The 60,948-nt window shown below is 41.1% G+C and overlaps 2 protein-coding genes across 3 annotated transcripts; both read right to left on the bottom strand.

Moving 5' to 3' along the window:
- Positions 1-16,047: 16,047 nt before the first annotated feature.
- ndc80 (NDC80 kinetochore complex component) lies at positions 16,048-26,238 on the bottom strand. Its single transcript, XM_049578685.1, has 17 exons — positions 26,108-26,238; positions 25,458-25,556; positions 24,446-24,529; positions 23,899-24,025; positions 23,329-23,501; positions 22,858-22,960; positions 22,645-22,734; positions 22,229-22,322; positions 21,220-21,320; positions 20,772-20,916; positions 19,956-20,161; positions 19,587-19,736; positions 19,275-19,364; positions 19,078-19,170; positions 18,689-18,819; positions 18,374-18,476; positions 16,048-17,994 (listed from the first exon to the last, which is right to left on the bottom strand). The coding sequence occupies exons 1-17, from the start codon at positions 26,113-26,115 to the stop codon at positions 17,866-17,868; spliced, it is 1,926 nt and encodes a 641-aa protein (XP_049434642.1). The 5' UTR covers positions 26,116-26,238; the 3' UTR covers positions 16,048-17,865.
- Positions 26,239-27,838: 1,600 nt separating this feature from the next.
- On the bottom strand, positions 27,839-60,725 carry nipbla (NIPBL cohesin loading factor a). Of its 2 annotated transcripts, none has more exons than XM_049578676.1 (49): positions 60,333-60,725; positions 58,713-58,784; positions 56,944-57,093; positions 56,538-56,703; positions 54,632-54,732; positions 54,409-54,520; positions 53,977-54,137; positions 51,952-52,100; positions 50,239-50,329; positions 49,728-49,949; positions 49,225-49,473; positions 48,950-49,125; positions 46,268-46,481; positions 45,949-46,125; positions 44,486-44,659; positions 44,029-44,190; positions 43,830-43,936; positions 43,639-43,725; positions 43,144-43,375; positions 41,918-42,069; positions 41,745-41,825; positions 41,434-41,534; positions 41,141-41,270; positions 40,953-41,035; positions 40,382-40,514; positions 39,846-39,989; positions 39,647-39,733; positions 39,125-39,345; positions 38,906-39,008; positions 38,607-38,705; positions 38,252-38,398; positions 36,300-36,434; positions 36,077-36,175; positions 35,871-35,924; positions 35,667-35,775; positions 35,429-35,559; positions 35,139-35,279; positions 34,927-35,020; positions 34,545-34,699; positions 34,231-34,321; positions 33,811-33,984; positions 33,489-33,679; positions 33,075-33,182; positions 32,356-32,556; positions 31,102-31,248; positions 30,608-30,969; positions 30,309-30,483; positions 28,350-28,547; positions 27,839-28,256 (listed from the first exon to the last, which is right to left on the bottom strand). In XM_049578676.1, exons 3-49 carry the CDS (start codon positions 57,005-57,007, stop codon positions 27,894-27,896), a joined length of 7,053 nt encoding a protein of 2,350 aa, XP_049434633.1. In that variant the 5' UTR covers positions 57,008-57,093; positions 58,713-58,784; positions 60,333-60,725; the 3' UTR covers positions 27,839-27,893. The 2 variants fall into 2 exon arrangements, with proteins under 2 accessions (XP_049434633.1, XP_049434632.1); XM_049578675.1 differs by having other exon boundaries at positions 48,380-49,125.
- Between the last annotated feature and the right edge of the window lie 223 nt (positions 60,726-60,948).

Consider the following 60,948-nt stretch of genomic DNA (forward strand, 5'->3'; position numbering starts at 1 on the left):
TGATCATTTCTAGCTCGGAATAAGTTAACATGGATCTGAGTTTGGAAATGTTTTTGAGGTGGAAAAAGCAGGAGCGAGTGACAGTTTTGATGTGGTCATCGAAGAGCATGGCCTGATCAAATGTGACCTCAAGGTTTCTCAACTTGGGGCGCACATTTGCACTGAGGGACCCTAAGCAGCTGGCCACTTTAGATGCTGAGGCATCAGGTGCAATAATTAAAATCTCAGTTTTAGCTGCATTCAACTGAAGGGAGTTAGAAGACATCCAGTCCTTAATTACATTCATACAATCATACAGTGAGTCAATTCCATCAGGGTTAAAAGAAAAATATAACTGGAGGTCATCTGCATACATATGGTACGAAATACCTTCAAAATTGCTGATGACATCTCTGAGAGGGAGCATGTATAGCATAAAGAGGATAGGCCCAAGCACTGAACCTTGGGGCACCCCGCAAGAAAGGGGGGCAAACTCTGATTTATGAGGGCCAACAGCCACAGAAAAAGATCGATCAGACAGATAGGATTTAAACCAATGAAGGGCGGTCCCTGAGATGCTTGAAATGGGACGGGACACGACCAGAAACCAGTGAGCTATTGATTATGGAGAGCAGAGATGGACCAATAGTGCTGAAAACATTTTTCAGCAAAGTTGTGGGCAGGATATCCAGCAGACTAGAAGAGATCTTCATAGTGCACATAAGATCTGCTAAGTCTTGTAAGGAGACAGGTGAGAAATTGTCAATAACTGACTGTTGTTCAGGAGGATCAGGAAGGGAGGAGGAGGAGGGTGTTACACTGGCCTTGACACTGGCAACCTTGTAAGGTTGTTTTTGTTGCCTAAACCCGTTAGTCGTTGGAGGTTGTACTGACATAGTGTGTTTATTTTGAAAAAATCTGTATGTAAACTTTAAATTTCCTGTGAAAACAAGATGTGTATTTTGAAAGAAGACAATGCATGTAACAGACAGAAGTTGACACGGTGTCCCCGAACGTCAACAACCAACGCACCCAGGGTACCTGTCACGACTTATCTGGATGTGGAAGGTCCACGACCAAACGTCAATATGTGACAAGGTCGGGGTGAGAATGTGTTGCTACATCTGTGGTACATGTCTATCTATACAGCAAAGTCTAAATCTCTATGTGAGTGTTGTGGCAGATGAGAGGGCCAGTTTAAACATATATCATTGCATACATTTGCCATTTTAACCTCTTCTGAAAGCCACAAGTTGCAAAGTGAAACTGCTCCGTGTGTTGTCGGTGCCCTCCAGCCTGACAGTGATGTAAAAATAGAAGCTGCTTCAAATCCTTCACAACTTTCATCCTTTTCTGTTCTGTTCTGCTCTGACGAAAGTGCTCTTAGGTGTAAACCCTTTTCTGAATGAATGCCCTCGCAGTGAGAAGGCAAAGCTGAAGATTTTGACAGGCTGGTTGATGACGTGATTTTCTGTCCACTTCTGTCTGTGCTGTCAGAGTGTAATGATAAGAAACAGCTCACAGGCAGACTGGACAGTAGCCCTGCTGGAGTGGAAGCTGTCCACTCCGATGTGACACACTACATCAAGCAAAGAGGGAACTGCTGAGATGATGTGACGGCCTGCTTGAAAAGGGTGTGATCCTGAATGACACCACCAAAGACTCACAGACACAGGGAAAGTCATATTTGACAAGCTTGGATTTACGTCAGTGAAATATTTATTCTAAACTGTATTTCTGTTAACACAGAGACCTAAATTATAAACCTGATTTTACTGACAGTATATGTGCAGCTGCTGTGACATTTCTACCTGCCAAATTTATTAGCAATGTTTTGTCTGAGCCAAATGTATCAGTTGTTCCTCAGATCAATTTTTAGCTGTTAACCTAGCTGTCAGCAGCTTCAAGTTTAGAGTCATATTCTCATTCAGAGATATTTTATTGCCCTTGACAGTGTAACAGAAGTTTATTTTTGCAGAGCAGGTTGGCTATTAGTCATTAGGGAACAACTTTGCCCTTGAGCCAGACACTAATGTACACGTGCAGATTCGCCATGGTTTAATTACACTCAGTCTGCTGGAGGAGGCACTATTTCTACTAGGTCAACCTGGTCTCACTCCGAAGTCAACGAAATCCGGTGCTTGGGCATTGACTTGCAGCGTCACACAGTGATGACAAAAGCTGTCCGTTTACATCAGCATGATACATGGCCAGTCACCATTATAGTTTAATGGGACACGGCAGCGTCAGAGGAAAACGCAGTTGGACAAGAACGAAAATTAAGGCGACACAACTCGGGTGGCTTGGGTCCAACAAACACCGACCTTCACCCGGGAGAGTGGTGTTCGCGTCCCCTAAGATTATAAAGCCTAAACCTCACCATGAGTTTTTGTTTCCTAAACCCAGCCACGTGTGTTGATAGTTGGAGGAAAAAAAATACCATACCATACCAATTTATTTATATAGCACGTCAATTCGTAGTGTTGTACCGACATAGTGCTTTTATTTTGAAACAGACTGTATGTAAACGGAGGCAGCATGGTAGTGTTGCGGTTAGCACTGTCGCCACAGAGCAAGAGGGTTCTTGCTTTGGAGCTCTTCTGTGCAGAGTTTGCATGTTCTCCCTGTGTCAGTGTGGGTTTTCTCCTGGTACTCCAGCTTCCTCCCACAGTCCAAAGACATGCAGGTTAATTGGTGACTCTAATTTGCCTGTAGATGTGAATGTGAGTGCAAATGGTTGTCTGTCTCTATGTGTCAGCCCTGTGATAGCCTGGTGACCTGTCCAGGGTGTACCCCACCTCTCGCCCAGTGTCAGCTGGGATAGGCTCCAGCACCCCTGCGACCCCTAACGGGATAAGCAGTTACGGAAAATGAATGTATGTTAACGGTAAATCCCAGGATGTCAACAACTAATGCACACAGGGAACCAAACTGTTTAAAAAACACAAAGGTTTATATAATATTGGATATGATCCAAAGTTTTTTTTTTGTCAACTGCTAATTCCAAGGTCAAGAATCAGCTTTTAATGTGTATAGCCACATTTTAGATGAGTGTTTTCCTGGAACATGAAGAAGATTGGGGCCAGAAAGTCAAATGATCTATACACAAATTGAGCCTGATTTCAGGCTAGGTTCATTTGTTTCGTCTGCTGCTGTGGTCCACCCATGGTTAGGTAAAAGAACCTACTAAATCCCTACAAACGGCAGCTATCATAAACAACATCAAACACAAACTTTACACAGCTGTAACAGCCCTGATAATTTTTTGCAAAAATAATTAAACCATTCATCATGTTATTTGCTCCATGTGTCACTTAACATAAAAAGTACCCATGGATTTGGGAGTTTCATGACAACGTACTACAGCTGTTCCCTCCGGAGATAAAAAGGTTATAAATAATACAAAATGTACATTGCATACATTGTCAATACATCAGTGTACATTCCTCTCATCGTTTGCACATATGGCAGGGAAGCTGCGGTACAGACTGGAACTGCTCTAATCTCCTCTGTAAACACAGTAGTGATATGTGTGTGTGTGTGTGTGTGTGTGTATGTGTGTCTAAGACCCCAGGAGGCAAACCAGACCACTAACTCACCATTCATTCTCCCCTCATGAGGAAACAGCCGACCTCCCTTTATCCCTTCCTTGCTCCTCACTATCCCTCCAACCTCGTTGTGTCTTTCACTACCTCCTTCATCTCCGCACACCCTCCCTCCTCTGCCTCGTGTCCCCCTGCGTTTTCATGTCCCTTAGCTTCATCCATTAATGTCTCCAGCCCTCCGCACTTCTGTTTTCTTGTTCTCTTTTACCCCCTGTGAATAAACTCAGGATTTGGCTTGCGCCCTGCAGCCGCCCATGTGTTTGTGCGTGTTAATCCACCTTCAATCCTGTGCGTGTGTCTGTCTGAATATTCCCTGGCGTTAACGGGTGAAACCTCTCACTTCCTCCATAAACACCTCAGTGGTATGCAAAGGATCTGTAGCGAGGGCTCCTGACTCCTTCACCTTCTGTAACTGCAGTTATGCCTCGTAAATAAGACACATCAGAAGTTGCTGAAATGTCTCCCTGGGAGCAATTTAACAACCTAACAGTCAAGTTCTTGGCTTAGACTGGCTTGAGCTGGGTTCAACCTCTGTGAAAGCAAGCATCCATTGTGCTGAAAGAATCCCTGGTTAACTTAATACATAAGAGTAAAAAACAAACTCTATCTTTGGTCATTTATTGTCAGTACGTGCAGTTTTTTTTTTTTTAATTTAGACATTTCTCACTACTTTAACCATTGTTCCTTTGCATGAACATTTTGATGTAAGGTACAAGCATACATGTCAGTTAAATAGAGGCTAACCATTGTTAACTAGTAAATGAGTTAACCTTCTTATACTCGGCAGGATTGTCAGATAGTGAAAGTGAATCCTGTGAAATGGTTTCATATTTAGGGGTGCCATGAATGTACCAAGATTAAACCTAAAATGGTTCAGTCTAGAATGACTTGCAAGACATATTGCTCTGAACAACAGAATACTTTGCACATCTACTTCCAAACAGGTGCGTAGGACAGGGACCAGCAGAATGCAAAAACTTCCTGCACACTGTCTAACTTGCAAAAATAATTATTCCATCCATCCATCCATTTTCATCAAATTCTCCGGGGCTGTGGCGTGGGAGCAGTAGGCCAAGCAAGGCACCCCAGATGTCCCTCTCTCCAGCAACACTTTCCAGCTCCTCCTGGGGGACCCCAGGGCAGATGAGATATCTAATCCCTCCAGCGTGTTTTAGGTCTGCCCCGGGGCCTCCTACATGCCTGGAACACCTCAAGCGGGAGGCAACAAATGGCAGAGTAATATATTGTAGGAAAAAACTCCCGCACACTGACAAACTTGCAAAAACAATTATTTTAATGCTGCAATGTTTCAGTGACTAGACCTTCATCGGGCAAAGCCTGACAAAGGTCTCGTCACCAAAGTGGTAAAAATATACCAAACACAGCGTGCACCCGAACTGATGTTGACTCCTTTAAGTGGCCAGTATCTCTCGTTGCTGCCCCTGTCGACAGCAGCACACCGCTCAACCTCTGTGTCAACACTCCTGCCTGCCTCCCCAAACTGGGGCCACGACAACGAGGATCACACTGACCATAAACAAGCACCCATCTGTCCCTTTAAAGCTCAACCCTTTCATTTGTGTTTTCAAGGTGGAATAAATACTGTATTCAGTTGATTTTGTTTAACCAGGTCAGATCAAAGAAAATGTTTAGCTGACTAGACCATCAGACAAAACCCGATGAAGGTCTTGATCTTGCAGCATTAAAATCATTATTTTTGCAAGGTAGACAGTGTGGGGGAGGTTTTTCTACAATATGTATTTCTCTGCCATTTATCTTCTGTTCCATTGTCCATTTATGACGTATATTTATTGGACACCTTGATTTAGTTTTATATTTTGTTTCCTGATGTCTGATTTACTTGTAAATCACTGTATTTTATTTCCCTCTGTCCTCATCAGCACAAAATTGTAATTGTGGCCTTGTTTATGTTTTGTTTCCTGCATTTAACGAATCATTGTAAATCATCAGCGACTAAATCAAAGTTTCATAAACTTCTCTTTAAACTTCTGCCTTTGAGATGCTGCGCTGTGCGTGCCTGTTTGCCTCGGAAGATCATAAATCTGGTGAATATATCACGCCGGTGGGTTTAAACTGACAATATAACATCCACACAGATAAAAACACACAAATACAAACAGACACATAAGCACAGTATCCTTATCATCTAACACAAACCACATTTATACTCTAAACTCCTGCCAAATGGAAAAAACAACACTGTAGCATGCCAAAATTGACATACCACCAAAGCATGTGTGTGTACATAAATCTACAGCTCATCAGGGCACTGAAATAATATGGGCTCCCCGACCACGTGAGCAAGCATTCCTCTGTGATCACTGCAGCATTGCACAAGTGTTTCTTCGTCTTTGTCCTTTTCACAGCATGAAAACAAAAAGATGGGGATTGTTTTAAGTATGAAAACAGATTCACACCTCAGTGAAATCCAAATATTTGACTTTCACTGTTTATGAGCGTGTTCATATTAGTCTAACTTTGCTCGGTACATGCAGAAGAGAGAAACAGGAGAGATGTTGCAGAGGAGAAGGGCCTCAAAGTGACATGTGCACAAAGAGCATGAGCCACATTCAGATTCACAACATTGTGATTACACATCCAGATCAGCCCACTGATCCACAAAGATGCTAGAAACTGAGAGGGAACCGAGAGGAACAACAACGAGAAGAAATGCATAGATGCGATTGAAAAACACATCAGATACCCACGCAGAGCTAGAATTTGGGGGGAAAACAAGATTGGTACCAAACGTTGCAGTTTTTAGCTCCTGATCAAATCCAAACATAAGTGTGTAAGATTCCCAAAATACCTACACAAGTATTTACAAGCCTCTGATCCTCAAACAGACATCTGTTTCCCCCCTGAGGTGAATGGACCCTGAAATGGATCCTACTAAGCCAGAAAATGACTCACAGAGCAAAAGCAGAGAGCAAACAGTTCAAACCTCTGACTCACAGCCCCTTTATAACCCCTCTATAACCTTCCATAGTCTACAATGACCTTCTTATGACCCCTCGTAGTGCCTTAATAACCCCCATCATGGCCTGAGTGAGCAGAGACAGAGTTGATGGAAATTTGATATCTCATGCTCAGTTGCCCTGTAATTCTCTCACACACATCATCAAAACATCCAGAGCTCAACTGCGAGCACACGGACACTTAACAGGGACACATGTACATATCAACACACACGTCTAATTGTTTTAAGGCTACTTTTTACTGTGATCTAACAAAAAAAAGTAGAAGCAGAAGGCAGATAATAACATGTTTATGTGCCCTCTGATACATGTAAGTTATGCCATATGGTGGAAAGTGCCCCATGCCATTGTGAAGTGGACACATCTTTAACAGAGATTACCACAACAGGAAATAAAACAATTACCTCTGTAATGTTTCTGCCATTCTCTAACCTTTGAGGTACACAGAACACAGAACAACAGTAACATCTTAATAAAAACAATTCATCACCGGTCTGGATGGAAAAACTAAATCCCACCACAGGCCAACTATAGAGCTCATAACTTCAATTCATGCAGCCTTTATTCATCCAATATTACTGCACTCTCCAAAACATGTTTAACATAATAGGTAATTTTTGATATTTTAAAGAAATAGTTCAACATGCACCGTTTGCCTTCTTACTGAGAGCTGAATGAGAAGACAGACACCATGTTCAGTCAATTCCAATTCATATGCTCATTTGCATATTGGTGACATCATCTGGCATTAATGGAAGCATTAAAACTTCGCTGTATTAGATAAAATAGAGAAAGGACGGCTGAGGAGATACCCGCACACCAAAAAAGGTTCACAGACTGAGATCAATGGATGCTCAAAGTGCAAAAAAAAAAAAAAAAAAGTGAATAAAAACAGCAGCAAACGTTTTAGTCCCTGGCTATCATCTTTTTTTGCACGAATGTCCTACGTAAACTGACATTATTTTGTATTGAGCTAAGCCTGGAACCGAATATCTCCTCTGCCATCCTTTCCTGGTTGTCCATTGTACTGAGGCACCCAAGAGAAATGTTTTGTTTGCCCTAAGTAGGCGCAGTTTCATCACAGCAGCCTGAAAACTTTAGATTCAGTAGAAAAATCCTTGATAAAACATTTGAATGGCATGAGAGCTATGGCGCTTACACTATAGTGCTTCCAATCCAGAGAGCAAGAGCATCAAAGTAACCTCTGACACTCACAACAGAACTAAAGCTCTTCTCTTGACTAACTGACGCCTAATGCATGGCGCAAGAGAGACCTCTTGCTAATGTAACCCTCTTTTCTTGACTTTTAGCGTTCCCCAGTTCTTCTGGGCTGTGGGTAATAAAGCGGGCTACAATATATCGTTGTTCCTCTCTCTTTTAATTATCGCCAACACAGTAGACAGTAACAGCATGCTCCAACTTCAGGGTACAACAACTTCTCTCTCTTACTCGTTCAACACGAGGCACTCACCGTGCGTCACTAATACATGTCCCCACAAAACAAGGGCAGGTAGGAACCAATTCACTCATACAAGGGAATACAATAACTACTTAAAAAAAGAAGTGCACATGGACATATAAATGAAACAATATACTAAGTACTATAAATGACAATAAAATAATAATTAACAAGTAACTCAATGATGGGCGGCACGGTGGTGTGGTGGTTAGCACTCTCGCCTCACAGCAAGAGGGTTGCCGGTTCGATCCCGGGCTTGGGAGCCCTTCTGTGCGGAGTTTGCATGTTCTCCCCGTGTCAGCGTGGGTTCTCTCCGGGCACTCCGGCTTCCTCCCACAGTCCAAAGACATGCAGATTGGGGACTAGGTTAATTGGTGACTCTAAATTGTCCGTAGGTGTGAATGTGAGCGTGAATGGTTGTTTGTCTCTATGTGTCAGCCCTGCGATAGTCTGGCGACCTGTCCAGGGTGTACCCTGCCTCTCGCCCGATGTAGCTGGGATAGGCTCCAGCCCCCCCGCGACCCTCAAAATGGTGGTTAGAAGATGAATGAATGAATGAATAACTCAATGATGCCGTAAAAATACTATTACTTAAATATATTAATAATATATGTACTGTACTGCTTAATAAAAAAAAAGACACAAAATGACACAATAACTTAAGTAATAAAAATAACCTAAAAATATAATGTGCAGTAATTACAGTTACACTAATAGCAGAACAGCCGTGGACTACGCAGCATGTATGAGAATTAATAAAAATATATTTCTCTCTTTTTCATTGCTAAATATGTCATTGGTTGCTTTTAAAAATACAGTCCCTAAAAGGGTCTGAAACATTGCTAAATCTAGTGAGAAACTATTTTGTATGGTAGGCTAAATAAGAAGCTACTGATACGTTCTATTTACCTCTGAAGTCGAAGGTCAGAGCTGGGAAAGACATCATACCAAAGTTGAATACGTTCCAGTACAAGTCGGAAAACCAAGATGTTGTTAGCGATACCAGTTCTAGTAAGGTTCGCAGGTGTAAGCAAAACCAGTTCTCTTTCGGTTGTACACTCGGTACAACATGTGTGTATGGGGATTGCGTCCTCCAGAGACCAACCTCAAAAACCTTTCTCAAAATGCCTGTAAAGGCCAATGAGACTGTTGCAGGCGAGGACTATAAATACCCTGCACAGTCTCATCTCCTCAATCTTTTTGCACTTCAACCTGCAAATCCTGTCACCAGCAGAACCCTCACAAGACACTTAACTGTCCGACAGGAGGTGAGCTCTCCCTACCCAGGATGTCCCTATCAAGACTTGTTTCTGCCCTTGTTTAGCTTGCTAGCTAGCTAGCTAGCTAGCCGCACTCTATGCCATTTAGCTCAGCTAACGGATATTTGTTTAGCCCCACTAACAAATTATTTCAGCTATTTCCTTACCTGTTTAGCAGTAGCTAACGGACAACTTGCTTTTTAGCCTGCAAACTTGCGAGGTGGAATGGCCCAGGAGAAAAAGGAAAGAGCCTCTCCTGGTGGGTCTAGCAAAGCTAGCAAAGCAGGGAAAGCCAGATAATGCCCATGCCCAAGTGCGTGCGGTTTCTCCCTCTCAGAGACGGACACACACAATGCTTGCCCGGTCTGCATTGGCATGTTGCAAATACAAACACCACAGCAAAATATCCACGGACAGAAGTTGGGCAGGACTGTGTGTGTAACTGTTTAAATGAGACACAGAAAAGCAAGAAGTGCTGATAAACAGTGTGTTACTACAGTTATCACTACAGTTGGTGAATGGAGCCACCATATTGGATTTTGAGGTTGGGGTTGTGGGAGGTTGCCACGTACAAGGGGCTAAAAGTCAGGACATCTCAGCCTCAGCAGCTTTGATTTTGACTTTTTTTAAAAGTCTGTCTGTTAAAATTAAATCGACCTTTTAAATTAACTTAAGCCTGTTTGGTGTTTTGAATTCTTCCAAATGTCTGTTATTTAGCATAAGTAGAGCAGAAAACCAACTCCACGTCAACAATAAATGAGAGAATCGAACATTTTTGCTTTTTTTTTTTTTTTTTAACATATTTGTAACATATATCTTTGCATTTTTTTTTACATGTTTTATGTTCTGTTCAACCGTGTGTGTGTTCCATGTTTCACATTGCTGCAACATAAATTTTCATTTGGAGATAATAGAATCAAAGTTGAGGGAACATGGCCCTGCAGTAATTTGTCGCTGCATTAAAATGAGCTGCATGATGAGGGTAAACCACAAAACGTGCTCTAACCCCCAGAAAAGCACCATGTGTGATCTCCAAGTACGTTTCCAGCTGTTTTTTCTTCAGTTTTTTATGGAGCTCTACGTGACTGTGGCATCACTGTGGGACACACTTCCTGTCTTGTTTTCTGGCTAAATCTGCGGTGGATCTTTCATACTGTGGATTCTGAGGATAAATGGTCCTGACATAAAAGAATAACATTTGAGGAAACTGTTATGTTGCATGCCTTAGCTGAATTATGAGCAGGCTGAAATGGAAAAACCTGCTGTGTGTAAAGCGGTCACTCATTGAATCTATTATTCAACAAAAGATACCCTGATTAGAGCACTTCACACTGGGGCTGAACACACAGGAAACTGTCAACGTGCGCTGAAGTCACACAGGAGGCTGCCATAATGTCAACACAGCACACTGTCATCAAAGGAATCATAACAAGGAGTAACCACCGGCCTCACACATGCATCAGGAGCAGTGGAAGAGACCGTGGAAAAAGCTGTTGCACACACACTCGTGATGACAGAAGTACACACTTTACACTAAATCAGTCTGCAGCTGGATTTCAGTGAGGGGCTGACAACTCTGTACAGCTTTATTCAGGAGCTTTTTCGTGACAGTGACACTGTTTGTCAGTTTCATTCTCATATGTATGACATTTCATCATTACTGTAAAGCAAGCTTAGGACGAATTGAATATTACATTTCTTTTAAAGGGGTACTACAGCAATTTAGGATTGGATATCCATAAATTTGGGTGGCACACAAGAGACAGTTGAAGAAAAAGAATGAGAGTGAGATGTCCTGATGTCCTCACTTTTAGTTCCTAGTATGGGTCAAACTCCAAAAATATTGAATCCTCCAATTCTCATGATACCGTCTGATTGATTAGACCCACTTTGCCTGGTAAACGTCACATCTTTCAAACTTCACACCCCAGTTTGCAATTTAGATTGCCTATCCATCTGAAACAGTGTGTCCTCAGATGAGGACATCACATTTTGGCTTTACTCGACTTTATACTTCATTCTACTCAACTTAGACCAGTTGTCCTGGTTCATGGACACTTTTTTGTGCCATCTAGTGGTAGTAAACCCACAATACACTAATCCATGTAAAAACAAGATGGCAGCCATCTCTGCCAAGTCAGTCTGCAGCTGATCCCGACACAAACTGAGATAACAAAACTCTAACGACGTAACTATGACATCATCTGGGTCATTTTCTCAAATTTGACAAAGCTCCTTCAGAGCAACATACACACGACATGCAACTGCTTGTCGTCCACACCCAGAACGATAACTATAACGATAACTACAAACTATATATTTGGCATCGTTGTCAGAGCGATTTGATGAACAACAGAAACACTGACAGCCAATCGAGAAACCCATCCGAATTTACAGGGTGACACAGCTGGAGCATGTAGCGTAGGCTTGGCACGACTGTTCACACAATGCTATCATTTACCAGTGTGTTACTGTTAAAGTCATCATTTTTGGTGTGGGCGGCCCTTAATACTCCCGATGATGACTAAAGCGATCATCATGTGTGCCCCTCTAATGGATGAATGAGCTGTTGTGATTGCGGTGAGAACAGCTCTGGATCTCCACAGAGAGACTTTATTGTGTCACTTCCTGTGGTCTGTTGGTGAGAAAGTCCAGAATCAGTAGCAAGTGGATGTGGGCAGCCTGATATCTGCTGGTTTATGACCAGCTCAGTGGATGTGATTGTGGTAAAGCTGAGTTACTGTATCGTCCAACGATGAGAACATGCACATGGAACTGTAAATGGGAAGCACTGATTGTCTTTGGTTCTCTGATGTACACGTCCAGTCGATGCCAGGGCAGTGAGGCAACCTTTCAAACTGTGTCTAGACTTTTTAGTCAGCACTTTATTTTTTAGGAAGCATATATTCAACACAAAATACCTGTGGAAAAACGCTGACAAATTCTGAAAAATTATACCTTGATTCACAGAGACTGGAAAAAAAGCAGAAACCAGACATGGTGGAAATGCAACACGCCTAAACTATTTTCTTCAATATGCAGACACTCTGCTGTATCATAATTCTGACTAAGTAAAGCTGCTTATCTGACTTATCTTGCATTCCATATTTGCATATCTTGAACACAAGCTGTCTGATTGACCACATTTCTATGTCTGTCTGCAGGAGCTCATCTTTAATTCATGTAGACAAGCAAACGGTGCCCATTCTCCAGCACACAAAGAATAAACTAACCTTAACCACGACTCTGCTGCCGGGAAACCTGCACAACATGTTCCTCGACATCAGCAACACATTAAACTTAAAACAAGCAATTTCCAAAGAGTAACTGTTGCACATAGCACACCGTGTATTTGACAGCCACCAAAGGATGCACGATTATTTCTGTAATTGGTGTGTTATGGTTATTAATGACTGAGCTGAGGTCGAGACGTCAACAATCGTCTGACAGTGAAGGTCTCTAAATCTGAATCTTGTTACTACAGTTGCGTCATATCTGTGTGTGTATGTGCCACAGCTATAGCAGAAGTTGATTTGTCTACTAAATCTGGAGGCAATTAGCTGCTGGAGCAGGAATCAAAATGCCAGAGCTCGTCATAACGCAGGTCTGAGGAAGACAAATTTCAGCTACACAACAGTGTTTTGACAGGGAGCTGCGAGATGGAAAATAGTAGAGAGCATAAAACTATAAGACAGAGTTTGTGTTCTCTCTTTATCTTCCTGTTTCCCACATCTGTAGAACAGATTATTCTGGTGGCGGATGGGTGAGATTAACCCCTAATAAGACTCCACATTAACACCTCGCCGCTCTACTGTGTCTGGCTGTCTCTGGTATGACAGATGAGCTGCTGAAAGCCTCGTGGCGCACAGTAAAGCAACAACACGCACCTTCTCCAGGCCACAGAGCAGGGAGGAAGATAACCTTTGAGTTTTAGCTTTGTTTTTACATCTTGTTTTTCTCTGCAGTCTGTCTCATGTGCACGCCACACATCCACACCATCACATACCCTCCTCCTTACATCTCCCTTCTATTAGAGGCCCCGTGAGAACGACACACACACACACTACCCTTGGAGGAGTTAGGCCTTTGCCCTCGGCAGGGTCACGCCGACTTCCCCTGTGTGAGGGCAGGAACGTATAGTGTATAAAGAATTCATGGTGCATGTCTTTCAATGCAATGACCCGTGATAGTCCCACACAGGCTGAGTGCCACGGGCAGTACAGGACGACACACACGCTCAAGACACGACATGTAAAGAAGCATGGAGACAGGCAAAAACACAAATACAAACACAGGTTTACACAGAAATAAGCACGCAAATTCCTGCTCGAGGAGTCATGCGCACACACACTCAGGCCACCATGCACATGCCTCTGGGGGGTGCAAAGACACACAAATCATGACATTCATTTTCTCACACATGCAAAGACACACACACATTTTCAAGTCTTGTAAAATGGCATTTATGGATGCCACCTGTCCACATGGGATCTGATAAACACACCAAGGTCTGTCCTGTTTAGTTGAATTAAGTCTCTGTAGCTGTTAACACACGGCACCAGCCTCTCTCCGTTCCCTTTACTTCCCGCACTCCCCCTCCTCTCCTCTGCACCACCCCATCCAACACACACACACACACACACACACACACACACGCATACAAGGGGTTGCCTCTGCTAGTGGTGGAAGTTATCCATCACATTTTTCATTCCCTCTCTCCATGGAGCCCCTCACAATCACCTCATCTCTCCTCATCACATCTGCCAAAACATTTCTCTCACGCTCGCAGCACTGACGGGTTTCAAACGTTCCCCTTGTAAAAACGTCCTCCACTTTACTGTATTGACATGAGGTGGAGCTCTGGGGTCAGGCCAGCGCCCCAACTCCCAGGATGACAGAAAATACTCCACTGGTAGAGATCAAAAGTCTGTGATGTTGAGTCAAGTTATTTTGCAATGGAGTAATAGGGGATTACTTTCATCTATTTATCTGCTGATTGTTTTCTCAAATAATTACTGAATCAAAGAGTGTCAACAAAAAGTGTAGGAAATTTCTGCTACATTTTCTCAGACTTCTTGACATTGTCCAGCCAACAGTCAAAATCTAAAGGTTTTCAGTTTATGGTGATTTTGAAAGACAAATAATCAGCAAATTCTTACATTTGAAAGGCTGCAACAAGTGGAGCTCGTCAACTGATCAGTTATCACAATATTTTTGTCAGCTGACTGTTCAGTTATCTGACTAATTGTTTGAGCTCTAAATTGTGTTTTAACCATTCTGTTGCATAAACTAGCCTTTATTCTACTTAATTTGTACAGGAATTGTCTTACTTTATTTCCCACAATGCTTTTCAACAGGTGAATTTGCAGGTGGCAACAAAAACTGCTGGCTGACTTTTAATCTGTTTAATGCTCTATCACATTCTAGAGTGCCTACTTTACATTAAAAACCCGTATACAGCTGTTGATGTTCCAGGACCTCCTATCGATACCAGGACATCAACAAAAGCATGTGGTTAGATGTAGAAAAACACATCTTGGTTTGGCATTCGGGAGGTGAACACTCGGCTCCTGGGTGAAAGTCCAGGGTTTGTTGGACCATCCACCTCCCCTCCTACCCACCCTGTATGGACTTTCCTGCCCCTTATATTAGGTCGTTACCAGCAGCATTGCAACCTGACCATGTCCTACAGAATATCATACTGCCCTGATAGGTGCTGTCTTTTCAACCAGCGACATTTCATAACAATGCCAAAGGTAACGTCCAGCCGTGTTACATACTGCTGCAAAAGGTGTGACACCAAAAGCCACCTTTCGACAACTCTGGAATGAGAACGTGCTGGAGGGAGGTCATAATCACTGATAAGGTTGTTCCTTTCATGATCTGTTTGCGTAATTGTAGCATATGAATTCAACGGCCTGGCTGGCAAATGGCCTGTCCGCCCCTCATACAGTCTATATCTGACCCATCGCTATCACAATCACTGAAGACAGCATCTTTTTTATTTTTAGGGACAACTATAAGGTTGTATGCATTGTCTGGGCTGTCACCTAGATCCCACATATCCAAAACTTAACTCAAACTGAACCTGTACATTTAGATGCAACGTGTCACTATTGTAGCTGTCAGGATGTTCACTAATTCTGAACAAAGTTCAGTAAATGCAAATGCACATATTGATACTAGACACCTTAAAGATGATTTCTGTCCTGTCTTTATGTTAACTAACTTTGCTAACCTTTTGTTTGGGAGCTTTGATGCAACCATACTCGTCTCATGGTGCAACAAGGAAGTAAACAGCTCTGGTCATGTGACAATTTACACTGAACCTGTGACACTGCATATATGTCCTTGAGACCCTTAATTATGTCAATGTTTGCTGGAAATGCACTGATACGTCATTCGGTCACATTATTAGAGCCTTATAACTGAAAACTTTTTTTGTGGTCACTATTGTTAACAGTGGGATTAAACAGGTTAGGACTTAGGACACTTACTGAAAAGCTGACTTTAACATACTGCTGCAACAAAATTATCTTTTCATGTACACTTTGACCTTTTTAGATAGGAACTAGAATAAAGAAAATACACACACACACACACACACACACACACACACACACACACACACACACACACACAAATTTAGGGATTTTAGAGGCTCCATACAATTTTAAGACTGTTAGGTTTTACACACTGTGTCCAACAAAACAGCTGAATCAGAAAACAGACGTCTTTATTTGACAAAGATCCTGTAAAAAAAAAAAGGCTGTGAACCTTAAAGTTTCATAAGACAGGCTGACAAACATTGGATCAGGGCTGATATTATAGAATATAAAAGGAAAATATTCCTTTGAAAACCTTAAGTAAACCCAAATTGTGGTTTGAATTGTGTATGGATTGCCACAGGATATCTGGAATGAATCTCTGGACTGGATATAGATGCAAAAAAACCCACTAATACTGCAGGCCAGGCATGCAGAGTTCATTGGAAACAGGTACAAAGAGAGATGTTGTCAGTGACATGGAGAAAGCATTGTGGAGAGATGTGGCCCAATCCCTGTTTGCATCCTGACTGCCAGCTTTGCCTCGGCCAAATCATTTGCAATAAATGTTCCTGCCAGAAGTGGAGAAAACTCCTAAAATAAACGCTTCATTTACTAATGAGTCAGTCAGTTTTATGGGGTTTGGCTGATATGTGGAACTTAAATGCTCTAATGTGTTTAATAAAAATAGGATAAATGAGACCGGCACAAATGGAAACTATGTCTGCCATTTCTTTTGTAACCATTATTTGTCTGAACCAATATCTAAATTCAAACTCACAGATAACTGGGATAACACATAACAGTCAATGTGTCTAAAACACATTCATTTTCACATATTATCCAGACCGCATGAACAAAGCAGACCTGTGTCTGACGAAACCTTTACTATCAGCTAAATTAAACAGCTCAAATTTACAGATGTGTAGTCATGCAAGTATAAAGTTGGATTAAATTTAGCCTGATGGCAGAGCTGCAGGAATGTTGTATTGACTGCAGCTGCAGAGTCAGTGAGCACTTGCATTTCTTTGACTAACCTTTGACAACAAACAGTGGTATTGGCTGCTGTAGACGCCCGCTGCAGTCAAGACATTCAGCCTACAAAAACAACTAAACACCACTATATTTGGTGCTTGTTCCTCCCCTCCGCTTGTAACTCCCAAGAGTTACAAAGTTTTTGTTAATGTTGGACTACTTTAATAAACCAAGTACTAAAAAAACAGTAACATTCAGATGTTTGGAAATGAGCTCCCAGAGAAAATGTTAATCGATAGCAACCTGAACACTCAAGTTTTATCAACCAGAGGTGTGTGCTGCCCTCTAGTGGCGTCAGTACAACACAACAATTTAATAAGCTGCAGCATGACCACGATGTATCCTTCAAAGCCACCACAAACAAGGAGGGTTAACAAATAATATCTTTAACCATGTTTTTCTTCTTTTTCTGGCATGTATTACAATGTGTTAAAAAAATTCTGTGACTTGTTGGCACATATTTAATAGAAACAGAAGTTGGATGGCTTTAAAGTTGTTATTGTTGTTTTTTCATATTAGTTTATTTTTTTAAAAAAAAAATAGTGAAGTGTAAGTATAGAACGACACAGAAAGACAGACACATGGGAATCTGAAGTGTGTAAATACCAGATAACTAACAGAACACGTACACTGTAATTACAATGTATCTGTGATGGCAAAAACACGCTGCTGTTGTATTCAAAAACAAAATAATTTATGAAAAAGTAAACTGACAGTGACTATTTTTTCTGTTTTGTTAATCTAAGTACATAGTAATATGATACATGTCCAAAACTTGTTCAGAACAAAAGAGTGAAAATATGTTTCTTTTCTTATATTCTTGTAAAAATAAAACTGGGGGCGACTGGGAATCAAACTGACAATAAAGCATCGCCGAAATCCCCCCAAACAGCTAGTAAGGCGGTTTGTGTATCTGTGTGTACCTCTGTATATGAACATCAGCACAATAAAGAAAGTGAATAAGAAATCTTGCCCTGCCTCACTTTACAAACTGTTTGCCTTGGATGTGAAGCTCCTCAAAGTCTCCTTCAGCTTCTGTATGGCACCTTCATCTTCCTCTACAGCCTTAGAGCAGGCTCGCTGCACTCTGCTGTGCAAATCCTCCAGACACTTCTGTTAAACAAGAACCACAGGAGCCAATGGGTTATATTACACACATTATTGTATTAGAATAACATTAATATAGGTGCAAATACAACATGAACAACATGTTAAATATTTTTAGGTGGTTATCACAGCGCTAATTTTTCCTCAGTATTGTTTCGCCATTTCATACAATCAAATATTGTTTGCATGGATTTTAACAGTGGCTGCAGTCATATATATAAAAAAAAAAAACACAGTTCTTGTATCAGTCATGTGCTTGTGAAAATTTAGGTCTATTAATCTGATACACTAGTTTGTCTGTCTGCTAAAACAAACTGAAATATTCCTGGGATACAGACTCTTCCCTGCAGTACGGGGAACAGATGTAGAGTTGTAAGAAAGTTACCTCTGTGACTGCCAAGTGGTCTGTAGCTGTGGTAAATACGGACGCAAGGTTGTTGGCTACTGTTCGTCTCTCCTCATTGGTCTCCTGCAGCACCAGGTGGTACCTGAAAAAGAGACGACCACAAATGTTTTATTTTAAAACAAAACACATCATTAGACTAACAGAATGAGAAACCTGAAGGATGTTAAAGCTCACACATCAAGCTCCACTTAATGAGAATAAGAATAAATGAGGCAGAGCTATCGAGGTGAAACAGTATTTCCAGGGACGTTTGATAATGTACACAACATACATAAGTACATAACAGTCACTCACTGTTGTTGTGCTGTCTTCAGTTGTTGCACGGCATCGTCGTAACCATAATTGATCTTCTTCTCAAGAAGCTTACGATGGTTTTCAACAGACTCCTTCTCTGCTGCCCAATCCTTTTCTTCTTGGGCCAGCTCCTGCAGACACAAACACACAGGAAACCATTGTTAGTACATGTATGACGCAATTATGCATTATCTGTATGTCACCAACATGTTCAAATGTTTACTTATTCTTCTCTTTCAGCTTCAAAAAATAATAGTTCTGCACGGAAACAAATGCCATCTTATCTAAATTTAGTTAGGTCTGGTCGATGTTTGCCATTTGGTGGTGAATGGTGGATGTAGTATGGCATTTCAACCAGCATAAAGCAGACCGTACTATATGGACTATACCTGCATGTCAGAATCCAGTCGTTCATCCAGCTTGCGAATCTGCTCTCTCAGCTGCTTCAGGTCATTGGACTTGTCCAAGATGTTAGAATTCACCTTAAAGACACACACATTTAAAATGACAAATGTGATTCAAAAAGAAAGATGCAATTTGGTAGTATTGTGTCATGACGGGAAAAAGTTAAGGAGGATTTTGTTACCTGTTCACAAGACTCCTCCAGACTGAGCTTCATGTTGGCTAATCTAGCGTTCTCTTCCTCCACGTCACTGACCAGCTTTCTCAGGAGCATCTACAACACACAGCACAGATCAGAACGAGTACACAGATACCAAAATCTATCATCATTTACAGCCCACAACGGAGTACACATTTACATAGACTGGGGTGTATGTAACTGGAAATAGCCTAAGCCTTGGTGATAGTAAGCTACAGCTGTTCATACTAAATTATGATCCATCAAAATATGATGGATTCAAATGTTTGTGTAAACAGGATCATTAGCTAGAAGTACCTGTCTCTGCGTTTTATGCTGAACCATGCTGCCGGGTCCACATTCAAACGGCCTGATCTCGAAATCATGACCACCAGCGTTCTCTGCGGACAGTGGCATCAGCTTCAGTTTACGTGCCAGCTTGTGGTACTCTGCTACCTTCAACTCCACCTGGAATTAAGGACAATAACAAGACAGGACAGAGACAAGAAGGGCGAGGAAACAAGTTAAATCAAAGGTCAAAAATGTGTGCCAATAGATGAAAACAATCTGCTGTTATCAACACTAAGTATCATAGTTTAATCCAAACTATTAAGGAGAAACCGAGTCATATGTCACATACACAATTCCCACTCCTCTGTGAATACATACTAGATGTACATACAGTACCTTCTCATTCACTTTGGCCAGAGCGATCTCCTCATTCCACTTGTGCTGTTCAGCATCTTCCAGAGACTTGGTGAGACTGGAGATGGTCTGTTGGAGTTCTCTCTTCTCTCTGTTGATCCTCTCGACATCTGCTGGAGTAAACTTCTGGTTTTTCAGGAGGCATTGCAGCTCATTTTGCTCGTGTTTGAGTGACTCCATATGGCTCCCTGCGGAAAGACAGGAAGGAAAAAACACGACATTTATAAAATCAGATCCAACCACCAGTTCTGATCAGAAGGAGATGTTCAACTTTACTATAGAAGAACCAATAAGCCGAATGTGACCGCATTACAGAATATTTAAACACCCGGGTATCCATGCGAATAGTTTAATTACTACAAAGGACTTTGACGCTCAGTGGTCATTCAGAAGAACTGAGTTATTCCTGGTTGACAGTAAGATACTGAATGTTTGCACTCTATACTCTATACACTCTATATTGGCAGCTTTAAAAACATGATAAAGTATGGTCTCTCGTGGTTTATTTATCAACAACAGGAATGTTAATGTATTTGTTTTAATAGAGACTCAAACTAAGGAAGGACCTCTGCCAAGACAAGTCCAGTTTACCCGTACATTCAATCTTTATGATGTTGGTAATGAGTGTGCACAGGCCTATAAAGAACTTGGAAATTTTAATTCCAGTAACTAAATGTATAGTGATTATTAGCACAGACGTCTTCAGGGGTGCTAAATATTGAGATTCAGACGTCATCAGATCATCAGGATCCAGCACATCCTGCTACAGAACTGGCTGACTGACACAGTTATATTTACCAGTGGTCTCCAGCTCATCGCTCAGTTCTGAAGCTTTGTTCTCCAGGTTGGCTTTAAAGGACTCCAGGCTGCTGCGATAACTCTGGAGTTTCTTGAGGTCCGCCTGCAGCTTCACCCTTTCCATCCTCTTGGTCATCAGACGGTCCTGTCCAGGAGAAGAAGACAAAAACTTATCAGTCTGATTTGTTGTCACTCTCAATTAAGATGCTACATATTACTGACAGAACTAGAAATTGAGTATTTCGACTAAAGCTTTAATATCTTTGCACATCCAGTAGTGATGAATATCTACATTTCCTTTCCTTTAAAGCAATACTTTTTTGTTGACAATGCTCACGTTTTTGCCCTCACTATATATATGAAATGGTAATGTAAAAAAATATCAAGATTTTAAAATCATAATCTGATCTGTGCACATGGGGTTGCGTCAATATAAAGGTCTTCTTACCGTCTGGCTCTCCTTCTCAAGTCGTTCGACCTCATCACTGAGTATTCTGTGCTTTTCCTCCATCGTGTTCAGCAGGGCTTCATCAACATTATAAAGTTTCTCTGTGAAGACACACAATTACGTCTATTTTTCAGTATCAACATTTTAAATATAAATCAAAATTGGACTTAGGAATAGGGATGTCATGAGAACCGATACTTTGATACCAAGTTGATGCCTGAAACCATGATGGTGCTCGTTTTTTTTCGCATCCCCAGTACCTACAGTACTGGGAATGCGATTCTTCCAGACCTGGCATTATATCGACCTACAAGTTTTCTAGCCTGCTGTTAAATGCCAAAGGAAGAATGCCCTCAAAGAAAACGTCTTCCAACTGCGCTTTGCCTAGACTTGTTGAAAGGAAAAGCGTTTTTCTGATGCCCGTGTATTTTTTCAGTTCTTAACAATAAGAGCGCTGTGTATTTGCACAACGCTACAAATGCCAGTTAGTGTCTATTCTCTGCTGGGCGCTGCAAGTTTGGCTCGTTTTTTGTTCACTTTTTGGTATAACACTGTGCACATCGCTATCACTTTTTTCCCCGCCATCCAATCACAGTGGAGGAGACGCAAGACAAATGCCCTACCATAAAGAACAACCGTCACACCTTACAGGTACAAGTGCTGAACAAAAACAATGGAGAAGAAATATGTTAATATATTGTAGACTGTATATTAATATGTTTCCTCACCCACAAAATTTCATGAACCCACACAGACTAGTATTCTGCATTTGAGGCAGATCATCAGGGATAAATACTAACATTTAAACTCAATTTAATTTAAGTTTTCAATAAAGGAGTGTATTCTTAAATAAAGAATTGTGGAATTTCACTGGTTTTGTATTGATTACTTAATTTCTGGTACCAATACATGCCTGGTTACATACTGGAACATACATAGAAAGCATTTCATTCTTAAAAAAAAGAAAACAAAAAACACAACTCATTTCATAGATAGATTCAATGCTTACTTAGTTTACTGAGGTACGAATCATCCACATCGTCAAATGTGTCTTCACCCTGCATGAACTTGGAGTAGGCCTCAGCTGTGTAGTCCAGGAGGAGCTGCACAGTAACAAAACAAAGTGAAAGAGAAGATAAAAATAAACCCACATATGTTTTAGATTGCATCAGACAAAATCAGTCCAACCATATTATGTTCAGTATTGTTGAGGATGTAGACTGTAGAAAATACAGAGAGATCATCTGAATGGCTTTGTGATAGACTGTATCAGTAAGAAAACACCAGCTGTTAGTAACCATGTAAGACTGAGGTCTTGTGTTTGATTCCAGCAGCAGATACACGGTACATCCTCCTGAAATGCCTCTAGCTTATTGTTAGTGGACTGTTTATATCTCATGGTGCTGATTAAAGAAGTCAGAATACCTTGTTGTACTCAGCGCCTTCCTCGATATCATCGCTGTCCTCACAGAAGTCGCTGAGCAGCAGGTTCTGCTTACTCAAACTCCAGTTTATCTGAAGCACAGAATAAGCACAACACCAGTTTTAACTAGTTTCATTAAACAAAAATCCCACTGGTTTAGTATATTCTGAACAGTCCACTGTAATCCCTGTTAAAAACTGTTGTTTGCTTCTCACCTTGACTTGGTCAATTAGCCACATGAGAGCACCCAGGGCCTGAGGCCAGGTGTGGGGAGCTCCGACAGAATACATTGAAGACTTGGAGAGAACAAATGGATACCTTAAACCAGAAACAGGAAGAGAAGTAAAGACAGTCAGCAATGTTTCTTAAACTACAGAAGAAGAGACAACAGGAAGGTTCACAAATAATAGTAGGGTACTTCCATGTACAGGCTTCTTGTACTCTGATTTTATTAAATGCTGTAGCCATCTATGAAGAATTTTCTTTTGGTCGTTCTTTGTATTTTTTTTTTTTTTTTTTAAATCTAGCCCCGTCTTCAATTCCAGTTGTACTGAAGTGCTTTCGGATTGCAATTAGCTAAGCAACCAAGTGCTTTGTATGATCAAAATATTCACTCAAGTCTGTAGGGGTACTAAAGAAATGCTAATACATACAACACTTAGTAATACTAAAAGACAGAATTTTACCTCAAGGCTTTGAGCATAGCTGGAACCTCCTCCTCAACTTTTACATTAGGCATCTCAAAGGTCGGGTCCAGCTGACGGTAAATGAACTCAAACACCTTCACAAACTCCTTGGTAGACGGAGACTGGAGGGTCTTGGCTGACAAAGTGCCTGGGTAACCCTGATCTGTCAGGAACTAGAAAGACAAAAAAGAAAATTTTAGTATGGACAGAACTACAGTATGGATTCCCACTCATAATGACCAACACCTGTACTTTTGTTTTTTTAAATGCAAATGTAGGTACCAAAAAAAAAAAGATGAAGCGACAATTCAATTCCACACTCTGATTCATAAAATGTGTTGATCAGGCGTGTTGCAGTAAAGCTCAAGATTCAGTGAAATTAAATGAGGTGAATGTCGCTGTCTGTAATAGTGAATTTTTGGATACAACCACTGAGGGGCAGCAAAGTCTTTCATTTTCATAATCCACACAGAATGAGGGATGTATTGAGCATAATGAATGTAGCAATGTTAAAACAAACTAACCCATTAGTGCATGTATATACTAAATGGACTCAAGAAGTGTTTTTACCTCATGCAGCTGTCTGATACATTGCTGAACAAAGGATTTATCATGCAGAGGTCTGGTGTCTTTGATTTTCTCACTTCCTCCAAACCCTGCCATAGTGCTGTTGCGAGGCATGCCGGCTCCACTAGTCCTGCAGATAAGAAATTAACATACCACCTCAATAAATATCAATTTTATTAATCAACAAGGGAAAAGAAGTTTCATTTCATGTGCATCTAAATAATAGCATTGTAGACAGGCATTAATGGGAAAGAAAAACACACAGATAATGATTCTGATGAACTGAACCTGAACAGAATAATGAACTCCTATTCAGTCATTTCAGCACCCTTCACCACATGTATACTCTTATTTGTGTTAATAACTCGCTTTGAGGTCACATAGGTAAAATTTGTTTTTCTATACTGTAAGGCAAGACAAAACATTTTCACCACTTACTTTATTCATGTAATTGTACTGCCACAATTTGTGTCAGATTTCATTGATATACTGCATGTTCTCTGTACACTGTAATGCAAATTTGTACATTTCTAAAACATTATTCACGTACCTGGAACTAAAGAAACTGGTCCTCCTTTCAGAGTTCACAGACGTTGGTTTGGGTATGTTGAGCTTTCCAAAGGAAGGCTGTTTGCTGTTAAGAAACAAAAATGTGAACAAATGCATGTGTTCCATTTGCTGACACACATTTGTACAAGCTGCCTTAAATCCATTCTTCATCTTCTTTCACTGACCCATCACATGTTTACAGATAATGTTTCAAATTTGCCAAAATAAGTAGGACCCTAAATTTTGGAGCCTCTAATTAAATATTGCCCTAGTGTTTGTTTCCGAGTTTGTTCAGGGTGTCTATAGATATCAGACAGTTAAATTTAATGCTTTTAAAAGCCACTTAAGACAAGATTTTTGGACAAATAATGTTTTACTTCTTTAAGCATCGCAGGTAAGCATTGCAGGCAAGTAGTATGTATGTGGTCTAGTGCAGAGGTAGGTGTTATGTAGGAACATGGTTATTAGAGTGAGTTTTGCCAACATATAAGTGCAAGTGCAAGAAAAAGGACAGTATTATAGGTTTTTTTTAAGATTTGTGACATTAGAAATGTGGACTTTTACATAGAAAGGCTTCACTTATTTACACAAAAAGACATTAAAAATTGTATAAATGAAATTAGATAAAACGTTTGTAGTTGTTAAGACCTCACATATTCAAATTAAAGACTATTTAATGGCCTTTTCAGCGTTATTGACACTGGATTTAAGACATTTTAAGACTGTTTAAGGGCCTGTAGACAACCTGTTGTTATTACACACATAGGAAATAGCATTAAGCTATACTCAAGATGTTACTCTGTCTACAGTGTAGTCCAAACGAAGCTACCCCAGTGTCATAGTTTGGATACAACCCCTTATAAGAAATGGTCAAGGAGTAATGTGTTTAGTTATCATGTGCCTAGTACGTGAGTGGACTCTATTCATCGTATAGGAAATCGGTACCTTTGCTGACCCTACAAATACATATATGAATTTATTACATTTATTTTATAAAGTAAGTTCAAACCAACCTCTTGGGTGTTGTGTACACCATGCTCATCCTGTTGCTGTCCTGCACTCTCATTGGCAGCTCCGACAGCCTGCTGCTTGCTGCTCGACTCATCCTTCCACTGGACACAAATAATTACAACAATGAAACCAGTGCCGTTTATTAAAGTTACTCTGTCCCCCAAACTACACAAAACTACAAAGTATTAGTGCGATAATGTTGACTACATGTTGAAATTGATATAGACATAGCCACAGCTGGCTAACGTTGACGTAAAGTCTGACAGTAAGTTATCTCAGTGTAACGTTATGTTATGTGCTAACCTCAGCTCAGCTACCTAGCTAACTAGCTAGCTACTCGTTCAGTGACCTGGGTTAGCTAGACAAAACTCAACACGCCGTCAAAGTTATTCCCAAGCTTAATCTAATGATCGCTGTTAGGGAGCGAAGCTGGCGTAAATTAATTACGGTTATTAACATCTTTAAATTAACGGTTGCTAGCTGTAACGTTAGCTAACTGTAATTAGCTAAGTAAGCCACAATAACGGCAGTCGTCACTATCTTCGGCAAGCCTCGAAAACTATTACATTTTGTCAGACTGTTGTTTCGCTGAATAATTTCCAGTGATTAAAGATGACAGGTGGTGTGGTTTTCTAGCAAATTCAAGACGTACCGCTCCATATTTCGTAGGTGGAAAGCTAATGTTTACAAAACGAACCGAGCATCCGAAACGGGCGAAGTAGCAAACCCCGCCAAAACAATACAAAATACTGGACGGCGGTGACATCACCAGAGTACGGAAAGCCGTTTGGTCCAATAATGCTCCATAATGCGTTTTACAAATTGCCTGGCTTCCCCACACAGAGCGTCATTCACCCACACGCATTATGATAATAATATAAAACAAGATGTCACCTCTGTTTCACATGTAAAATCTAATAATTAATATTTGTTATTTTACAAGTGATCTAAAGAGCTATGAGAGGAAACATAGGTTAACACTTTGCTGTACAAGAATATTCAAATTGTTGGGTACGTCCTCAAGCAAAGTACTTTTTTCTACTGTACTACTACTTATAACTAATAATCCTGAGAGTGTCTGACAGATTTGTCACAGGTAATCATACTGTTTTATTCAATTATGCAACTGGTATAAAAATATCCAATGAAACCATGTAGTAACATAGAAAGTTACTGGTGCTGGGTCTTCCACAGTGACCGTCTCCCTGAAGGGCAGAATTTGTATTTAAAAACAAACACACAATTACGTGATAGTATATTCAAATACTATAAAAAACAATTAAAACCACAAATTATACCCATACTTCTGGTTTTGAAATATATGTATAGAATTATTTATAAAGAGTTTTATTGGCATAATATGCAAATGATCAACCCTCTAAGTCCTTTAAGGCCTGTCTGTGTTTTATCAGTATCCAGCTCCTAAACTTTTCTTCATTTATAAAATGAAAAGATCAGATTAACACTTTGAGCAGACAAGTGACAAAGAGAAGTAGAAAATTTATTGCAGTATTTGTTCCACCAAAAGGGTATGAATCCCCTTTCCTCTTATTACTAGGGTGACCTAATACAACAAAATCTACATTTACAAAATATCCTCCTGCAATAGGCCACATATACTGCATGCGTAGTTCGAAATAGAATAAATTATGTTCAGAGGACTCTGCCATTGTACAGCATGGACAAATAAAAGTGAACAAAAATAAAAATTCTTAGTTTTTTTGTCTTTTTTCGTCTTTTTCCTTCAAATATCTAAAAGCTAAAAGGAAAAACCATCAGGGTGCTAGTAGTATAATAAACTCCAAAAACACTTTAATAAGAACATCAAAAAGACTAATTTCCAACATTCACTTAAGGTTTTATTCTTTTTTTACAGCTTTTTTGTCTTCAGAGATATAAACATTTTAGTTTTTTGTCGTGTTAAACTATGATACAGTGGGAGTAGAAATGAGCGACTAGAATCTGCTGCACAACAGCGAAGGAGCTCCCACAACAATGTTGACAAAACATTTCCCTCCAGGTCTCTCTTCTGATAGCCTTTTTAAGGGATAATTTGGGTGAATTATTCCTTTAATGCCTTCTGGATTCTATCCTCTGCACTTTTACACAAACAAAACGTGAGAAGTCCCTCTAATATAATAAGTCTTATGTTTTGTGTCATTTTCATTTTTGCAAGAATAACTCATGTAAAAGTATGTAGTGTCAAATATTCTTGCCCTCTTGTGTTTTCTTACAAAAATGAGGAAGGAGAGGCGGAGGGTAGGAATCCAGTGAAGTTTGGCTGTGTTGTTGGAGGTGGCAGGTTGAGGAGGAGGAGGAAGAGGAGGAGGAGGAGCAGGGAAGAGGAGGATTTTGATAAAGTAGAAATGGAGAAGGGGGACCGAAAAAAAAAAAAAAAAAAGAAATTAAAGAAAAAAAAAAAAATCACACGGGAGCCATTAGCTAGCCCCTCCTTCCCGCGCTGCATACAGTGAGCGTAAAGTCTGTACTACTTTGTTGCTCAGTTTGTGGTTGCTGGTCAAGGCAATCTTCTTGTAAATGATGTCCGACTCCTTAATAGTGTCCACCCAAGGCACCTGTTTGCGGCCATCGCGTTTCTTGGCCTCTGCCCAGGGCCCCGAGTAGGAGCCGGCCATCCAGTGGATGCTATATCCATTGGCGGTCTTCTGGACGACTCGAGCTATTTGCGGCCGGTCCTTGTATTTGGGGCAGCAAAGGGCAATCACATCCATGACCTCCACGATCTCACTCATACGGCCGGGGTCCGAGGAGTCACCTGCTCGCCTTGACCTTCGTGAGGACTATAAAGAGGATAGAGGAAGAGAAGTTGAACTATTTTTCTCCACATTTTAAAATTGTATTTCATAGACAAGGTGCATAATCATTCCTCTCACCCCTGAGGTCCTTTCGTCGCCGTCGCTATAATCGTCATCTGTCTCTGGTCCTGCCTGATTGCGCGGACTGGGTCCTGACATGGGGCCGGAGCTTCCCAGTAGGGCGTTTATGGCTTTATTTCTGATGTTAGCGCTGGCAGACGCTTCTCCTTCCTCATCCTCCTCGTCTGGGTCCAGATGTTCCATCAGAACCTTAAACTGTGTGGAGTGAAAAAGACTTTGAGACACAAGTTTCACACTCCACTGCTGTTAAACATCGACCTCCAAGAACCAAACGTGACAGAACAGAGTCGGGGTAACCATTAAAGACTAACAGGTGTTAAACCAGTCAGTTTAGCCCGAGCAGACACAATGTAGACATCAGACCTGGTCAAGCTGCGGAGTATCTCTTCTTTGCTTGGGTGAGAGTAGAAGATAAAGGCAGTCGGTTAAGAGGTAAGTTAGTTCAGGGCTACAAAATGGTGTCATGAGGCCCAGTAGACTTATGAAGTCACAGCCTGAAACCTGCTGTAGGGCCTAGTGCGAGATTTTTACATATAAATGAATGTCTGTTACATTTATGCTCTTGCCAAACAAGTTCACACAATACCTATTCAGCCTATCTCTACCAGGGAAAGCGCTCTGTATTTCAGAGTATACAGGGGTTGTTGTGTATGTGGTGATTAATGTGATGTGTTTTATGTCAACCAGCCAGAGCTAAAGGGGGCTGGAAGTGAGGAGAGATCCCTTCTAGATATTTCGAAAGAGATATAAAACAGACATTGATGTGGACTGCTCATTTTGTCAGCGGGTTTCTGAAGATTTATGTCATCAGTTTCAGTCTTGTCCCCACATTTGTCATTTTTGGCAAGATGTTTGTATATTTATATCCCAATGCATTGATTCTGTATTTTCCCTTTTCTATTAAAATGTATTTGTTTGTTTCATGTGTTTTTTCTACTTTTCTACAAAAGCAAATCAATACTACATCATCAATTTGATTTTACTTAAAAAAAAAATCTCATTAATAAATCTAAATGTTCTAATCTTAAACCACTCTTTTCAATTTTTGAAAACAAAATCAAAGACTTCATTATATGAATCTTTTATTCTAGAAATAGTGAAGTTATTAAAACCTTGACCGTAACACCTGGAATTATTTGTTTATGTTTTTTTTTATGTTTGTTATTACAAAAAACTTAAAAGTTTCCAGAGGAGATGCTCCAGATTAAAAAAACTCAGCTTTCAGAGGAAAGACTCAATTAAAAAACCCTTGTGGGGGAGGGGAAGATACAGTAAGCTTACCTACAGGCATATGTTATAAGCACACATGAACAGTTTGTGTAATTATTCTCACTGCCAGTTGGGGGTGATAAAAGTTAAGCAATCCAGCTTTAATATGAATACTAACCTTCCTTGAATACCAACACATTGGCACACAGGTATATTTTGCAGGACTGTCAGTAACTGTTTGTAAAGTGTAAGTAAAAGCCAAAGTCGGAGTCCCTCTTGTTTAGTGTTTCACCCCAGTATATTTGCATTTCTTTGGCACTGGGTATCCTGGATGCCTGCTGCTTTACAGTCTGGCACCTGGTCGCTACTTTTTTATAAAGCCCCAACCTCACCTGAGCGCTTTGGGGGTACATTCCCATAAACATTTTGAACACAGAAAATAAGAAAAAAATACAGGTAGAGGGCAGAGTCTGCAGAAAAAGACACGGCGACACACTTCTAGTGGGTCACCAGTTATGACTGAGAGGGATTTCTTCTGTACGAGTCTATATACATTGTTTTTTAGGAAATCCTGTCTAGTATATCTTTCATATGTTTTTGTAACATTCTTCAGATGATTAGCAATCACTTTGTATTTAAATGCTGATGTTAAGTTTCTGGTGAGAAGACCCAAAAACAAATAAACTGGCAATCTGTGATGTACAAAAACACTGACAACGAAAAGTCTGATGGAGCTTCATTACTTACATCTAAGTACTGTCTGACAATCCGCCTCTTGACATCGTTTGACAGCGAAGCGCGTGCCATGTTGTTGGAGATGAAGTCGATCGTTTGCCGTGGGTGGAAGTGAACGTTGCTTTTCCTGTTCACTGCCTTATCGTACACCTTGGCTGACTCATTCGGAGAGTACTTCTGGATTTTACTGTTAGATGACAGAAAATATTGAGTGATCAGGTGATGTGTGGGTGAAGGTCTGAATTGGTCAAACTTAAGATACAGTAATTTAGATAAAGGTAATATAGACGTAAATGTTATTTCACTCTTACCCATCTGAGAATCCGTATTGGTTCTTCAGGTGTTGTTTGAGCACCAGCAGCAACAGGATGCCCTGAACAGCATTAGCAAAGTCCAAGAGACCTGTGGGACTTTCTGGGAGGAGCCTCATTACTTTTTCCACATCCTCCAAATCCAGATCGTCCAGATCAGATTCGGACTCTGAGCTCTCCGAGTCTGAAACAGGTTTTCTGGCCTTTTTTGGCCGCCGTACCACATCGTCATTGTCACTGTTTTCCTCGTCGTCGCTCCTGGGAGAATCACAGTTCATCTTTTCCTCATCATCCTCACCATCTGACGTGTTCTTCCACTCCTTTACCTTCTTCTCCTTGCGCCTTGGCTCCTTTAGCAGTAGCTGGAGAAGAGAAAATCATAAAAATCCATTTAAAATTTATAACTAAAAAAATTGCTTCTCAGAATTACTTCCCCATTAGAGGAGACACATAACCCCAGTACATGCAAGCTAGTTTTGAAACTGCTAGCCTACCTCTTTGAAGGTTTGCAACAAGTTGCTGCCAGAGACAGACAGGGTGATGTCTATGTGGTGCATAATGAAGAGAGGCTCCTCCTGGCTCTGGTATGGGAAGCAGGCGAGGTTGTCCGCTACAAACAGCAGCATGTTTACTTCCGTCTTCTGCAGAAAGAAAGAACAAAGGGGGAAAGCATCAGCACCTGGCATAAACTCACATTGCAGTGATTGATTGATTGGTCCCGTTTATACGACAATGATTTCAACTGAAAACGGTAAACTTTAGTTGCATTTTGGCTGATTGTTTACACGACAGCAGCGTTTTGGGTGCCTGAAAACAGGTTCCAGAGTGCAATGTTTTGGAAAGACGCCATCTCTGTTGTCATGTAAACTTGCAATATGCAGTTCCTCTGAAAACGGAGACTTTTCGCACATGCGCATTACGGTTCCAGTCACTAGGCATGCGCGAGAAAGTCGACCATCACAACAACAATCTCAAGCTCTGTTTGTGCTGCTCACCCTGTTGAATTTATCAACGCTTCTCCAGCAAAGTGTAGATCTACTGTAGCAACTCCACCTTGTTGTCCGTCCAGACAAAGTTATCTGTGCGTGCTTTCGCCATTGTGTCTTCTTTGTTTTGGTTTGTAATCACCGTGGTAATCACCGCGTTGTAGAGGAGGGCGCTTCAGCGTAGGCGCGTGGCGTCATGCCGTGGTGTTGCTTTGCAAATTTACACTGCCACCCACTGGCCTGGCGTGCATACTAGAGCGTTTCCAGTAGACTTTGCAGCTCCGTGTGAACGGGGATCGTTTCAATAACGTCGTCATATAAACACAGACGTTTTTTTAAAACGCAAATGACAGACTTTTCCGTTTTTAGAGAAACTGTTGTCGTCTAAACAGGGCCTTAAGCAGTAGAAACCCAGAATACAAGCCTAAAAATGAGCTTGAGCTTTAACTATTCATACATGGTCAAAAACAACCTAGTAAAAATAATTGTAAAATAAAAGCAAAATAATGGAATTAAACATCTCTGAACTCCACAGTATTTCTCACCTCTTTATAGAAGGTGCTGCTTTAAAATCAGTGTCTGTGCCCTTAAGAGTCAGATTTAACACTTACACGTTTAATTCTATCTCTTGCCAAGACAGACTGCTGGAAAATGTGTAAAAAAACACAAAGTAGATTTTGACTTGGCACGTTGTTAATGAGGAGACACCACTTCACACCGAGCAGTGCCAAGACGTGTTGGGATAAAAGCAGGTTTACTCACAGCACTGTCATCGAAGAGGTTCAGCAGCGAGATGAGGAAAGCCCTCCGGTGCTGCCGGTTCCCCCGGATCATAGTGAAGAGGTGCGAACAGAGTGCTGAGTGCGTCTCGTCCTGTCTGAAACCTCTTATGATCGTCCTATGAGATGACTCGATGGCTTGCTGCAAGTTGTATGACATCTTCATCCCAGCTACTGCCTTCATCTGCAAAAGAATATGTTGTAGGGAAAGTGTTAAAAATTTGGCTTTTCACACAACTGCTGAGACGGCTGCTGCTGCCATGAGAATGTGCCAAAAATAATTAGACTAAAATGTGTTACAGTACTTTCCAGAGCTTCATAAGTTACATCTACATTGTAAAGACGGAAAAACTATTGAATGTGTATGAATTTAACTTCCTGGTTTCGGACTGGCCTGCATAAGCTCTCAGGTCAGTTGCTTTAAATATATTTTTTAACCACATTAATATAAAAGTCATCTTGCACATTCTTCCACCAATGCGAAGGTGTAGCTGGATGTCGATCATTCAGTACTGAAAGTTAATAAGCGAGTACTCAAACGCTAATTCTTTATCCAGGTACAAAGGATTTAACTAGCTCAAGGTACCTGTGTGGGATTAAGTTGCATCTTGCAGCAAGGTTTCAGAATGCAACCATCTGAAATCCCCTCCCCTCTCCCTCCCTCAAGTTTTTAAAGCTTGACAACACTGAACACAAACTCACATGGATGAATCCTGTGTACTTCTTGTCGATCTCCACCAGCTGCTGGTCAGCTTTGTTCCTCATGCTGGGCTCTGGGTCTGTTCCCATCGCAATGAGGTAAGGTACACACTGCACAGACAAAAGAGATGTGATATTTATACTTCTGTTATCACACATTTTAATTGAGGGTATGATTATGTTACAGCACTTAAAATAATGAATGCTGGTTATTTTTTCGGATTTAAGCTGCTTACACAAACAAACATTTTCACAAACAAATGGATAAGAATAAAAGTGTGGATATGATGACCAAACAGAAATACTGATATCACGATATCATGTATCACCTATATCCACCTATATCTAGCCCAATTCTAGGACATATCACTTACTAGAGGTGGGGTAGTTTGACAGCTTCTGGCGCTCACGTCTTACCTGTACAGGATGGATGAGACCCTGGTTGAGTGTGAGAGCTATGACGTTGAGAGCAAAGTGCCGTACACTGGACTGGGTGTGGAAGAACGCCTCCAACACTTGTTTTAGATAAAGCTGCATGATAGAGCTGCTCATCCCTGAAGAGATGTCTCCCATCTCCTTTAGATCCTCCTGCTTGGACAGTTTCTTCCCTGCAAGGATTCAAAATATGAATTCATCAATTACTGGCATTACTGATGGCGCCAACTATCAAAATCTGTATGCTGTCAGAGGACGTAATGCTGGAGTGCGGATCAAAAAGCTCTTGAGCAATAGTGCTTACATTCTCTGTCTGCTTCCTGCATCCGCGTGTCCTCCTCCTGCAGGTATGTCTGGAGGTTTTTGAGGATCTGGATTTTGAGGTTGATGGAGGAGGCACTGTCAGCCAGGATGCCGTTGTACAAGGACTTCACCTCAGGCATAAACATCTGGCTGGGATGCATGATCACAAGGAAGCCTGAGGGAAGAAAATAACAAACAGCATGTAAGAACAAGCAAACAGTACATCTTCCTCAGCATCATCTCCACCTGCTGGGGCAGGAAAATCTGCTTACTACTGCTGTCCTGCAAGTTGACACTGTAGATCAGTGACTCAGCAACATCCCATGCTGTCAGTCTTTTTTAACACTCATTTCTGCACACGATAAATACTGTGAACTGTACATTTGTCAAACCTAATAACATTTCAAAATGCTTTTCTTGCCTAAGCCGATGATGGCTTTGGTCTTGACCTCCTCGTCCTCATGTTTGGTGAAGTATATCAGCAGCTCAAGAACTTTCTCCTTGATTACGACCTGTACACAAAATACACAGACACATATTTGTGAAGAAAGGGTACATTACCCATTTGTTACAGCAGCAGTAAAGGTGGTAGAGCGATGGCTTTGTTTTCATATCTGAACTAATTTCTGTAACTTTACTTGCAACACTTTATCTGGCAGTGAGAAAAAAACAATACTAGCCATCACAATCTTGTCGCAGCTGGTAAATATTTTGAAACATGGACTGTAATCTTACCTTGTTGGTGCCCTTGAACTCCTCCAGATCGAAATCAAAGTGCCGGGCCAGGGCACCCACAGTGAAGAGCGATCGCAGCAGGAAAGGCTTGTTTGCTACCAACGTCGTGCTGTTGGGATCCTCCTGATGCTGAACCTTCAGCTTGTTAAGTGCACCTGGGAAAAAGAAAAAAAAAAGTTATTTCTAAGAGAACCTAGATTATTATTGTGTCTACTCACTTCTAAACTGACACACTGTTTGGACATACAGTTGAAATACAAGCTATATTTCCTTGTCTTAGAAAGCGACAAAGGCAAGACTTAAAAAGCTCAACACATCAGCCTTCTGTCATCCTTGCAAAAACAGTGCACACAATATGACTGTTGCTAACTGTATATCTCACCATAGAATCTGTTGAAGCAAGCCCAGACGAACTTATAGTTGTGCGTGACTTTGTTGACAACAGCTCCAAGACAGCTCACACAGTGCTGCACCACCTGGAGAAAAGGAAGGAAGAACATCATATCATCTCTGTAACAACACTGATGACACTATACATTTCAAAGAGCAAACTTGATTCAACTTAGAAATTTGTAAAAAGCCACGGCTACGCACCGTCATGCCATATTTGATGATGAGCTTCATGAGGTCTTCTTCAATGGTGGCGAGGAAAGTTTCACTGGGGTGCTCCATCAGAGGCACCACAAGCTCCAAGATCTTCGCCACGTTACAGATGACCATGAAATCATTGGCAGTCTGCAGGGGAAACAATGTAACGGTGATTACTGGGGAAGCTCTGATGGATCAGGTGTTTACCGTTTACTTTTCCCCACTGATGAGCAGGATCAATAAGATTTAAGTGTTTATTATCAAAGAACGAAATAGATTAAGTATATACAACTTACGTTACACTTTGTAGTCAGGTAGGGTTGCATGGTCATGGCGTGTTTGACCATGAGCTGGGCCCTGATCTTGCTGAACAGGTACAAGGTGGTGATGCACGCCACTAGCCGCGTTGAGTTTACACCTTTGTTCTCTGCAGAGAAAATTAATGATATAAGTTTCTTACGATAGTTTAAAAAAGAAAATCAGCTGCTGCATTATGACACAGTTTAAGTTGGTGTCAAATGATAACTTGTGTACCTGCAAGAGACTCCTCATATTTGAGGATGTGCTCCACCAGATTGTCAACTAGCTGAACACAGGCCTTTTTGGCTGGCTTATACGATGCATCCTCTTCAGACTTGAGAAGCTAGAGTAACAGAGACAATGTTCATATTAAAAAAGGATTTTGACATTGCTATATCTCCTATAATGTGAAGCCCCGATACAAAATCAAATACTTACATTCTGAAGAAGCTGTTCGAACCAGTCATAGCCGGTATCTCGACATGCTGCAACCTGAAGAGGAAATCAGACGTGAGATTAAACATATTATGGCCAAACTTCCCCAATGGATAATAATGATACGGGGTGTAGGTTGATGACAGATTTTGACTATTTGTGGAGATTTATTAGGGGATACAACAAATTGGTGAGTCACTCTAACTTACGACATCAGTGATGTTGAGGATCTTTCTGGTCATGGTCTCTTTGTCATGAGCTGGAGTTGGAGTAAACCACAACTTCTGGAATGTCTCGTTCACCAGTTTCTAAAAAGAGCACAGGATCACGTGTCTTTAGTTTGGATCTATACTTTGTACTATCTTTCAAAGAATGTTAAAAGAATGGGAGTCACTAATACTGTGAGGAGAGAAAGGTGCAGTCGATCCATACCTTGATACCTTCCTCATCATTGACCCTACGGATCATCCTCACACACATCTCAGTGACCTTACTGAAGGTTGGCTGCTCCAGACAGATGTCTCTGAGGATCTTGATCACCCGTTTTCTTACACTGATACCAGTGTCCTGTGAAACAAAACAAATTCAATTAATATAAAAGAATGTTTTGTAGGCATTTTGATCATCTGCAAAAGAAACATCTACATAAGGTGCAATAGCTTTTTCCTGCCAATAGGTGGCAGCACAAGACTGTAATGTAGAGTGAACTCCTTATGAACCCTCCTGAGCATTTCCATGACAACAGGCACAACAATTTCAATGTTCACTTGCAGGAGCTGAGTGAAAAGACTGAGTAGAAAGCTTGTGTGTGGGACTGCATGTCAGTATCAATAGATTATATTACTACGAACATCACAATGATCTGAATTAATCCTGCACACTATGACCTGGCTCCTTGTTCAATTACCTTTTATCTTTTTTAAGCCAACACACAACATCCAAAATGAACCTTTCTAAGCAAACTTTCTTCAAACTCAAGCCCTGCGGTGCTTTTTCATTTGAACTCAGTGACAAGAAAAATTAGCCTTCCTGCCCGACTGGAAGAAGTGGCCCCACTCATCCTATTTGCATATGTGTTAAACATGCACATGCAACAGCGGCTCCATTTCCATACTAGTTTCACACTTAGTTTTTAAGTTTAAAACAAATTGCGAGTGGCAGGGAAAAAGCTGCTTTTCCACAGATGACAATCTTGATGGTTAAGATCATGAAAGCAGAGTTAGGACTGCATGATTATGGCCAAAATGCAAATCATGATTACTTGAACCAATACTGCAATCACAATTATTCATTGATTTTAGGGACAAAATATTTTAATTAACAAATCTTTGCATCAAAATAAGACTTTAAATAATGTTCTTCTTCATCTGAATTTAGTGCATCTTCTAAAAGCATAATAGAAATAAAATTGTACCCAAAATATAGGTTACCAAAAAATAAATATGCCGTAACAGAATGCAATCAAATGAAGTCTGGGATTATTGGACACATATATTTCAATCTGTCTATGAGAGCTGGGTGGATATGTATCAACCACTGTACCTTTTTTTTTTTTTTTTTTTTTTTTAATGGTACTGAGATGCGCTGTGTGTCACTGTTAAGGATGTCTGAATTGACGCTTGACAGGGCAGGGATTCACTGAGGCAAATTTAGCAACATTATTCTTCTTGGTCTTCATACATTAATCATACTGCATATTGTGGTGCTTCTTCAGGTAGTCTCCTAAATCCAAAATAGTTATAAATAACTGATGATGATGGTTGATAAACGATGACTTTTGTTTTGCTCTTCTGCAGTCACAACATTGAGGAAAGTTTTTCTTAGGCTGCCGCTACAGTTTGCACAAACAGCAGCGTGAGAGCTCATCAGAAGTGGAAGTTGGCTATTTATGAAGTGCATAATTTGTGTGTTTTCTATGAGCAGAAAACGCATTTTAAACATCAATATCTCACTTGTGATTAATATTCGATTAATTGTGCAGCCCTAAATGAAGTGACAAGACATTGTCAATGCAACACATCAAGTTAACACCAGTTAAGAAGATACAGCAGCGTATGTTCTTGTCAAATGTTCTGTTCTAATAAATCATATTTCCAATAGCAGCATCTCTTGTGGTGTGGAGCTGACAGAATGAGACAATGGACCCAAAATGCATGGGCACGTCGTGCAAACAACTGTGCAGGTTGGTGGGGGTGCTCAGTTGTTTGGGGAGCACTGAACCAACACATCGATACCGATACATAAACATCTTGATGACTCAGCATTCAATAACATCATTGCAAACAAAGCTCATCAACTAACACAGTCATCGGAGAAATGGACAACCTTCACATGTACAGTTCATACAGGGATAGTAAGACCTCACAACACAATAATCAACTTACCAGTATCCTCTCTATGAGCATGTCATAGTACTGCTCAGTGAGTTGGGGTCTGCTGAGCACAAATCTGCCCAGCAGCTCTACAGCTGCCTCTCTCACACTGGTAGAGTTGTCCATCAAACGACCATGGACGCCACGCTGCATGTCGGACTGCAGAAGTACAGAGGATTGTGTCAGTATATTACACAGGGGGGAAAAAAAGACCACAGCATAACTTGTGTATTTAACAGTATAGCATAGAACAGGATAAGAATGTGCAGGAGCACAAGTTAAGACAGCTCACACCATCTAAGGTATGTAAAATTAATGTGCAAGTCAAGCATGATGAAATGTCTTTAAAACACAGATCCTAACATACCCTTGCCAGTATGCTGGGATCCACAGCCACAACCTCGGACAGACATTTCATGGCTTTAGTCCTTACAGCGATGGCACTTTCCCCAAGGACTCGCAAGATCTATAAAACCAATAAATACACCAGCCGATGATTACACAAACAGACTCTATATTCAGTTCAACACCTCACAAAACATAGATGAAACAGTGAGCCCTAACATCACACGACTTTAACTGTGTGAATGACTTATAGACGATTTTATGTTGCTGCTGTGAATCATTAAAAAGGCAATGTTTACGGTAATAATATTCAGATCTTACCTGTGTTAAATAAATATCAAAGCTCTGGGCGAACGGCCTCATGGAGGCCAAATAACGCACAATCAGACAGGAGTCCTCATAGTCCACAGTGTCAGAGTTCATTCTGGAGGGGAGGGGCAAAGACGACCAGTGTTAGACGATTTTACAGACATACAACCAACAGTGAGACGAACTGAGAAGATGGATGTGAGAATGAGTGATATGGAGTATAGTGCTTACTTCAGTGTGGCAAAATGAGCCGGCGTGGTCTTGATGATGTTACGCAGGAACTTCTTGCGCTTCTCAGCACGCTGCATAATTTCACCAGTGGTCTCCATCTCCTTGGCATGTTGTGGTCCATCTGATGAGTCCTCATCCTTCGGATTCTGGTTCCGCATAGACTTCTCAGCCTCTGTGGTGGCGTCTCTGAACCACTGGGCAATGTAGAACTTTCTGGCAAACTAGAGGACAGAGTAAACCTCAGTATAAGATTTACTGTAGCTAATTCAAGGAATATAACTATTCATTTAAAGTAAAATAAAATAAATGAAACAATAGTCCCATCAACACATAGTGATACTTCAAGCCGGTACTGTTATGTAAGCCTTTGATGTAGCCATTAATTCAGAAGAAAAAGGTGGAGCTGAGTAATTTGAGCAGAAAACAATGAATTTATGACTCAGCAGATGTTTTTTAGTGTTACGCGAACATGATACTCAGAACATGCACATAGATTTAACAGCCAGTCTAATGTAAACCTACCACCAGTGAGGCGTCTGTCTCAGCGTTCTCTTCCAAGTAGTCCAGTAGAGCCTTCTGCAGCTGCTGGGTCTCATCACTACCTTGAGACTATATAATCACACAGAGAGATTGGTCCATTTAACTCATTTTTGTCACTATAATCATCAATTTATAAATTCAAGAGACAGTGAGGTCATCCAATGTGAAGTTGTTCTTCTACCTCTTGTAGGATTCGATCGATCGATCTCTGGTCCATCTTGCTGGTGACTGCGTCCTTCCTCAGGCGGGCAGCCACTGTGCCCAAGTAGTCCAGAGATGCCACTCTCAGAGCCATCTCTGTCTGCTTATTACTGAACTGGTGTACCTGATGGGAGCAGGGACAGAGCGAGAAAGAAAGAATTTTACTCTTCAGATAAAGATTTACTTTTACTTGCATGCTAAAAGAAAAAAAGAAACCACCTCATCATTTCATTAGATGATTTATCAAGCCAAGCCAATCAATCCCACTTTTGTGCCTCTTTAAGTGTTAAAATACTGAACTGCCACTGTCCAATGGTGTTATATAAAAATGACCTAAGAAACCACAACATCATTCATCAATGCAAAGAATGCCTACTACCAGAGGATGTCTTTTCCAAACAATGAGCTGTAACCTCTTAAGTGCATTTCCCAGTGTAAAAAGGGTCCCTTTTTTGGAAACACTTGAGCACAAATAGTTGCATTTCCAGTTTAAAAAAAGAGCTCTGTCATACTAACCAGTAGTCTGCCAAGCAGACTGAGCAGCAGCTCTGCAGCAGGCCACTCTGGTTTATTTACTGTCGAGAGCAGGTCCTGGACAAAGTTTTCAAACAATGGCCGGTAATCTTCTTCTCCCTGCTTGCTGCCACACCTGAGGACGGGGGAAGATGAAGAAAGTGGCAGAAGAGAAAATGGGGGGAATAATAGGAAGAAAAAGAAAGCAGAATCGAAAGCATTAATAATCAGGGCCGAGGGTCATGACGCCACCAGAAAATAAACAAGACTGTTTAAGCACTGTTTTGATAAGTAAGTCCAAAAACTGCTTGCATCTGATGCAGTTCCAGGCGTGCACATGGGGGCACATGCACACTATGACAGTGGTGGTGGTTTGATACATAACAAACTGTGGTAGTAATGCACATGACAGGCAGCAGTCCACCAAAAGAGGGAAAAGTAGTTCTTCAGCCTTTTGTCTTCAGCATTCATATGCACTGTACGTGTCTTAATAAATACTTATGGTGACAGCTTTAGGATAATGCAACATGTACATAGCATATTCCAAGGTCGTGCAGAATGGAAAGGTAATTACTTTTTGAGGAAGACTGAGAGGAAGTTTTGTGCCGTTCTCATCGCCGTCTCGTACGAGTTGGTTATCAACACATCTTGATCCACCTAAAACAAGAAAAAGGACTTGTGAGCATATTTCTGAATATGTTTGTATAAATTATACACATGCTTGCTTGCGTGGTGATTTTGTGTGTCTGCTTGCTGTCCTACCTTGCTGTCGTACTCATCAAAAACGTCCTTGTCGTTGGGGAGGTGGACCACACACTGGATCAGCTGCAGCACCAGAGCCGTCACCATCTGGATGTATAACGGCTCTCCATCCTGGTCTGAGCTATTCAGCCTAAAGATACAATGGGCAAACATACATGATAAGTAACTTTTACATTGGGAAATCTTTACCTCTGACTCAACTTTTAGTTTACATCAATGGTTGGATAATAATAAAGTCTTTCATTTGATGCCTTATGCCATAAATCGATGTCCACTCGTATCAAGTAAATTACCTGAAATTCCTGAGGGAGCGTTTGCTGGTGGGCAGTCTGGCCAAAGAGGTAAAGATCTCCTCTAAGATCAGCTGCCGATGCTTCTCATAACGTGAGAACACCTGAAGACAAAATAATAAAGGTTGTTAGACTCTATCGTCATAATTTTGTAGAGCAGTAAAAATACACGTAAAGGATGCACACAAAAAAATCACAAGGAGTTGTTAAGCTCTAAAAACACTAGAATGAAGTATTTTGTATAAAAGACTCAAAAAGATAGCTGCAAGCAGTCTTTTTAGATAAATGCCAATAAAGAATAAACAAAGACTTACTGCTGTAACTAGTTTGATGGCACACAGCTGCAGCTCACTGACATTCTCCACAAAAAACGGAGTAATTCCCATCGAAGAAACCTAGACAAAAAGGGAGAATTGCATGAATCATCATCTGGTTTGCAATGCAGTCTTTGACTTAATAAACAGCTACGATTTTTCTTAATTTTTACCTGGAGGATGGTGGTGTCTGTGAGTAGCTGGATCTCTAGGAGCTCAGAGATGTTGCTGACAATGTCACACACTTTGTTGTACAACATGATGATCACACGTTGCTTGTGTGTGGAGCACTTTGCACGCTTTGCCTTGGAGCTTAACAAGCCACCTAGATGGACAAGATTAACTCTGTTAAATCCTGCGTCTGACCATGAACTATAATTTTGAACACTAACAAACATGTTCCGTTGAAATTTCCATATGAGAGACTTTGTCCGGGCTAACAGCTTTATAAACACATTTCACACAAGTTTCATACAGGGAGTCATTTAGTTTGTTCTAGATGCTAGATGCTAGATGCTAGATGAGATGTTTCAGGCCATGTTTACACGAAAACGATCCGCTGAAAACGGAATCAGAATTCGTTTTGGTAACAGTCGCAGCACACACGGATCCGCAAAAATGACCACAAGGCTGCAGTATACATGCCAGGCCAGTAGTTGGCGGTGTGTAATGAAACAACACGTGCCTGTGCTCATGCACTTCCTTCTACAGAGCAGTGATGTATAAACAAATAAAATGGCAACTGCACGAACATTTGTCTGGACGGACGACGAGGTGGAGTTGATACAGTAAATCTACACTTTGCTGGAGAAGCGTTGCTAAATTCAACAGGGTGAGCAGCACAAACAGAGCTCAGGAGTCCGCCATTGTTGTTGTGATGGTCGACTTTCTCGCGTATGCCTAGTGACTGGAACCATAATGCACATGTGCGAAAAGTCTCCGTTTTCAGAGGAACTGCATATTGCAAGTTTACATGACAACGGAGACGCTGCTGTTTCCTAAAAATTGCACTCTGGAACCCGTTCTCAAACACTGTGTTTTCAGACACCCAAAATGCAACTGAAGTTTACCGTTTTCGGTTGAAATCGCTGTCGTATAAACAGGACCTCTGTTTATTACAGCTTTAACTTCTGCTACAGGTCATGCAATTTGTGGTTAAGGTATATACTTCCATGCAGAAAACAGTCTATGAAGTCAGTAAAAGAGAAATTTTGAAGAGATAACCCTGCAATTTCCAGACATCGGGGATCAACGACCAATCTGATAGGTCTGTCTCTCACTTAAGTTCTCGGATAGTTTTTTGAACCAACCTGATAAAAGGTTCTCAGACAATCAGACCAGGCACATACAAAAATCAAATAATGAAATAATATTAAGTTCTTTTTTCCTTTGTGCTCACCTCCATGAGGGTCAACCCTGTAGACTGGATCATATTGTGGATACAGTGTGTTCTGAAGATGGAACTTGGTGTATTGTAGCACCCGCTCTATGACGTCTTCAATGTAGACAGCCTTCGGCATGTGCGTTGAGGTCATGATGTTCAGAGCTGTCAGACAGGCATCCGCTGACTTTGTGACTCTCTCCATTATCAGGTCTCTCCAAAGTTTCTCCTCATCCTCAGCATCAAGGTCCTGAGGTTAGAAAGGGGGGAAAAAAACAAGAATGCGTTTTACAAAAATCCCCCCCAAAAAACCAGCGTTTTTATGAACTCTAGCAAAGAAATGTTTTCCAGTATTTAATTTTTTTTTTTTTTTTTTTTACTTTTGCTGCCAGTGGGTATCTTTTGATGTGTCCACATGAATACTGTATGGATTTCTGTAGTATATCACATTCTAAGCCTTTAATACTGCTGCAAAGAATATTTAACACAGAAAGAGAGAGGAAAGGAGCTCACATGGTTCATCATGGTGGAGAGCTTGGATCCATCCTGGATGTTCTTTTCCAGTATATTCAGCAGCTTGACCAGCTTGTCTGACGGGATCTACAACAACAGGGACTTTTGTTAAAACCTACATCTGAAGCAGCATCACACATCCACACCAGTCCAACTAAACATCTTTATATTAATATATTTAAAGACTGTACCCTGCTGGAGATGCCCATGGCCTTAATCTTGGCGGACTCGCTTCCCAGCTCACTCAGCTGATGTTTACCAAGCAGCAGTTCTTGAGGTATCTCATCATCATCCGCTGCTGGAAAAACCACAATGACATACAGTGAGGTTTCTGCATTTGGAGCTTCAAAACTAACCACAGTTTCAAAGCCAGTCAGCGCTGATATTTACCCATGGCAGTGAAATCCACATCCTCCAGATTCTCCAGTATGTTGTCAATGCTTGTTAAGAACCTCTTGAATGTAGACGAGTCCATCAGCTCTTCTTGGGTCAGCTTGGGTTCATATGCTTTCCGTTTCTTCTGCTTCTCCTTCATCTTCATTTTTCTGGCAACTGAGATAGAGGATGCTTATCTTAATTTTATGTTGCGGTTTGTTTTGTTTTTATTGTGCGTGCCAAATACCAACAATCTCTCTTCAAGTTTAAGGGAACTATCTGTTTTCTAAATTTCAACTTGTCGCATTAACACTGACAAGTAAAGTTTAAATGCTGTCTCTGCTTTGATATCATGTCATTCATTTAGTTTTCTCTACATGGACATACGAGCAGCACCTCCCAATCTATCAATGCTAAACACAAAAATAAAAACATAAATGGAAATGCTGTGACAGAGGACTTGAATACACACTTTCACTCATGCTGGGTGGCGGTGAATGTTCGTCAGAGGAGTCTCGGTAGCGGCTCCCTGAGCCTCTTCGGCTGTCCCGGTGCCCGCTCCTCCGATGGTCTCCTGAACCCCGGCGCTCTCTTTCCTCCATATCCCAGGACCGGTCTTTGTCTCTGCGCTGCCGCTTTCTTGCAGCTGTAGAGATCACACATTAAGAAATGAGGCCCTTAAATCTATACCAAAGTAGCACCAGCCCTTCATAGTTTATTGGTATTTTAATATAAAAATGTCTACAAATGTTCATAAATAGTCAACAGGCTTCAACTGTAAGCTCCTTTAGGTTCTCAAGTGCAGTTCCTGTTCAAAACATGCCTGACCACGGCTACTTCTGCATGAGGAAACCCCCAACAGCTGTGTTCCCTGACCAGCACTCGCGCTGTTCCTACATTTATGACAGCTACAGTAGCTTAAAAAATAGCTGAAAATAGGCTGTGCCAAGTTGAATTTAGCCAGGGCAAGACCCACCACCAGGGGTCTGATCCAGGTCCGTCCCAATTCCCTACAAGGATCAGAAAACTTTCTGTTGCTGCTGACGCACAAGTTATACAGAACCTTGCTGCTGGCCACCAGCATACTGTGACCCCTGGCACTGGGGCTTGAGCTGGCTAAATTTGAGTTGCTACAGCTGTTAAGGTGCAGACACACCAAACCGACATCAAAGAACTAGCGGCAATGAAAGCCAACTGTTCCATCATCTACGTCACCTCACATCGCCCCGTGTCAGTTGCATTTGAACACACTACACGGACTACATCCGACGGCCAAGTGGCACATACGTTCTGCGCCTGCGTGAGAGAGGGGTACATCCTGTCAGCCGAGGGGTTTCCTATCTGTTCAGCCAAGCACCGCAGCACATCCACGGACTATTGCATCCGGACGGATGCTCAATAAACCCGCTGCTTCTTCCCACTTTAACCTGAATAACAAACCAGGGCTCGGGATTCCGGTTGGATCCAAACGGAGAGCCGGGGCTAGCTCAAGGACTAGCGGTTATATTGTTGTTATATTTCACAGGACCCACATCAGCCCAGCTTTCATGAGAACACAACCATTGAGGCTTTCGACATACGGACGTAGCCGTGGTAGGTTGGGGGAAAAAAAAAAAAACTATAGAAAATGCCTGTTCAGAACGGGCTGATTGCTTGGCCTCCAGCTTTCTCAAGAACCGCTCATCCAAACAACTTCACACTCAACACTACATTTCTTTGGGTCATCTATTACCCGCTCCAAGTGTGAAGTTGATGAGATGAACAGTTGTCAAGAAAAATCAAAAGACAAACATATATAAATGCATGCAGAAATACAGACAGAGATACAACCATTTTGGTTAAATTACATTTTAAGAATAATTCTCAAAGCAAATGACCGAACTTAAAGCAACGACTAGAAGTGAGAAGAGACTAGACTTAAATAATTTGACTCACACTCTCCATTTGGGTCAAAATCGTCATCCGAGCTGACCTCAGCATATTTGGGCTTCTCATTTACAGTGCTTCGTTTCCTCTTGTTCACCTTTACCCTTTCACACAGGGGCATGGTTGACTCAATCTCTGCCAGCAGCTCTGGGGGAAGCTCCTTCAGAACCGCAGGGTCCATACCACCTGAAATTTGACAACATTTTCAAGTGATTGAAGAAAAAGGTTTTTGTTTATTTATGCGCATGGTGAAAAAATGCACAGTGGGTGTGAAAAAATGCTGTGAGGTCATCTGAAAGTAATGAACAAAGCTGCGTCTTGTTCTCACCTTTGCCAGACTTCCCTGAGGAGAGCCTGTTCTTTCCAGACTTGCTGTGCCGGATGATCCTCTGGATCTGGTCAACAGAGAGCTTTTTCAGAACCACGACAGGCTTGGGCCTCTTCTGAAAGTCCTGCACCAAACCAAGCCTCTCCAGTTTAACCTTGGGCTGTCCCCACGGTTGACTTTCATTTGACCCGCTGCCATCCTTATCACGTTTGATCTGAAAAGACAAACAAACAAAAAACAATCAGTAAAGCCCTCTGAGTTTGTCAAGTTTCAAGTTCAAACTTCATTTGAATTCACACTTAAAATTTCTGGACAGAGAAACATGGTCTTTGTCTATGGAAAAGAAAATCATGTAAGATTAAAAAATGTAAACAATGGATCAAACTGACATGAGATTGGTGATTCTGATGTTAGTTCCCAATAAAGTTCTGATAACAAAGAGTTAAAGGAATAATCCACTGTTGTCATGATGTTAGAGTAATGGTCAATACATGGTACTTTGTCAACGTTGCAGTGTTCAGCCACTTGGGGTGACGGGTCTAAACAGGATATTTAAGTTACGAATGTTTCCACTCATCAACATTTTTCATATTGGGAAAAATGTGATGAACAATATGAAATCACTCCTTACCGGCTGAAAAAATTAATTTGTTAATGGCAAGCAATCACTGGCCAAAGTATTTTACTTCATAAACAGAGCAATTAAGAGCCTTTCTGTTCCATCCACTTAATTCAGATCATCAAGTCGTCATTTCAACACTCATAATCAGCACAGTTTCCTGACATTTAGAATCTTTCTCAATTATATGCTGAAATTTTTGCATTTGTGGAAACATTTCTCAGAATAGGATTCAATCCAATCAATTCCAGCGTAAGCCATCTTTTAACAATTTCATCAAAACACTGCTTAGCCTTACTGAGAGGAACCAAGTGGAGCTCAGAGGGGACAAAGATGGTTACTATGGTTACATTTGAGTCTTCCTGACCGATGCTAGTAGGTTCGTAATCGCTCAGTGAAACTATGTTTAGATTTAGGTGGCATAGCCAGTTTAGCTATGGTCTGCCAGGACCGTTTTTATGGCAACTCCAGTTATCAACCAGGTAAACGGATACGTTTTATTGCTGGTACGCTGTGTGGATAATTAGATACAAGGGCTGTTCTGAAATATTTGCAATTAATCGAATCTTCTGTTCGTGGGCTGTCAGTGTCAGGACTTTTCAGTCCACGCACCTAAAATGTGACAATTAGCCACTTTGTTTGCATGCAGGTTGCAGTAACATTAGCCATAATAGTTAGAAGAAAAGAATACTTTGCAAGACAGCGAAGCAGTTTTTAAGTGGTTTGCCATGCTTGTAGATTTGTGATATATGCCTGTTTCCTTTAGCATATCTGGCACACTTTAAAACCAGTCCAGATGCCAAATTGGCAGTGTAATCTTGTTTGCTTAGGTGCTAAATCTGGCTACCACAGGTGGCTGCTAGTGCATCTGTGGTAGTTTGTTCCTTGTTTAAACTGATGCTGATTGAGAGCACAAAATAAGATATTGTATACTGTATATGTAAAACTGTGCTTGCCTCTTTGTTAGTAAATACAAAAATTCCCATGTGCAAGTATTTGCTCAGCACACTTAGCATGAGGCATGCTGTCATGGCATGAGGCTGGGGGCTGCATGTCTGAACACTGCATTGACAACAGATGCAGGAAAAGATGAAACAAATGAAAGCTTGACTACAAAAAGGAAAATTAGCTTTTTCCTCTCCAGTGTTTGGGCTGCATGATGCTGACAGTGAGAGCTTCAAGTTGACATTTACCTACATGAAACATCTGAGAAACAGCAGTGGAGCATTTCTTTAAGTCATTTGCTTTTGTTTACACACAAGACCAATGACTAAAAAAAAATCTACTTTTAGCAGATGGTTAGGTGTGGGTTAATGTGTTAACAGTTATTTTGAGACCAATCTCAGGACTTAACAACAGGCTTACAAATGGGAAAACAAAAAACATAAAAAAGAGTGAGCAGTGGTGTGATTTGGTTTTGTGAGATTGCAGGCAGTGAAAAGCTGAATGATTGGTAGGTGGGAAGATATTTGGTTTGGGTCAGTCCAGATCACCTTAGGGATCTGGAAGTTCTTCAGTGCGCCACTATGCCCTCCCAGGAGCTGAGCAGGGAAAGAATCTGGAAGTTTAGCACCAGAGGCAGACGAGGCTGGTTTGGAACCATCGTGCCTATTGGCGCTCCGACCAGGCTCTCCAGTGGAAGCAGCCCGGTACCTATCTCGGTCACTTCGGCAGCGAGAGTCAGGGGAGCGTCTGTCTCGACCACCGGTCTCACTCCGATGCCTCCTGTCTCTGTCAGAATCTCGGTCCCTGTCTCGTCCGTGCTCTGCTCGGTTTGATGACTTTGGCATGTCTCCCCGTCTGTCAGAGGACTTCTCATCATGTCGGTGCTTCGATGACTCTCGACCATCTCTCCTACTGTCATGTTTATCGACCCTGTTCTTGATGACTTCTGGTCGTCCGTCTGGTTTCAACCGCAAAGCTGTGTCAGAACCTTCCACTGCAGCCGGCCCACTAGCTGGTTCTTCAGGCCAGCGTTGGGCCTCAAGGGCTGGAATAGGGGCAGCCAGACAGGGGTCGAGCTGGCCATCAGCTCGGCCTGCCTGCTGGAGGTCGATGCTCACCATGAGGGGAGGGCGGCTGGCACCGTTCCCAGCTGCTGTGGCCTCTTGCGGGGTCAGTTTGCCAGCATTGCCCCCTCCTGTTGATCCACTGCCTGGGGCACCTGTGGGGCCACCTGGTCCCCCTGCACCTGGCTCCAGGGGAAAAGAGTCCTGTTTTCTCTTCTTCAGTGGCTTGTCTGTACGGAGAAAGTAGAAATTAAACATACTTGTAAAACTTTTAAAAGGTATAAATCACAACTGTTCAGCTTTTATCCATTCAGTCACATTCTACACACCTTTATCCTGGACCTCCTTGGAGCACTTCTCACTGGCCGCTTCTCGTTCTATCCTTTCAATTTCAGCAAGAGCATCCAGCTCTGCCTCGTCGTAAGGAGAACTGGGAGGCTGGAGACCACTGGCACCACCTGCTTGCTGCTGTTGTTGCAGCCGTGCTCCTAGGTTTTGCTGGAGAACAGGCACCTGCTGAAAGCCCAGTTCTGTCTCCATGTTGTCAGAGTTCTGGTCCATTCCCGGCAGAACATCACCTGAGATATGAGCAAAAACACTTTCACAGAGTTGTATTTAAAAAGGCTCATGGTTTTCAGCACTCCCAAAGGTTCTGACAAACAGGATTTTTATTTTGTAATTTAAGATATAGGTGCAGCATACCTCTTTTTACTGCTGCTAATTGATTTAATAGCAGCGAGAGTGATCAAGATTCAAACTGGAGATGTAGGAACCTGCCTAACAAAGAATTGGCGATCCAACTAAGATTAAGCCGGTCCCAAATGTTCCTTACCTGGGGTATCGGACTCATTTGACTTGACCCTGGACAGCTTGAGGGTGAGTTTTGTCGAGTCCTTGTTTGGAGAGCTTACAATGTCGTACATATCTTTCTCCTCTTTCACCGCTGAGGTTTTCTTCCTTTGCTGGAGCTGCTGTTTCTGGTCAGGTCCTCCCTCCCTTGGTGAGGGCGCATAGGGAGGTGGTGACTGCAGAATCAGCGGGGGACGAGAGCCCGCTGTGAGGAAGCAGCATCAAACAGAGAAGAAAGTTATCCTCCAAATGCGTGAAAAAAGAAAGTCCAGAAAAACAGACACAGTACTGTGATGACAATCGACAGTGCACTCTCATAATGTGCAACACTATATACAAAGATGGTCCCTAAGACTGAGATGAAAATCATTGTGGCCTTGTATCTCTTTGAGGGATAATGGCCACAAAGCATTTTGTTGCTGTTAGATTGTATTTATGAGCCAGAGATGGCTTTTTCCTATATGTATGCACTGTTCCTCTTCCAGTGTCCTTACGTTTGGGCGTTCCTTCACTCCCTGCCGGTGAGCAGCCAGACTGAGGAGACCTCAGGGCGAAAGAAGGATTCCTCATGGCGGAGTCACCCTCCTGGACAACACACGGACAAGACAGATGTAAGCAACCAGATATGAGCTTTACATTGGACTTTCAACCAAGTTTTTGTCCAACTGTTGCCACTAAAGCCAGGCCTATCAAGACAACTACTGTTGGCAATACATTTTCCCAGAAAAAAAAAGTGCAATTAACAATATCATTGTCATTATAAGGTCACTTTATGCCACTTAAGTAATGATAGTAGCATAATGATGCAAGTACACCAGGGCTGGAAATTGGCACCTGCCACCAGCCAAATGCTAGTAAAATATGCAAATGGCTGCTAAATTTGGTTCACCCACAGCCTACAGTACAAAGGTAATCTATTGCAGTAGCAGATGGACAAAAAAGTTAATTTCCAACCATGACGTACACCCTTTAAAAGAGCAATGAAATTTTAATTCCTAAAAATATTCAGACAACATAAATAAATGTGTGTGCATGTGTTTGTGTTTGTGTTTGTGTGTGTGTGTGTGTGTGTGTGTGTGTAGGAGCTGAGCCAAGCCTAAGGGGAAACTCCGACAGAGAGCAGAGAAGAGGACAGAAGCAAGGCAACCAGCAACGACAGGAAAACATGTCTCAGCATAGTATTTTCTCTGTTCTTTCAGCTCAGGAGGTGCGAAAAAAAAAACTTAGAGTCTACGTCAAAGTCTTGTAATTGTAAGGAAAGCTGTGCTTTTTATTCTGGCATCATGTTGGCTAAATTTTGGTGACATTATTATGTAAGTAAGTGCACATACAGAAGGGTGATATCATATGATAGATGGATATGACCTCAATCATTTTTGCTAATCTTGATTAAGTCAACATCATATTATTGTGACAGGCTTAAATAAAGCTTCTCTAATGAGAAAGCACTGACTCCACTGTACAGGTTCATTATATTTACACAACTAATTTTGCAACCAAAATAACCAGAATTCAGCACGATTATTTCTCACAATTCAGAACCATAATGCTGATTTAATTTAATACAAACACTGCAGCAGTGTACATATTATTCAGCATCTGTTACACGTTTTCCTTGTCTTCTGGACATCAAATAAACCAAAAAAGATTTCACCTCAAAACCAGTGTCAATTTGGAAACTTGCAAATTGAAAATATATAAAGAAACTGAATGCCTGTAGCCATTTAAGACTGACTTATTAAAACCTTATTAAAACAAACACACAAATATAACCACACATATGTGGCTCGACAGGTTTAATGCAGAAACCCATGTGCCTGGTTGGTTAACATTACGTAACGACTCAGTAGTACCTAAGAAATACGTGTCTTCTCTTTAGCCTTAGGCATTTTGTGAAATCTTGCACCTGAATTCTTTCCAAATCTGCTCTACTGCACAGCAGAAATTTATAATTTAGCTATTTCCATGTTTTTTCCCTGATGTGCACGCTCACTGTTGCCTGTTTACTACCTGAGCAGTGACAGTGGGGACTTTCATGCACAATGACATCAAATAAATGCACCCTACATGCTGCCTGAGGAAAATGTCTTTTTACTCATATAACAAAATTTCCAAACCTCATGCAAAGAAATTTTACGAGTTAAAAAATAAAATTATTCAACACCCTGACTTTGTTGCTTATGAATGCCTGCCTTGGTCAGTCGTACCTCATTGCTCAGTCGGTGTACAATATTCATGTAGTCCTCAGTGCCATGTCTGTCTGAGTGGTGGTTGGCAGCGTTGGCCATCTGCCCCGCTACTTTGCCCTCATGGATATTCCGTATGCCACCTGGAACCATGGGACTGGCTACAGACACTGGCGGGTAAAGACGACAAAGAAAAAGATTTATTTTTAAATGATCCATTAGTGAGGTAATTACAACCGCTGATCATGACAGAAAAAAAATCTCTTAAAAATGTGTCCAAAAATTGCTGATAAAAATAATAAATACTTCGCGAACCATTGATTTTAATATAAATGTTGTTGGTTTAACTACGGAAATTTGGCTTCAGTTCTTCCACGAGTCCCACAGAGGTTTCATGAGACCCAGGAAAATGGTATGTGAATCACTAAAATTTCAACCACTATACACAGACAACATAACTACACTGAATGAACAGGTCACCACCAAAGTAAAAAATGACTTTGTGTGACAAATGCAAACTTATTTTGTTTATTAGCAACTGCCTCGAGTGGAAAGCATATTTCTGCATATCACTACATGGTTGAAACAAACCTGTTCCTCCTGATGTTGGTTCCAGTGAAATGGGAGTAGTATATGATTGACTGCATCAGAGGAGGCACTCTAAATACAAAGCTCTGGAATTTCCAACCAATTACATGTAATTGCAGAAGTCACAGTTGTCACAGTTTTTATAAAATTAAATGTGCATTCGATTTATACTTGGAGGGCATGAATTTTCTAGCCACAGCCGCCCAATGCGTAAATCCATAACACAAAATTTTTATCATTATAGATGACAGTAACAGTAAACACAACAGTAACTCAGGATTTTAACTCTACAAAATACATTTCTCTATATATATAATAGTAATAAAATTAAGTTAAAATATACATTAACAAACTGCATAACAAACATTTGCTGCACTGCATTTCTTTTTGCACATCTGCCAACATATACAACAACGACAATATAGCGATAAGCCAAAACTGACTAATAGCATCGACTCTACTGACCACATGGGCTAAAATCAAAACTGACCAAATATATCTAATTAATAAACAGCAAACTATATCATTATAATTTTATCCAATTTTGACTTTAAGGACATTTATACTGTTCATTGCTTCCCTGTTTTGAAGTATTGAGCACTACTCTTTTTTATTCTTGAATTAAGAGTTAGAGATAGTTACTTTCACTTGTTATTTCAAATGTGTTACTTTCAATAACACTCGGAAATTTAAAACTAAAATATTTTAAAGCAATAAAGCGATGAGGCAACACCTGTGAGGCAACTAAAGGAAGTGATAGGTTTGAACCAAAAGTGGCTTAACAAGGAAGGAACCAAATTCTGTCCACAAAACCACAGCTGCTAATCATATTCAACAAACAGACACCAGCACATACAGTGCATTTAGAAGACAAAAGTCAAAAATTGGACATTTAAATGTACTCTGTAGGCATGCACCCATTTATTGGCTGAACATCGGTATTGGCTGTTATTTAATTTGTTGACTGCCATCGGCCTATCGGCACATAAATTTACATTCACAAACAGCAGTGGTGAATGTCATGGTATCGGTCAAGTGGTTTTTTTTTTGTTTGGGTGTTTTTTTTTTTAAGATAGAGAGAGGGAGAGACGTGTAGCAAAGGGCCACAGGCTGGAGTCGAACCCGGGCCGCTGCAGCAACAGCCTTGTACATGGGGCGCCCCGGTCAAGTGTTATTTTAAAAATTGGTATTGGCCAAGAATTTTCACAGTTGGTGCAACCCTGGTACTTTCCACTGCAATTAATATATAGCTGATAAAATCTAGAGGGGGCATGTCAGAAAGCAATAATTAAGTTTACCAGTTTAACATGAATATCTAAAATAATCATACGAAATCGCAGACTTCACACAAAACCTTACTAAATGGGGATCTTTGGCTGCATGTACACTTTTTAGGAGACTCCATCAACCCCACACTTTTACAGTATACTTGCATACAACACACACATACACTCCTACCTTGTTGTATCTGTTGGTGTTGGTTATAGCTGGGTGGTTGTTGGTGGGGATACTGCTGTATATATCCAGGGGCAGGGCTCTGAGGAGTGTAGGGGCTGGGCACTGGACTGTTCTGGCCCATGTACCGACTACTGGAGCCAGTCTGGGGCGCCACAAACCGGCTGGAAAAAGGGGAGGAGAGAACGAAAAAAAAAATAAAAAAAATCAGCAAGCAGACAGAAGAAAGTCGCATGCCTAACAGTAAAATAAATAGCAATATATAACTTGAATAATTCAAATAATCCTTGAAACTAGATAATAACACTAAATGTAGTGATGCAACTGGGATATACTAATTAGAGTTAAAAAAAAATATGTTAACATCAACTACATGGTTATGTTTTTTGGTGTTATGACACATTAGAATCCACTACATTTTCCAGCTTGACTCACCTTGGTGGATTGGGAGAAATCGCAGCCGGCTGGAAGTTTGCAGGCTGGGCAGGGCTATGCATGGAATTTTGGGTGATCTTATATGGTGGTACCATTGGCTGCTGCATAACATCTGTTCAGAAAAGAAAATACAGTATATTTTCATATGAATATCAAAATGTAACTGGTCTTTATGATTGTATGCTTTTGCGTCATAATGTGCAACAGGTATTTATCTCTGTACTTTTCTCCCTGAAGATGCCAGGGTTCCTGGCCAGCATGGTCTGCAGCAGCAGTGGTGCATCTCCCTCTGGCTCATCGCTACCCAGGTTGTCCTTCAGCTCTCTGAGAACACACACAGAAATCAAGTTCAGTCACATTATAGGATGAGAGTAAGACAAGTGGCAGCATAATTATGAGTAGTAAGCAAAAATTCATTACTGAATGTTTAAAATCTAAGCATATATGAATGCCAATATTCATTGCATTAAACATACACAGGACTAATTATGTGTTTATATTTCATGAGATGGTAGCTGTCATTTTAATATATTTTGTTGTATTCTCAAGTATTGATTTGTCAGGTATATATTTCAGTGGATTTACATGAATAAACATAAGTCAATGCCTCGATATAAAATGACATAAAACACGATAAAATTTATCCTCATTGCACACTGCTAATACATCTAAAAAAATTTCCCTGCGGGTAAAGCATTAAAGAAAATGTCTGCAACTTTTTCACCTTTCAATAACAGCTTAAAAATCCTTTCGATAGTGCACTGTAATAGTGAGAACAGCGCCTCTTTCATTCCCACTCCTCGCCTGAAAAGCCTATTCTTGCACTATGTAACTTTGTTGAGCAGGCTGGATCTCCCAAGAGGAGTTTGTAACACTTTACAGCACTATCTAGCTGGCTGTTAAGCAAAGCTTTACATTTTGTTTTCTCAATGCTTCATCTGTATGTACGTGATTCTGATGTTTTCTTTTGATATGTCTGACGAAAGTTTGAAATTTAGATCTGATTTGTGTCATATCTTACAGGAAAAAACAGCAGAGTGCACATTTCTGCCAATGATATCTATGAAAGATTGCGACAAAGGTTGTAACAGTATCAGTATCATCCCTGTCTCGCAGAGGTTTGTAGTTCTTCTAAACACCACCAAAGTCACATTCTAACGCTGAGTTAACTATGTATATGGGCTGAAAATGCTAGCAGTATTTCAGCCAAACTAAAACTTTCTATCATTCTTTTTGCTTTCTTAGCATTCATCTCTGATTACACAATAAATAAAACTATACAGAGCCACATTTGTGTAAAATCCTGTAATATTATCCTCTCAGCCGACAAAATTCTTTGGCTTCTAATGTTTTATTCGCTGGTCTCAAATCTTTCAGCTTGTCAACAAATGCACATGTACAGCTGTCCATGAGACTCCATGAAACAGGCATGACACCAACAAGGTTTCAGGCTTCTTAGCAATTTTTCCTAAATAAAATTAGCAGGGATGTAAACTCTGCTGCAGGGTTGTCGCTATTTTCCCCATTCACCATGATAAAAAATTTGAATGATAAAATATAAATAAAAAAATCAACAAGCATGTAAATTTATGAAAAAAAATCCTGAAAAAATAAGCATTCTCTGGTCTGAAACGCTGAGAGTATGTCCATTGACTGCGCTGAAACTAAGAACGAGCCACACAGCAACAGGCTCTCGTTCAGCAGCTAACATAGCAACACAAAGCAAAAACCCACAGCATTGAGCAGGAACAACCAGGCCAGGTCGCCAATTAGGACTGAAAGGTGCATTCGTGACAGCTAGTTTGCTTGTGTTTATATGATTGTCATTTAACAGAGTTGTTTATTCATGCTCTTATTGGACTGAAAGAGCTAAGACCTCGCCGCTTACTCACAGGGGGTTAACAAAACAAACCAGGTTACTTGAGTAACAGCGTAACAGTCTAATAACTCCACAAATCCAGTAGTATATATTTCAAAAAATATTTTTACATTATCAGACATTATTTTCCAACATGTAGAAAAAGCCATCCATTTTCAGGCAAATGTGTTGCCTCAAATCTTCAGGTAGGGTCTGTCTCTATGTGAAGGACACCATTTTGCCATATACACACTTTCACTTTAACACTCACATGTGCTCTGTGGAGACCTGGTTGAGGCCATGGGCTAGCTGGGAGGCCAGATTCTCATCCCGACAGCCCAGTAGGCAGGTAACTTCCTCTGCGATCCTCCCATTGTATAGGAGGCTCTTAGTGGTGGTGGCCGGGAGAGGGGAAGGGAGGGGCAGCTGGTTCAACACTAGAGAGATAATGTAAAGGACAGAGGTGGGAGGATAAAGAAATAAAGATGAGACAGAAGCAGACAGTGTGAGAACCAAGCATGAGCAACACAGGACATTGAAAAGTAAAGAGAAGAAAAAAAGACAAGGCAAGAGACAGAATACCCAATCACAATTGCAAATTTTCATTTGTTCAGTATTTCAGAGGGGACAACACAAACTGTGACAGTGTGTTCAGAGCATGGCTGTGTGTCACTCACAGTCTGTGAGGCTAGCGATCCCAGCGAGAGTGGTGATGGGAACATGAGGCATATCCCCATTCATGCTGAAGGTGAGGGTGGGGGAGTGTGTTGATACACAGGTAGATCAGGGGGTCGATGGACGACACCCGTCCTCACATCTCCTGACTCCTAAGAGAGACAGCGATCAGTCAGAGAGAGAGAGAGAGAAGGACAAAAAACAGCATGAGTGATAGACAGGAGAAGAAGTGGAGGAGAAAAGGCGTACATTTGTAAAATGAGTAAAAGAGGCAGAGAATAGACGGGATTGAAAAGAGATGAACAAAAATTAATATAATAAAACAATCAATATTATTCAGACAAATCCGAAACATGGAATCAAACACCTTGAATGAGGAAAAAATTGTTGAATATACTGCTATGTCTGTCCTGATGCTGATATATTTTGTAGGGGGGGACATTGTGTCTCCTGCATCATCTGTAAGCCACAAATAAAAGTGTCTTCACAGCAATCAAGATAAACTGAGATGGATCTCTCCCTTTTCATATCTAGAATATCATTATTTACATACGTTACTGATCCTCCGGGGGGAATCCTCAGTGCTCTCTCCCTAGGTTACAGGGACACCGAATCAGGAATGTCATGCCACTACCACGAGTGCAGGTTAGGTGTCTTTCTCAAGAAATGCTCAACAGATAAAAATGCACAGAGAACTGAAACCAGGCCGTACCGTTACAGAACAAGGTCATTAAATATTAGACCATCCTGCTGCTAAGTCGTGATATGTTATTACACTGGTACATACTTTAAGAAGTGTCAAGTCAACGATAAATTATCCAAGGCCAATATACAGATAAATAAAATCTTTACATGCTCGTTATATTTTGTTACACCTTGATGAGCAAGTCTGAGTTCAGCCTCAGTATAGTGACTGATGCTTATTATGAGTCATTTAAATGTCATGTCAGATTACTTAGATCTCCCCTAGTAGCAGATACGCAATGTACATGTTATCTGCACAGAAAATATATTGTTAAAAAAAAAAAAAGTTGTTTACACAATTGTGCATCATTAACGTTACTGTGTGGCTTATTAGGTTAAATGGCAGAATGGGGCTTTGTAGATTGGAAAAGCATGACCATAATTATGTATCATGCTGCAGCAAGTATACTTAGTGAATAATATACTGCCTCTGTGATAATGTACTTCATTAAATAAGTACTTTGGTAACACAGTAGATATTGTGCCATGCATTTCAGTATAGATAACATTCCTCTATCATTACACTTAATATGGCCAGTACAATAACTAGTTAACTGATGTAAATCTTTGTTCACAAATTTCAAACCAGCTCTGCTATGGTGGCTCTGCAAGTAGGACCCTGTGTCGCACTTAATTTGTCTTAAATCGTTTTGCTTGTTGGTTGTCCTTGACCTCTCAAGTAAGATCGCACAGGAGGTCAAGAAAAAGCAGAGGAAAAGCCAGCTGCAATTTTAAGAATATCAGCTCATGCTTCATGGATAAACCTGGTTGCGACAACAAGCCGATGAAAGGCCATTACGGGGCTCTCTTGTTATCCACATTTACTCTCCATGACACAAAATTATGATGAATGTGTTTACATATTATAGACACTGAAATTAAGGACATTGATTGCATGAGCCTCAAATACACCCTAAACACATTACCAACATTCTCAGTTGCCTCAATTAAGAATAAATGGACATTACTATTGATGATAATGACAAGTCAGTGAAACGATAAATGACTGAAAGCATTATAATAGTACCTTTTTGAAGAATTCTGTGCAGTCTCGGGTGGACTCACTGACATTTCAGATAAAAAGTCCTACTCCTTCAATCTGTTGAAAGAGAACACGGCTCTGCATCAGAGTTTGTGACATATAACTGCATGTTATTCTTCTCTGGGGACACAAGAAACTAACCCAAAACAGCAAAGTAAGTCCAGCTGCAGCAGAATATTGACTATCACACATGCTTTTTATTCTTGCAAAGCCCATGCACAATCTTCAAACCCAGATACAACAGTGAGCAGCACTGACCGACCTTGTAAGAAATCTTTTTGATGACTGCTAAGAAAATGCAACATGTACAGCAACTTCTGCAGGATACTATTTTCCCTTAAATGTGTAAACACAATGTTACAACCAGACCTCGGTGCAAGCTTACCACTGAGGTCAAGTAGTAAATACGTGCAACAGCTCCTGCACGACATAGCTGTTACAGTAGCTCAACAGATGGATATTGTAAACATTACATTAGCTAGCTGCAACGTTAGCATGCCTCGTCTATGTGCTCTTCCTCAGTACGCAGGGGCTTGGCTGACAGCTGTGAGACTGACAGGCAGGAGGCAGCACAAAGGAGCAGATGCACTGTGATGGTGGCGGCAGTAGTGGGGGGCTGCATCCTCCAGTAGCCGACAGCCACCGTGCGCATTCTGCACACTGGCTAACTGCAGAAAGCAATCAAACTGTGCCTGTTGTAGCCAAGAAGCAAAAATGTGCACGATCCCGCTAACATTAACACGTCCACCAAACTCCGATAGTTGAGTAAGTGCAGCTGAGGCAACGAAGCTTGTACCCAGGCTGTAACGTTGGGCACTCAAAACATTTCAAAACAGGATAGCAACCAAAACCAACATTAACTCCAGCAACTAACGGACAGCGTTAGAAGTAAAATTACACAAGATAATAACAACCCAACAATTACCTAACATACAGTTGACGTTAGCATTCATTTAACTGTTTACCTTAGTTAGCTGAGATGCCAGCTGCAGCCCGCTAACGTTACATGCGAACAAAATCATCAACGCTACACTGCCAAGAAGTTGGCTGCCTGGGTCTTCCGAGCTAACCGCGAAGCTAGTGTTACCACTTATGATAGCAGCTAAGATCACTAACGCTAGCTGCCTAACATTCGCTAACAACAATAGTCGTGTTTTAATAGCTAGCTAGTTATGCTAACTAGCCCCTAACTGTTGTTGGTTAGCTTCTAATGCTGTTTCCCCGTTCAAATAAAGGGACGGCAATTCAAATAATACAAGGAAGCGCTTGTCGGGGTTGATGAATGTTCGTCAATTTCCCGTGAGCTCGGGAAAATGCGATGTGTTGGTGTGAGTAGATGAAAAAGCAACGGGTCGGAATTCAATTCCGTGGCAACGGCCCAATCCTCGGGCTCGACAAATGACATCCAGTTGAGGCCGTGCGCCTTGGCGGAGCAAAAACACACCTAGCTAGCTTGGCTGGCTAGTTCGCTAGCTTCCGTTACCTCCCGGTCAACGATTAACGACGCCGTAGGTGGTCTTGCAGCAGAACATTCATTACTGTTATAATTAATAATCGCAATTTAAAAAGTTTGTTGCATAAAGATAGATAGGTGATTATATTTACCTTCGGATGTTGCGTTCAAAGGGAGGGGAATGTTTTAGCTTGGTTTGTGTCCGTGTCCGTATCTCTAGCTCCCCCTTTCTTCTCTCTCGCAGCTCCTCCAGAAGGAACTCGATTGGCTTGCCAGCTAGCTGGTTAGCTAGCTTGCTAGCTATCAACAATAATCCGGGTCGGACTGATTCGTTCTTTTTCCGTCACTCAAGGGTGAATGTTTCAACGTACATTCATGGGGAAACATTCGTTCTTCGGAGTTTCAGTCGGTCTGCGCCGACATAAACAATGAGTGCAGCCAATTTCGACAGTAAATGAGAAATATGACGATTGTTGCGATCATCAAGAGGCTCTCCTCTCGTAGAACAAAATGCCGACCGGAAGTTCTGCCGTCTGACTGACCAAAGATCTCAGGAGTGACTCCCTCCATCGGCGCCAAACAAAATGCCATGCAACGTTTCGTGTTTCAGCCGCTAGGCAGCGCTGTAACACAACCTACACTCCTCTAGTACAGACTTACTTTTAGTTTTAAATAAATAAATATATAAAGAATTAATTTATTTTTCTGGTGATTAAATAAGCCATGGAATTACCAAAAATATCAATTAAGTCACTATAAATATCTTAA

Source organism: Epinephelus fuscoguttatus, linkage group LG6 (assembly GCF_011397635.1).
Source record: "Epinephelus fuscoguttatus linkage group LG6, E.fuscoguttatus.final_Chr_v1".
NCBI lineage: Eukaryota > Metazoa > Chordata > Actinopteri > Perciformes > Serranidae > Epinephelus > Epinephelus fuscoguttatus.

Bases quoted from the DNA above. Each gene is read 5' to 3' on its own strand.
- ndc80 (XM_049578685.1), bottom strand. The intron at 20,917-21,219 runs GTAAGAAGACCT...TCTCCTGGACAG, and splicing joins TTGAGAAGGAGAGCCAGACG to GACCGTCTGATGACCAAGAG. The intron at 19,171-19,274 runs GTAACAAAATCC...TGTGTCTTTAAG, and splicing joins TGGAGGAGTCTTGTGAACAG to GTGAATTCTAACATCTTGGA.
- nipbla (XM_049578675.1), bottom strand. From the start codon at position 57,007: ATGAATGGGGATATGCCTCATGTTCCCATCACCACTCTCGCTGGGATC. The intron at 35,925-36,076 runs GTAAGTTAGAGT...TTTCCTCTTCAG, and splicing joins TCCTCAACATCACTGATGTC to GTTGCAGCATGTCGAGATAC. The intron at 33,680-33,810 runs GTAAGCACTATT...GAATCCTTGCAG, and splicing joins GCAGGAAGCAGACAGAGAAT to GGAAGAAACTGTCCAAGCAG.